The sequence below is a fragment of the Falco cherrug genome, chromosome 8 (assembly GCF_023634085.1).
Source record: "Falco cherrug isolate bFalChe1 chromosome 8, bFalChe1.pri, whole genome shotgun sequence".
Taxonomy (NCBI): domain Eukaryota; kingdom Metazoa; phylum Chordata; class Aves; order Falconiformes; family Falconidae; genus Falco; species Falco cherrug.
This window is the reverse complement of record NC_073704.1, coordinates 42,892,513-42,963,609: the sequence shown is the minus strand read 5'-3', so window position 1 is coordinate 42,963,609 and position 71,097 is coordinate 42,892,513. Positions and strand designations below refer to the sequence as shown.

The 71,097-nt window shown below is 46.2% G+C and overlaps 2 protein-coding genes and 2 non-coding genes across 6 annotated transcripts in view; 2 read left to right on the top strand and 2 right to left on the bottom strand.

The window, feature by feature from the left end:
• GPD2 (glycerol-3-phosphate dehydrogenase 2) overlaps window positions 1–10,774 on the bottom strand; it is a 64,136-nt gene extending 53,362 nt beyond the window's left edge. The window contains exon 1 of one of the 2 annotated variants that reach the window (XM_055718762.1): window positions 10,344–10,774. The gene's annotated coding sequence lies outside the window, so the exon portion shown is untranslated. Of the gene's footprint in view, window positions 1–4,125; window positions 4,277–10,343 lie in introns of those variants that run through there. The other variant, XM_027807389.2, reaches the window with a different exon arrangement.
• An 8,340-nt stretch (window positions 10,775–19,114) lies between these two features.
• TRNAG-GCC (transfer RNA glycine (anticodon GCC)) lies at window positions 19,115–19,185 on the top strand. The gene has a single exon. It is a non-coding gene; the product is annotated as a tRNA-Gly (tRNA).
• A 219-nt stretch (window positions 19,186–19,404) lies between these two features.
• On the bottom strand, window positions 19,405–19,476 carry TRNAA-CGC (transfer RNA alanine (anticodon CGC)). The gene has a single exon. It is a non-coding gene; the product is annotated as a tRNA-Ala (tRNA).
• A 19,372-nt stretch (window positions 19,477–38,848) lies between these two features.
• On the top strand, window positions 38,849–44,896 carry NR4A2 (nuclear receptor subfamily 4 group A member 2). Of its 2 annotated transcripts, none has more exons than XM_055719443.1 (8): window positions 38,849–38,979; window positions 39,664–39,786; window positions 39,962–40,827; window positions 41,596–41,725; window positions 41,813–41,901; window positions 42,403–42,605; window positions 43,047–43,225; window positions 43,329–44,896. In XM_055719443.1, the coding sequence occupies exons 3-8, from the start codon at window positions 39,964–39,966 to the stop codon at window positions 43,583–43,585; spliced, it is 1,722 nt and encodes a 573-aa protein (XP_055575418.1). In that variant the 5' UTR covers window positions 38,849–38,979; window positions 39,664–39,786; window positions 39,962–39,963; the 3' UTR covers window positions 43,586–44,896. The 2 variants fall into 2 exon arrangements, with proteins under 2 accessions (XP_055575418.1, XP_055575417.1); XM_055719442.1 differs by having other exon boundaries at window positions 41,813–41,976.
• The last annotated feature ends 26,201 nt before the right edge of the window (window positions 44,897–71,097 follow it).

The window sequence follows — 71,097 nt, the reverse complement described above, 5'->3', positions numbered from 1 at the left end:
CTCCACCCCAGGCCAAACCCAGCCTGCAGAAGGGCAGGCTGCAGGACCAGGGTACCCGACAGCACAGCCAGCACTCATCCCTGCTCCCTGTCGCCTGGCCTCCTTAAACCTTTTCAGAGACTTCATTTGGCAGACCAGGTGCACACCTACCAGAGTTAAACCACTACACTTTCACTGAGGACTGAACTAGAGCAGCACAAGGTATACAAGCCACCGACTAAAAGGCTCAGTGATCACCACCCATACCAGTTCGCTCTAAAAATGCCATTTTCCACACAGCTTTGGAAGTCATTTATTTTTCTTTTTAAAACAAAGAAATCATGATCTTAGGACAGCATGTTCTATGGACCTTTTTAACAAGAATTTTATCAATACTTCTGAACAAACAAAAAACCCACAAAACCGAAACCCACCCAACTTTTTTAAACTGAAGAAATAATGTACCTCTTTGACCTTTACATCTTTAGTTACAGGTTCAAAAACCCTTACTGCATCAACCTAAATCTAAAGTTTCTCTCATTGTGAATCACACTGGAAATATTAATATGAAGAAAAAAGAACATTAATTCCCCCAAAGTTGTGTAGTAGATTTCCAAGTTGTTTGTACAACAATGCTGCACAAGCTTATGAAAGTAAGCAGAACAAACAAACTCAACACTCACCACAATTCTGAGTTACATTGATAGCCTTATACCATTTTTCAGTAGTTTGAAGTATCTATTCTTCTGGTAACTTTGTTAAAAAATTTCAAAGAGAATAGGCTCAGTACTGAATAAAAGCTGTACTGGGACAGTGCTGGGAAATAAGATAATGACTATTATTACATCTGCTCTTCATGTTCAGTGAGCTACATCTACTCTGTTTCCAGCTCCCAACAGGCCCCAGCAAACAGCAGGCACAGACCCAAGGTCTCTGCTTTCAGCCACTTCAGTTAAAGGAGCTCCCGGTGCCATCTCCTCTATACTTCCCATCGGTGTCAGCAACCCCCCATGCTAACATACCTTCCCTAACCCCTTCCCTGCTGTTGTACTCACATATGCTGACAGGCAATGTTTTGTTATGGATGCCATAGGTTCTCATTTATTAACTAGGATAAACACTAGTTCTTCCAGATAGAAGAATTAATTTATAAACAAACAAACAGCAAAACCAAAAGCCCCCACAATGCTTCCTTTGATCCAGAAAGCTCTGAAGCACCTGTCACCAGCTCTAACACAACACTATAGAGGCAAGCAAACAATTTTTAAGCTTCGTATACAAAATCTCTGCTAGGAACCTAACAAACTCCACTACCAATTGCATGCAGTTGCACTCCTTCCTACATATAAATAAAGGACAGTCAGTCTTCAGAGGGTAAATGAATATTGAAATAAAATGAAAGTCCAAGTCAAAATCGGTTTCTTGAAAATTTTTGAAAATCTTGAAAATTAGGTTGAGATACAAAATCTTTAGAATGGTGTCTATTATATCACAGTCTTTTGGCACACTAACCTTTTGCACTTTCAAATTTCTAACAGTGAAACTTTTTACCTTATAGAACCTAGTGTAAGCAACGCAGCACAGGGAAGTCTGCAGAGCTCCACCAGCACCTGGAAGCGCTGACACTCAAGCACCAGCAGTTGGAGCCAGGGAGCTGAAACAGCCGCTGCCCGCCGGCCCGCCTGCACCGCCTCCCAGAGCTGGCTGACTCACATGAACCCAGACACAAACGCGTACTGATAATAAGGGGGCAAGTGGCAGGGGGGGCAGGGGGTGGGGGAGAAAAAAAAGAGAGACCTGAACGTACCTATATACCAGGCTGGGAACCCCAGCGGTACAGAAGCTGCTTCAAAAGCAGCAAAGGGAATAGCCTGGAAGGAGGATGGGACAGGACAGCCGAGTGGCACTCGCCTCACTCACCTCTGTTGTCCCAGTTTAATACCTTAGAATACAAAACATGGTTGCTCACACACTGTTACAACTTGATCCGACTGCCCCGCAGCTTCCTCCCACAAACGAGCACAGTTTTTTCACTGCACACGTAACAACACACAGAGAGCTGTGACAAGCCTTTTTACTGACACGACCTACTTATAGCAACTCAGCTGACACCAAGGACGAGCTCGAGGCACTACCACAGTGGGCACGAAGGCACGGGCGCGTAGGGAAGGGGCTCCAGGATCGCTCCTGCAGCGGGACCTTACACCAGTCTCACTGTGGATACAGTTCTCCTAACCACACTGAAGTGAAATTAGATACGCAGCAGAGAACAGTTTTGCCACTTTCGTTACGCAAGATTATATATATAACACAAACAAACCGGCAGGCTCCATGCCCTCTATACAGGAGGGATTTCTAGCCTCAGCCCTCAGCGGTCGGCAAGGGGCTACCCTCCGCACGCCCGACAGCCGGGTATGTGTGTCATTAGCTCTACTCGGAGCCGATAGCCAGATTATATGCAGTTCTCCGGAGAAAGGAATGCTCCCAGGAGACCAGCTGCTCAAATTGCCACATAAATCTTGCTCACCATCAGTAAGAGAAGCTTATTCAGGGACAGAAAGGAAAATACGGCTTAACATAAGCCACTCCAACACAAAGCTAGACAGGCATTCAAACATACAGACAGTGCTTTTACACCTAGAACATCTCAATTTCTTCCTAGGAACCCGCAAGCCATATTTGCAAGGTATGAGCAGATGTATTTGGATTAGGCTGAACTGAGCTCGGGGCATCAGCAGGTACTGCAGACAGGCACAGCCCCAGACAAAGCCAGTGGAGACACAGTCTATACGTGCCTGGCTGCCATGCCGAGCCTCTGCCCTGGACTCTTCAGTGGAGCTCTGCTGGGGCATACCACACCTTCTCCCTGCCCAAATGCCCCAGCTTCATTCTGAAAGGAACTGTATTGCATGTGGGAAATGGCACTCAGCAAGGTCTCCTCCAGGCAGGACAATGGCTTAAACACTGCCTCAGTGTCCACAAAACCAGAGAAACCAGAGGCTCTCTGAACATACACTTGGTTTTTTTTTTCCTCAAGTTCTGTCCCAAAACTGCTGGTAAAGGCTGCTGTCAGCACCAAGCAGGATAAACCAGAGCATCGAAGATGAAAGGGGAAAGACTGCAGTCCACAGAATTACAGAGTGTGATCTACACACAGAAGAGCCTACACTTAAAGAACCCTCATCTTTTTTCAAGTAGGTAATAAAACCTGACTGTCTTCCAAGCCAAGATCAATAGCTTGTGATGGAAACCTAAATTTTAATGAAAATCATAATAGCAAACAGCATAAGTGATACAGTCAGAAGTCAGTCATCTTAACACAAACACTTTGAGTCACCTTTAAAAATGGCTCAAACAGTGTACAGTGCTTTAATGCTGCCAGTGCCATCTGACACTGTAAATAGGCATGTTAAGCCTTATCCTTAGTTTCAATACAGGCCATAAATGATACCCTTTGGACCCACGCCCTCGATCTAAGGGTGGCCTGAAGTCCTAAACAGGCTCTAGAACAAGCTCTGGCAGGAGCAAGGAGCTCTTGACTGGCATGGAAGGAGTCAGTAGCATGCTGCACGGGGTGGGTATTGTGCAGAGTTAAATAACCCACAGGGAACATTTTTCAGCGAATAGGTAAAAATTCACAGGGACATTAGCTCATACTTCCAGCTATTAAAGGACTCCTGATAAGAAGAAATAGGCTTTAAACTTGAAAAGAAACAGGAAGAGGGTGGGGGGTGGGGGTGGTGCAAGGAACTAGTCTACACAAATGGAAACTACAGAAAAGACATAGCAGGACAAGCTCATGCTTTCCGTTTCCAAAAGTTTAAAAAGTTAATACAAACTGTCATCACAGCAGGCACTGCTCCCTCTTGCAGTACATTCTTAACCAGCAATTCAGTCACATCAACTTTGCTGTACATAAGCATGCAACAGTCACTTCCATAGGAAGCTACCGGGCTGGTGACTGGTGACCCTGCCTCAGCGAGGTCCCCGGGTGACTCTCACAAGCTAACAGACCCTGGACCTCCCGCATCATGGGCAAGGGCTCTGCTTCATCAATTAATATACTTCTTAAACACAGGATTCTTCTGCTTCACTTTCAGCCTCACATTTAAAAAAAAAACAAAAAGCATACAAAGCACAACTTACATCACGTTTTTTAAAGACGTTATTTCAACACCATCTTCAGCAGATACTTCCAAGTAGCATGCCCCACACGACAAACATCTGCCACCCTGCAGCTCTCAATTAGGCTGATACAAATCCTAGGAGTGACTTGCCTTCCTTATTTCCCATAATGCCCAGCCCAGGTAGCTGCAAGACTGTTGGCTGGATCTTATTTTGAGTTGCGTAACCCACTCCCACCCGAGGAGGCCTGGTGACTGAAAAGGAAGTGCTGCAATTGCTAGCATTTCTGTACTCAAGTACTTTCTAATTATTAAGATATTGGGCTGGACCTAAGCAGTGCACCGCCAAAGTTGGGGGAAAGAATGAGAGGGATGAGGGAAGAGGGAGGGAAGGGGAATGGTGGAAAATTCAGATGCAGAATCGCGAGTTAGAGATCAAAGAAAGATGACTACTTTAGCAAAAGTGAAGAGACAGATGGATACAAACTGTAGAGCTTAGCAATAAGAGTGCATGACGCCCTGTATGCTGCCATCAGACATGGTGTATGAGACGCAAAACCTGTTAAATTAAGAGAAAAAATCCAATCTGTTATGTTGTATATCTGTGTGCTTTATGAGGCCATTACCATGGAATCTGGGTGCTTCACATTCCATTTTAAACGAACACATCTAATAAAGTGAGTCACTCAATGGAAGACTTAAAAATAGAAAACTTATAATCATCACCACTACTGTTTGCATAATTTGCCATTGGCACAGTAGCATGGTTTAATTCAATCTTTCTCATTCCTTCCAAAAGGTTCTCAGGTAAGTTTTGGGTCATGAGAGACCCAGACCATATGTCCCTCCAGGCCAAGTCAAGAGTCTTGCAGCACCTCTGCTTCTCCAAACAGCTAAATTGTTATCCTCAGCTCCCTCTAGTTCAGCTTTTGATCACAGGACTACTTAAAAGGTGGCCACTGTGACGGTGCACAAAACAGCAGTAAGACAGGCCACAGTTACCACTGTGGGTAACAAACATTTAAAACTGTACTATTCTGAGAGCTTTACTGGCAGTTTGTTGGGTGTGTCAATGCAGGAAGTGGCCAGGTAACAACAAAAACTGAATGTAATCAGAAAATAATCCTATTAGCATCTCCCCCTAAGATCATCTACCAGCTCTCTCTCGTTTGCTTTTCAAAAGACTGAAGTGGTTAACACCAGCTTACATAGGATGTCAGACCATGCTAACTGAAGTAAGCATCTTAAAAGCAAGTGGTTAAAGTTTAAACCAAGCAAAACTGAAGATGTTTCCCCTGCAGCACTCCCGACTCAAGCATCTCTCTCCTCAGCTGATACGAGTCTCATCTCCTAGGGTGCCCTGCACACTTGTTACTCAAAGAACAACGGCAGCAAACAAGAACAAAGCGGCATGCTTTGAAGGGCAACCAAAGCTCCTTATCACCTTGTCAGCAGAAGTCTGTGCCACTGATTCATGTCCTCGTGACTTCCACGAGTAGTTGCTGTAAGCCGTATGTGTAAAGAAGCCACACACCAAGAAAGAGTTCCAGTGGGTACGAAACATGGCTGACACATCATGTCAGAGTCCATCCTCCAGATCCCCTCCTAAAGCCTAATGAGGCTGGCAGTGCTCAAGGCCAGGCTGGACGCTGCTTAGAGCAACCTGGTCTAGTGGAAAGGTGTCCCTGTTCATGGCAGGGGGTTGGAACAAGATGATCTTTAAAGTCTCTTCCAATCCAAACCATTCTATGAAAGCCTTCAATGGTTACTTTGGATTTTTAAATACAAGTTACAGCACTTTAATTAAAGCAATTATCCAAGAACTACCTCACCAACCAAGCACAGAAACATAACCCTCAATATCTAGAGAGCTCACAGGGTTACAAGTGCCTTTCAGCCACAGACCATGCCACAAATGTCTAAGTTCCTGTACACAGAACTTCAAACGCAACAACCCAACAGGCCACCCTGCACTAATAGGTGGAAGAAAAGCAGCAGTTTACCATATGGGGAAAATCCTTCCCACGCTCCAGTACAGGCAACTAGCTCAGCTATCATGCCCAAAGTAGCGGCAGCACTTGTCATGCACAAAAATAAAGAAAAAACAAAGCAAAAAATAGGCATACTATTCTCACTCCTTCTCTTGATCCCAACTGCTTCAGACTACTTAATTTGCCTCCTGTACTTAGGTACCAAGATCTTCCTACCCAGCATTAGATGATATCCCAGCTGCGTTAACCTGTATCCTACAAGTAACGAAGTTTTTTGGCTTCTCTTTCCACTATTTTTATTTTTAATCTGACCAGTTCTTTCTCTTCAATTTCACTACCCTCCTACACTAAAAAAGAATAATAAAAAGTCTTACAGATCGTGAGGGGAAAAGTCTGATTTGTAAATCTTTCTTGGGATTTTAGATAGTAATAATCTTGCCAGGGAAAGCAGTATGTTTCTGAGAAGAGGCAATACTTATAGACAGTGATGGCTGTAATCCCAAGCACTGTACCTAAGAACAGGAATGCAAAGAAACACTGAGGTCACAAGTATTTTGAGCTTTCTCACCATACCAACTTCATAATAAATTTATCAAGTTTTATGATAAAAGTATTTAAATTCCCTCCTGTCCTACGCAAAGACTACTTCGAAATCTGCCATCCAAGGAGTGGGAAAACTAGTCTCCAGCCTGAATAAATGTACACATGATGATTCCCATACTTTTTTGTTCTTGTGCCAACGTTGTCTTTAGCTTAAATAGTTCAAATAGTCATTCTTGCTTTCTAGAGTGGGGATTAATATCAGCCATAAAACCCACCATACACACAATACAATACACACAACACTATAAACCAATTACTGTAATTAGAAAGATGTGTTCCTGTTAGATAGTTAATTTATAGCTGTTCAGCCTTTCTGATATTCTTCATTTCCCCTCATAGTTAATGCAGCTATTTGATGAAACAGTCTACCAGTTCAGCTTAATCCTAATACTGAACTATATCCATGGGGTTTTTTCTGCTCCTCTAGTCAAACACTAAAGAGAAAGGATTAGAAAATACGGTGTTTCACTTACTACAAGACTGGACACAGATCTGCATATACAAACAGGTATCTGCTCAAAGAATAACTACAAATTAGGTGATTACTTAGGTGTGTCAAGGAAGTAGCCTAGTTTTATGTACTGGAATAAAGATTGAGACCTGATAGTATGTGCAAATCTAATCCCAGAGGACGGGCATGCATTCAATAGCATTTTGAAATCAGAATCAACACTATGTTTGAGAAACCCCTAGCTAAGAAGAGGGAAAAAAAAAAAAGGCACAGTCCAAGACTTCATGCCCAGCCAGCAGAGAAACAACAACCTGGGCTCCACTGGCATTACTGGGCTGTAGCTCTGGGCAAGTTCATCTGGCATTTGGAAACCCCTTTGAGACAGAACTGCTCAAAGTTATTTAGGGATACGGAATGTTTCTAAAAGCAATACGGTGATACTGTAGGAGAGTTCTGATTACAAACTGTTTCTTCATTACATAAAAAGAACTGTTTTTGAAAGTAATGCTTTCTGGAAGACATAGGCTACATCTACATTTTTATTTCATCATAGTCTCCCTTTTTACCCAGCACTCAGCTTTCCAGTGGTCTCCTGCTCTCCCGAGGGCACCCAACAAGGCAGGGGACAGGCCTGTGCCCAGGCCAGTGGCAGGCACAGCTATCCGCACCCTTCTGGAGGAGGACCCTGTAGTCCTGCTCACATCCAAGAGCTCACATCAGCCCGGGCACACCCACGATGATAAAGCTAATCCCCGGAAAAATGCAGGCTCAAACTACAACCCGAAGGCCAAGCAATATACAGTAGGTTAACTAATTTATACAACTGGACTATCACACTTCTGGTTTGAACAGAGTGCAGCATAGGCCCGTGTATTTTAGAAAAGGTAAAATAATTATTTAAGTCCTGTTTGCCAGCATGTAAACAAGCACTAGGATAAAAGTAAACCATTGCTTAACAGAGCTACTTGCAAATGCAAACCCTCTTTTGAAACCATCGACATATTTACATGTGAAAGTAGAAAGTAACAATTGCAAACTGACTGTGGAAAAAGCACATTTCTTTTAAATATTTGCTAAAGCTTGCAGAGACTTCTGTGAAGACAAATCAAGTAGCAGAAAGGAACTTGTATGAGCTTTCCTTTGGAAAACTGGTTTGCATTAACGGCCTTTCAATTTGCCACATCCATCCAGCTTTCTAAATTTGTATTAGTGACAGATTACCAGGTAGAAATGGATCTCTAGAGAAAATATTACATTATGTAATAAAGGCCTAGCTCACAAAGTTATTATTTCTATGCTCCTGTGCATGTGCACATATGCACACACGTAATTAAGCAAAACAAATTGTATATCCATATGTATACAGCCAAAGTAGCACTAAAGGTAAAAGGTGTGTATAATTTTTCATGCACATGCATGCCTACTCAAAACTTTCATCCAAAGTTAGACTAAATAAAATTGGCAAATGTCTAACATTAAAATTTATAATATTCTGCTTATTGCTACTATAGAAGAGCCAACATTGGATTTTGCCTTAGCTATCAACCCTTAAATATCTTGAAATATCAGATAGAGTCTTTACTAGCTAATTGTCAGTCACTGCCGATAACTAAACATTCCTGAGGAACTGTACCTACAAATAAGTGGGGAAAAAAAAGGTCTGAAAACCTGCTAAAAAGTCAATTAAAAATACACCACACTCCTGACAGCTGCGCCTCCAAGCTTGCTTATCTGTGGTCAGAAGATGATTTTACAAAATGACTCCAGAACCTTCGGGACAACATCAGTGTAATTACACTCAAGCAAACCTCTCACACAGGGAAACTTTCTGGGTGAAAACCCCACTGCAGAACAGCGATCATGGTTCAAAGCGACTCGGCAAAGCAGCAGACTGCAAACACTGAGAGTGAAGGTAAGACACAGAGAAGGCTAGCCATGACCCGAGAACCACTAGAAGACAAACGCAAAGGTTTGTAGGGGTAGCAGAGCAACGTAGCTACAGGGCTCCCAGCCTTCAAGAGAAAGCAGTCCTTGCCCCCGCAGCTGTCCTGCACAGAGCTGGGAACCAACTGTGCCCAGCAAAGCTGGAGAGGCTCCTGGGCAAGGCTGGAGAGGCTCCTGGACGGCGTTGCCCTCTGATGGCAATAAAGAGACATTGGGAAGGCTAATAAAGAGCTGGGAAGAAAACTGCAAAGGCTTCAGCGCGGAGAAGAGAGGCCCTGCTTCCTAGCAGCCGGTAGAAAGCAACTCACCTTCAGTGCGCCTTTACTACTGCAACTGCAAACAGTAGGGTAAGTTCAGCAGGTAATAAATCTGGCTCTTTTAAACTTCAGGTCTCCACACACACACACATATCTTTTTCTGTAGTAATGGGCTTTAAAATGTTTACTGGAGGGATTGGTTAGAAGAGATAAGAACTCTAGAAAGTTTAGGACTTGTTACACCAATATGATCTCAACCAGAAACGGTCCCATGAGTATGTTCAATGCAAGTGAGAAGCAACTTTTAATTTTCCCAAGTCTAGTGTGGCTATGCTACTCTTTGCCTATAATTCACCCTTTTTTAGTAACAGGAGATGCTGTATTCTACCAGCTCCGTCTGAGAATGAAAATCTAGTTAAGAGAGTTCTGCAAACCCTATTTGTTAAAGATATAGATAACTGCACTTGATATATTTAACAAAAATACAGATACCTGCAGGCCTGCAAACACGAGCCAGGGCCATACTCCGGGTTGCAGGGGCACTCTCGGGGGGCTCAGCCCCCAGCAGGGTGGCAACGCGCGGACAAGGGGGCCAGCTGCCAAGGACTTTATACTACTTCCATAGAACTGCCACACACTCGATTTTGTTGGTCATTTTTTCCATCCAAAAGCTTAAAGAGAACGGGGGTAGGGGGCTGGTAGCCGCTGGCAGCGCAGGCTCCTGCTGTACTTCGCAGAAAGTGAAGGTCCGGAGGAGCGCAGAGGCGGCCGCAGGTCGGTACCCGGGGCAAGCCAGACTCAGCCGCGGCGCGAACACGCGTGTCCGGGCAGCCCACCCCCGGCGCGCCTCCCCTCAGCGCGGCCGGGCGCGCTGCCGCCTCCCCAAGCCCCCCACCCCCGAGCCGGAGACGGCGCCCGCCCCGCCGCCGGGCCCAGGTGCGAAGCCCTCGAAGCCGCCCGCTCCCCGCCGCCGCCAGAACCGAAAGCCACTTACTGCTGGAGGCCGGGCGAGCCCGCGTCCCCCTCCGGGCTGCTCACCGGGCGGCGGGAGGAGGAGTGGGGGGGCGGCCGGCTCCCTGCGCGCCTCCCCCGGCCGCGGCACGCCTCGCTTCGCCTGCGGCGGCCAGCCGGGCCCCCCTCGCTCCGCCCTAACCCCCGCGGCGCCTCCCCGCCCTGCCCGCCGCCTCACCCAGCCGGGCAGGCCGCGGCTGGGCCTAGCGGCGAACCGGCTCGCCTCAGGCAGGGAAGCGCGCTAGGCCCCGCGCCGGGGCCTGTTCCCGCCTTCCCGCTCCGGCGCTGAGGGGAGCGGCGCGCCCGCCTCACCCCGCTCTGTGGCGAGGGGCGTCGCGGCCCACCCCGGCCCCTCCTCCGGCCCGGGCTCCGCCGGCCGGCCGGCGGGGGCGCCGGGTGCTTCAGGCACTGCCGGCTGCTTCAAGCGCTGCCGCTGGGGTTTCTTGGGGTCGTTTGCTCTTGCCTTAGAAGCCGGCGCTGGCATTTGGTTGAATCTATCGTCTTCGCTCCTGAGGGGTTCTGGTGGTGGTTCGCTTTGTGGTCACGGAGAGGATTCTGCCTTACAAATAAATGGGGGACAGATCCACGATGTTAACATGAGTTGTTGTAAATATATTCTGTATTATTATGTGTACATATATTAATGTGCATTATATTGCTGACCATTCATCTACTGCAGATTCCTTCCCTGCTTGCCTAGTGGGTTAAAGTGCAGTGCAGTGGAGAGAAGACCTTTCTGACATGTCTCTCCAATTGTAATAACACCGTAATATTCATAGCCTGGATGATTCACAGAGGAAATACCAGACCAGAAAAACGCTAAATCTCTGAGGATCACCTTTATTTAAAAAAAAAAAAAAAAGACAAGCCCCAAGCAAACAAACAAAAAAAACCCCAACAAAACCAAAACCATGGTGCACAATGGTTGTACAGAAATTCATGCCTCCTCTTTTTCAGTTGTCCTGCAGTGCTTACAGCATGGCATGGAGCAAGTTGAGAAACACCTCAGTGGCTTGATGCATCTGCCAGCTCCCTTACTACAACTGAAACATCTCATGAAACCCCACTGGAGCCATGGATTTCTAGCAGACTTGGTAGAAGCACAGTTTAGCCGGTTAATGCAGGTCTTCGTAGAAGCCAGACTTTCCACCTGCAGTCAGGCTGCACAGCTGCCCCTCTGGGGCACAGCTAATGGAGCCCACCACGGGGTGACACTCACACAGTCACAGAGAGGAAAGTCTGTGCTGGGACAGGGTGAATCTCACTTCAGGTTTGCAGCACAAGGTATGCAGGCTTGCTTTTCTTTTTGAGGGCTTCCTGAATTGAAAGCTTTCCAATTCTTTACCTCCCAAAGACAGCAGATTTCCAATCTTGAACTTCCCTAGGCACTTGCTGTGGAAGGCTTGTAAGTGAGTTTTTGACTGGGTGACACCTCAAGACACTTTGTGTATCCTCATTCTTCTTACTTTCTGTTCTATGATACCAAGTGACAAGACTCAGAAGGGCCGCTGCCAAGAGTTACAGTTTTTAATGGTCCTCTTTGTTTCTCATCCTGGTTCCCACACTCCTGGCTCCTAAGGGACACAGCTGACAAACATAGCTATGTGTTTTGGGGGAATCATCTGGAGATTCCTGCTGGTTGCTTCTTTTGCAGTGAGAAAGCCAGACACACATGAGTCATAAGCCAGGATCTTCATCCCCCTCCAGAACTCATTGCTGAACTTTTGGCTGTACTTTTCCCTGCAAGTTTATGTCTTCAGGGCACTGCAGCTGTGGTTCCACAGGTGTTTGGGATCTACTTATCCATGCTGGACCAAAACATGAGCTGATCTTGTGCCTGTTGACACCTGTAAGCCCATCACAAATCTGTCTTTGGCCACACACTGCCTGTACCAGTTGCCTGACACGACTGGTGTCACACACACAGGACTCCTGCACACCCCATGCACTGTACTGTCCGTTGTTCCCTGCTTTCCAGGCATACAGGAATCAGCTGTGTCTCTAACTGTGCTCCTTGGCTGTCTCCCAGAAACTGCTTTTATTGCTGTTCTTCCGTGCTCACTGCTTAGTCAACATGCTTTACAGGCAGCATGAGACGTGTTTTCTATCAGGCACAGAAAAACAACCTGCTGCTGCCGTGAAGGATGGGGCACATCTACCTCCCACCATGTCCTTCAGGCATGCTGCAGTCCCCCCGTCAGCCAGCTAAATGTCAGCAACAGGTCCCATCTGAGGAGACCGTAGGAACCTAATCCCTCTCTCTTGGGTCAGATATAACCAGATGAGCTAAATTGGAAGCTGCAATAATAATGTATGGCTATCAGCTCTCTAGGTGGCATTTGAAGTTGGTAAACAACTGCAAGGGTTGGATTTCAGAAGTTTTGCAAAGTAAGTGATATTCAGGCGACTTATGCTGGAAGCAGTTTTTATCCCAGACACATTAGGAGACATGGTAGTGCTCTTAAAAGGAAGATGGTGGCAGCTGGAATTAGTATACTCCATAGAAATTCAGCCTCAGAATCCACGGGAATACTTCAACTGAACAGAGAGAACAGAAAATGGAAGGAAAAAGGCCCAGAAGTGGCTCATGGTTCTTTGGGGGTATGTTTTTTGGGTTGGGGTTTTTTTGAGAGAGAGTGTTAGAAAGGAAGAATAATAATCAGGCTAGGGAGAAAAAAAAAGGATTTAAAAGCAATTTGTGGTGAATAATTTCAGCATGATCCAACACATGCAAGTCCTACATGTGAATACCTACCCTGTATATGTATACTAACATAGCACTACATGTTATTGCTTTGCCTGTCTCTAACAAATATTCAAAACATCATCATAAATTTGCAAGAACTGGGAAAATATCCTATCCTCCCACCACTCAAGGTGTTGTCTACCCAGATGCAGCTACATTGTCTGTATCAGTTTATTATGTTTGATTGATTCAAAACAAGGCAACGTATGAGTGTAAATGTGTCTATGTCCAGTTTCCAAGTGAACAGGCTCAGCCTCCCAGCACTTCTGTGTTTCATGAACTCTTCCAAACCAGTAGAATCTTAAAGGGTTAGAAAATGAAAGTGCCTTTTCATAAAAGGGAAGTCCAAGAATGAGTGAAAACTTTTATAAGGATGACATTTACCTAACCATCTCCCTTTCAGGAGTGGTTTCTTACCTGTTGACGGAGAAGCTACCAACAAAAGAGGGATGGGCTGTTCTTTCCTTCCTTGATTAGGCTTCTTTTCAACTACAGCTGCCTCTTTATTAGTTACTTTTCAACTTTGTTTTTATCTTCGTTACTGGTTGGTAAAGATTGCTTTTCATAAGTTTTAATAGTGAAAGATTTTTACAAGGTTAAGCAAAAACATGAGGTGCCCTAAAGTATCACAAAATTCATTCCTCTTGAGTCTGTTTTTTATTTAATGTCTAGATGAAAATATTACCTCCTAAGTCTCCGTGCGTGTGGCTTGGTCCCTGGGACACCTGCCAAGACAAGAATTTTAGATGCCCAAAATCATGTGCTCAGCAGGTGTAAATTGTGTTCAGGGAGAGTTCACCTTTTGTCCTTAACCCCAGAGGCAGTTTCTCTTCATTAGCAAGGGAAGATGGAGAAAAAGATTATCATCATTTCCTGACTGCATGCCAGAGTTATGTATCATAAGAAGAAAATCTGTTCATATGTTCACAAATATGTTTTCTTCTAATCTGTCTTCAGGAAAAAGGCTTTGTGGGGAGCAAGGGGTATTCATAATCACAGAAGAGTTGAAACGAAGTGACAGAAACAGAAGCAAAATTTCTTTACCGAGATTTTATCAAGCAGGATCCATGGTAGGTCCTCACACTGGAAAATAGAAGTACTTAGTCATAACTATGATTAAACATTTAAAGCATCCCCATCTCTGGCTGCTGGTATCAAGTATCATTCAGAAATACAACTGTATTGCTTCATATCAGATACTCGGTTTACCAGCTGAACCAGGCTGTATTGCTAGTGTTTAAACATTTTCCCCCTACACTGCAACCGATAAAAACATCCACTCTGTGTGTGTATCTCTGTGTGTGTATCTGAAAAGAGAAAGTGGCTCATTTTTCTATTAAAACTAATGTGTTATCATCATAATTATGTCTTATTGTTTGCTGTTATATAAAGAGAACACATCAGGGCTGAGTCACAGAAACAAATGCAAAAATTGCAGTTTTAAAATAAGGTCATGGGTCACATTATTTGTTGCAGAACAAACACAATAATTAATCGGCCTCTCCCTGCAATGATAGCACCAGCAGCTGAACTATGGGAGAGCCAGGCAATGGAAAGAAGCGATGTGCAGTATCCATGTTTTTCTGGGGCAAACAGTCAACTTAGGTCTAATAGAGAACATGAATTTCATTGGCAGAGAGAGAGAAAAGAAAGACAGTGTCTTTTAGAAAGCAAGACTGCTTGGACTACCCAAGAGTATTTATTTTCTGTTGTTTAAATATCTTTGTTGTGGCAGGAAATATGGAAAAAAAAAATTAAAAATTATTTTCTCTTTATGTGTGCCAGAGTGAGAGATTATATTCAGAAAGTGGAGTGCAAAAGGCTTTTTGGAATTTGTGCTGTATTATTTTTTTCTCTCAGACAATGACAGACCAAAACCAACCCCAGTGAATATACACATCTGCTTTTTATCCAGGTATTTTCTCCATTGAATTGATTAGGGAAGATCTTAGAAAACTTGTTCAAAGCCATATGCAATCACTTTGAAAGCCCTAGCCTGCTATTCCAGTACATCATGAATAAATACAGGACTTGAGTCTCTTGTTCACTTCCAATGCCCATTTCACTAGCATTGCTTGCCTCATGGCTTTTGTTTGTGACCATTTGAATAGTATCCGGGACAGATGTTTTCAGGGTGTCCACAGGTTTACAAGGAACTTGTGCAGATTGCTAGTAACATAATCAATAGTTGTGTTGGGAAAAGTTATTTTAAATAACCACATATATCATTGTCAATTTGGGTTCAGTGACCTTTTGTAATCCAGAACTGTTCAGTTGAAAACAAAGGGATATAGGAAAATCTGTAAGTTTCCACTTTGCTGATATCTGAAACAAATCAACATTACAGGATGTAAATGACTTCTCTCAGTGTCCAAAGCCTGTGGATCAGATATCATACCTCAGCTTTCTCTTAGTGCTATTTTTGACCACACCAACCATTCTGTAGCTTGCCCAGAATTTAAGATGATACGTTTTCATCTACAGAAATATTTTTTCCCTGCAGATTTAAATAATTAATTGGGACGTGCCTAGTGGGTCTTGAGATAAACTTAAAAGAGGCAGCAGATACGTGTGACCAAGTGACCTTTTGCTGTCCTGCTCGTCCCTGCGCTCTCACTGTGCTCAAAGGGACGCTGTCAAAATTGCTAGGCCTTAAAACTTTAACCTGCACTGACAAGTTGTTCTACATTATAAGTCTTAACCTAAAAGATTACCACGATTGTTTTGTTTGTTTTGTTTTGACAATCTTTGCTGAAGGCTCCACAATGTGTATTCATTTGTCCTTTTGGGTAGGTGGATATTTTTAAATGCCCAGCTTATTCCGTGACCTGTTAAAATCAAGTTGATGTGAGTGTACTCCACTCAGCAGAGAACTCGCCAGGAATGGTACAATTTTTCTGCACTCTGGAAACAGAGAGGAGAGCATGCTTTGGAAGCCTTTAGTGAAGAGGCTTTTAGAAGCCATTTTGAAAGGCCTTCAGTTATCCTTCATTATTTTGAGGGCCAGTAAGAAGTCTTAACTGGACTTCCCTGGTTATATCAAGTGTTAGTTAAACATGAGGAACTGGTGATCAGGCAGTTGGTTCTTACGAAAAGGTATGTTATAGTTCAGGTTGGTCTGAATTACTCCTTTGGCATTATTTCTAACAAGATCTCCATTTAATGCAGCTCCACACAAAGAAGTGAATCAGAGCAAGCAGTACTGGTGCACTGAAGCATCACACTTTCTTTTTTTTATATACCAATACAAGGATCGATGCAACACCAGTTTTAAAGCGGGTGGCTGCACAGCTGCAGTCATATCGCGTGACATGGGAACACATGTCTGTACCAGCTAGGGAGGAGGGAATGAATGATAACCACTTGCCCCACCTCAGGTAATCCACACCTGCAGTTTTAAGCTTAATTTGAGCTGTTTTCCTGCTACTTAACTATCAGTCCCTTCCTATTGCAGCTGCTCCAGCTGAGCGTAGGATGTTTGAGGCTACAGGTGCCCCTGTGTGACAGCACCCTCCTCATAGATACACAGGGGCAGCCTCATAAGAAGATGCTGTGTCAAGCCTTAGCCAGAAGCATCAATACCAGAGTCCCTTTAAAGGTGACCTGGAATGGAAAAAAATTTTCCTTCTGTGAGATAAAAGGGCCTAAGAAAATCCTTTTCTTTCCTCCTGTCACAAGTTTTGTCTTCCTTGTTTCTGGTGAAGATCTATGGCATCTCCTTAGTTGCCTGAAAGACTTTTGAACTGAACCAAAGGGAATGATGTCCTGAGTCCTGACAAGATAATCCCTCTCAGCCATTCATCAGATATTAGATAGAAACATACGAAAGCACATTTTAAGCAATCTCACTAAAAGAGGTTCCCTAGGTGCTATAACCTTATTATTGAAAGCTGGAGTCTTTATGCCATTCAAGCCATCTATTGAACTTCTAAAATTGCATATGTTTCATGGGTGGCAGCTATAGCATTTGTACTTATATTTTGTTTAGCACAGTAATTTACTTGAATGATCCTGTACTTTTCTGCTAGCCTTACACAGAATGTATCCTGCACTGAGGTTCTGCAGAGACCGTTCTCCCGTTTTGATGATTGAGACAATGAACTCCTAAGGGCTCTTCATCTCACTGGAATAGGATGCAGATTCTTAATCAGCTGAACCAGTCCTATGAAATTTTAACCAGGTCTGAGACTCTGGACCACCAGTTTCTGATATTACAGGTCTTGATTCTCTCCTTCATTCAGCGCTGTCCTACATACAGGCATTTTTAAAGGGAAGCCAAGTATGAGCCTGTGTCATGCAGCTCGGAAAAGGGTTTCTGGAGCATTTTCTAGAGCAACATTTGAGCTCCAGTGAGGCATATGAGTTGCCCAACTCCTCCTGATTTACAGAGTTCTCTGTAGTGCATCAGCCAACACCCACAGATACTCCGAGCACATGCAAAACGTGGTCTAATGTACATGGGAAACTGATTTCTAAATTATTAAGTATGAGTGCAAGAACGGGTTTCATTTCTACTCTGGGAAGAAGAGGGGCTTGCTAACGGTGCAAAGGTTGTTAGTGTGCACAGACATTGCCAGATCCATTCCCCGCCAGCCGCCCTCTGCTTTGCAGTGCCTCAGCTCACCAAAAATGAAAGGATGTGCGAGATTAAAAGTAGGGAGGGGGAAACTGGTTGGTCAACAATTGCTATTTACTGCAACATGGCTAACTTTCAGATATATTAAAATAGTGAATTAGAGTCTTCTCGAGATGAATATTTTTTGCCTGACTGCTTTGGGATTTCTGGTCCTGTGCTTGTCTGGGTAAACAGTTTTTCAAGGCTGATTGATGCAACTGTAGGCAATAGCCTAAATAACAGTTATTACTTGAAGTATTTACTGTTCCTTTCTGCCAATGGAAATAAAGAAGTTGCAAGTAAACTTAGGGGAAAGGGAATTGTGATGGCCTTGTTACTGGCTAGCATTGTTCCTGTGGGCCAGGGGTGACTGGGAAATAATTGTCACCTGGTATACAACTGGCTGGTGAGCAAACTGTGGTCTTAACTGTCTTTCCAGATTCACTGAGAACAAAAGTTTTGTTCAGCTTTTGCTTTTACACATGCAGAACCCCCCTGCCTTCCACTGAGCTGAACGTGCAATGGGGAGCAGTTAGGCAATAGCTGCAGGACTGGTAAGCAGAGGATGCTCTATAGGGAAGTTTACGTTTTGGTGTTAATAAATGTTCACACAGGAAATTGGAACATCTGTAGTGCCAAATTACTTGTCTTTGAAGAAGAAAACACCTGCTTGCTACCTTTAATGAGGTGGTTGGTGGTGGGTGTTTGTACTGTCTGGAGTGTGTTCTTAAGCACAGCTGTTCTACTCATACATAACAGCTTAATGTTCCCTTGATGCAAAACGCTTGATGTTTCTTTCCCTTGAACTCTTTGGCTCATGGGTGGCCATTCTTGGGAGTGTGTCCAACACAAACTAAGTGTTGAGACTGTACTTAATTTACATTGGGACATAGCATCATTACCTCTCAGTGCAAGCAATGGCGTTATGTCGGTATGTCGTCACTACACGGTAACATGGTACTGAAGTGTCAGGATCTGTAGCACTGCATCAACTGACAAAACAAAGAGACCTAAGTCTGGATATTGTACCATGGTGATCCCTTTATCTTGTGAGTCCCTAAGCCTTAACTGGTGGCGTTCTCTGGCAAACTCCTTCCAGGATGGAAAAGGAACAAAAATACACCTTTTGTAACTTGGTCTGAAAGCTTTTAAGTGTATATTTATGGGTATATTATACAATTTTCTAGGGTTTTGTTATCCTTTAGAGGAATAAATGTATAAAGACATTGCTAACTTTCTAAAAAACTACCCCCCCCCCCCCCCCCGGAAATAGCAGCTCAGAACTAGTGGCGGTGAACACGGAGTTAAAACAGGAAGAAAACCATGAAAAAACCCCGACCTACACGCGGGGAGCTCGCGGAGGAAGAGGCTGGCAGCAGCACCTCAGGAGCGTGCATTGGTGGTTCAGTGGTAGAATTCTCGCCTGCCACGCGGGAGGCCCGGGTTCGATTCCCGGCCAATGCAGCAATACTTCATTTTTTCCTCGGCGGAACAACTGCTGCGTTTCAAGCGCGGAGCAATTGCACCACCTTTTGCTTTTCCCTGCGGGGTTCCCAACCGGGAGCAAGCGGTGTTGTGGGTGCTAAGCCAGGTCTTGCCGGGCAGCCGGCGGCGGCCTGTACCCCTATCAACGGCGGCCAAGCAGCGAGAAGGAAAAAAAAAAAAAAAAAGACAAAAAGCCGCTGGAGATGCCGGGGATTGAACCCGGGACCTCACACATGCGAAGCGCGCGCTCTACCACTGAGCTACATCCCCGGCTGCCAGGCTTCTGCGCCGGATGCTATCCGAGGATGGGCCAGCCCACTCCCCGCCGCGTCCCCTCGTCCCGAGTCACTCCTTGGCGGGGCAGCGGGGCTCCCGCTGCACACAGCGCCCAGGCACCGCGCTTGGCCCCTGAGCGCGGAGTAACGACCCCCGCCCGCTTGCACCCGGGCTTCGCTCCGCTCGGGAGCGGCACAAGCGCCGGGCTCCGCGGGGCGGGGAGTACCAACGGGGAAAAGCCGCCCCCCCCCCTCCCCTCCGCTCCGCCGGCTTTTCAGACTGCCGCCCCTTCCCCCTCTGCACCGCGGGGCCCGGAGCGGCTCCGAGCTGCAGGGTCCCCGAGCCCCGTTCGGGATCCCCGGCCGGCGCCGGCGAAGCGCACATGGGGAGCGGGGGGAGCCGAGTGACGCCCCCCGGAGCGCCGGCTGCGGCGCCGCCTCGTCTTTAATCTCAGGTTTTCCTACCACATCTGAGCTTCCACGTTGTCAGGTAAGCGGTTACTTACCGTGACAATGAAATGCACCTTCTCTAGGATAATCTTCCTATCAAAATATGGACTCGCCAGGTTTAGAGCCCTGATACTGAAAGAAAAAGATCCCGGCCAGGTTCTTTCGGTGGAATTTTCCCAGCAAAACCAGCCACTTCCATTAGCTTTAGTGGGAACTATCTGGCCCCACTCTCCGTTCCGGTTTATTTTCAGAACCTAAGCACTGCCTCCGTGATATGTGCTGTTCTCCCTTCAATATGCACCTGTACTACAGCACATAGTACCATTGTGCATTTAATTTGTACCCCTACAAGAAGCTGCTGCCAGCAGCCGTGCCTGTTGGACAGAGCGTGTGCCAGGACCCCTCCCCGGGGAGCACAGTCCCTCCAGTGCACCCCAGTTGGACATTCCTACCCTCAGCAACTCATGTTTTTCTATCCTGTCCAAAAGCAGCATTTAACAGCTTGCCTTTCTTCAAAACAGATTTTAAGATGCAGCTTCCTAGGAGTTACTGAATTTGATTTTCATAATTAATGCAATGTATGAACTATTTGATTTGTGCATTAACGCGAAGCACAGTATAGCAGTGGCTCCTAACAAAGCTGAGCCAAGGGTGCAGAGCAGGTTAATACCAGCCACTGCAATAAAAACACAAAGCAATTTAAACCTCCTCTCCGTTTTTTTCTCCTTCTGTTTACCTTTCTGTATACTTCAGAATAGTAGAAAATGAATAATACAGATATTACTATGCCTTTATGGATTTCTCAGCTGTGACGGACAGTCAGTCCAATTGTAAAACTTCCCGTCTGGGAGGTGGATCAAGGCAGAGCACATTCAAGCTGCTGAGAAGAGCAGTTACAGATCCAAAGTGTATCAGCAAGTATTTCATTACTACCCCTGTGGAACCAATACCAGAGGTTATGTGCTGCCTATATTAAAGTGGAACAATGCTTCTATTGCAGCTAGATCTAAATATCCTCTAGACCATCACCTACCAAATACAGAATAAATTGAATGGTTCAGGCAAGACTCAACATACATATGCTACGGGAGAAAATAAGATGCCTTACACTGAGCCGTAGAGTAAAACAAAATGACCCATAGATGGCTACTCGGTGTAACTCCAGGCCTACCAGAACTGCACGTTCTTACAACTTCAGGATGCAGAGGTGGAACCCTGTTGCTGCCGTAGCATCAATACAGCTCCCAGCACAGCCACATGCACATCTCATGGTCCTTCCCGACTATCGCCCACAGTGCTGGTCTTGTCCAGATGTCTGGAGGCAGCCCCTGGTTCCAGGAAACACTTTGTCATCTTGTGCGAAAAGCTTTTAATGCTGCTGGATGCCAGGGCACAAGCTCGACATTCAGCTTTCTCAACAGCTCTCTCAGAGGACTACATTCACCTCTTTGTGTTTGGGTTTCTGTGCTGACATCAGGGAAAAACAATGTCACTCTGTTATCTGGCAGCTCCTCCGCATTCCTTGGTGGGATTAACTCATTCCTGGTACCTCGCGAACCTTACACTTGTCAGGGAGGCCTTCCTTCTCCCTGGGGACTGGCTTTTCACTGGATCTGCTCAAGTTGTTGCATATTCCGTCAGTTCTCATTAGATACATGCTTAATTTCACTCTATTTTTTCACAGCAATTTTTCTCCAAGCTGATGGATTTCTGTAGTCCAGCCTGAAAAGAGTTCAGTTTCAAAGTTGCCCCATGTTGGGACTGCGTAAGAATGATCACAATCAAACTGAAGAGACAGGCATTTCTGTGTTTCTTTCTGATATAGTTTCCTATCATTGCACTTGTTCCTAGCATTAAATGTTTGCACTCAAAATTTCTTTTTAAAACAAACAGTCTCATTCAATAAAATATAGAAGCAAAGCTTAGCAGTATAAAGCAAACATGAAGAGTATTCATTTCATTGATCCAGCTCAGCCATACACATTCATCACCTTGCAAAATCACAAACCTGCCTGGCCTGTGTGAGTGAGGTCTTCTGCTCCCTGCATATCACAGGTTTGGGCTGGAAGGGACCTTAAAGCCCACCCAGTTCCCAGCCCTGCCCCGGGCAGGGACCCCCCCAGCCCAGGCTGCTCCCAGCCCCATCCAGCCTGGCCTGGAGCACTGCCAGGGATGGGGCACCCACAGCTGCTCTGGGCAGCCTGGCCCACCGCCTCGCCACCCTCACGGGGAGAGGTTCTTCCTTATTATGAAATCTAAATTTACCCTCTTTCAGTTTAAAGCCATTCCCTCTTGTCCTGTCACTACATGCCCTTGTAAAATGTCCCTCTCCAGCTGTCTTGTAGGCCTCTTTAGGTACTGAAACAGATCCCAGAACACTATCCTCTGGCTCCACCACTTAAAACAACAAGCAGAAAAACCCCACCAAATGTGCTATCTTCATTCTGGTTTTGACACTGCAGCCCTCTGTGTGCTGCTGTGACAAGCCTTGACCAAGCGCTAGAGCCCGTGGCAATAGCACCAGCCATTCACGAATAGCTGAAGTTATTTTTCTTCTATCATATGATCATATTGTGCATTTGTTTGAAGTATCCAAATGAGTCACTGCAGATTATTCACAGATCTCTTACATTCATTTAGCACTCTTGTCCTCCTTCAAAAAATGTTCCTGCTGGGGATTGAGAAAGCCATAAAATGACAAATTTCAGAGATTATGAACCAACCACACACTAACCACTTGTTTATGCCACTTATCAATCCATTTCAAATAATAAATGTATTAGGAAAAAGATGAGGACAGAGTTGTGATTTGCAAAGTTAAACTTAACTACAAAAATTGCCGACGTTACATTTACCAAAGAGTTTTTACCTACTGCCACAAATCAGGGAATACAGTGCTCAGAATAACCATTACAAAGTTCTGCACATATGTTAGACTGAATTTGAATGAAGTTGCCACCCTAAGTCCTCCAAATACAAATCGCTTTTTCTCATGTATTTTTACATCTTTGATTTTTATTGAATCAACTCCCTTGTTTGTTGTGGTGAAATGGAGGAATAAAGCAAAGAAGTCTTTCATTAATTCGTAGTCATGCAAGTCATACTACACAGTCTAAGTGTGTAGCTCTTTTTTGTTGTTCCCAGTGAGAGCATCATAAGAACATCCCAAAAATACAGGTTACAAATCAGCCCATAGTAAAGAACTATGGAAGTTAGAGTTTCAAAAGGAGATAAAAAGGCAGAAAAAAGGATTAAAGTACTGAACAGGGTTGCAGACAGATAAGTAAATTATAGCTCTGCAGAAATTATTTGACTGGCAAATTAATTACACAATATTACAATGGTTTTCTCAGCCAAATTTAGCCCTCAGGAAGCAGGTAGGAGTCTGCATGACTTAATAAAAGGAGCCTCAACTGGTCTTCAGCTTAATCAGAGATGAAAATTAACATTTCAGGATTCGAGGCAAATAGGAGATTTTTTGTAAAGCTCAGAAAGACAGTGACTAGCACAATTATACAGGTTTACACAGATTATAAAGCCACCCAGACAGTGGAATGCTCCTGCTTTCTCTACAGGCCTTTAATTTACAGACCTACCCATGAAGCCAAGGTAGAAGCTGATTTGGAACCAACATGGCAGTCTCATTAGGACAGATCATTCAACAGGGCACTACATGTTTGTTTAAAGAATGCATGATTAAAATACTCTGTGAAATATTTTACTCCAACCCTGTAAACTTACATTATTATTATTATTATTATTGCTAGTACTACTATCGTTATCGTTATTTCCTAAAGTGTTGACTTATTCTCTGAACCTTATTCCATGTCTGCAGTTCTCACTCTGTCCCCAGCATGCAGAAACATAATAGATAAGAAATAATTTTTTTTTCCAGCTTGTTTGCTAAGTATCATGTCTTTTTAGGAAGAGATATTATGAGCTCTCTTTTGGAACAAATGTTCTTTGTTACTCCTGGAACAGCTTTGGAAATACATATGTCCCGATTGAAATACATCACCTTCTAGTGAGAAGTATCATACAGCATGCTCATTAACCTAGTTTGAACCACAGTATCATTACAAATATTAAGTAAGAACTTTTCTGATTGCCTGAAATTATGCAAGAAGAAGGCAAGGCTCATACTCATCGTCTTAAATCAAGTCTAACTCTTACTTCAAATTACTACAGAGCATTTCAGCTTCCAGCACTCCATTATCTCCAGGGGAATCTCTTGATTCTCTGTTCTTCATGTTCTTCAGGTTCCATCTAGAATTCAAGACATAAATATTTTTTTTCAGACAAAAGGAAGATGTAAATCTTCTGGAAATCAATAACTTCTGAGATATTACAGGATGAGGTGTGTAGCTCTTTAAGATTAGGATAAAAATGTATACAACCAAATGGACCTGGAGATCCTGGAGATGTGGCCTTAAATTAACAAACGCTTTTTTGAACTTATTAATTATTTTTCATCCTTGCAGATCCAACAGCCAACAATTTCTTCTATGTATAATGCTGTCTTCTAGTATCACTGAGAGTTTGATTTCTGCATGGACAAAACCATTTAAACTGAGTAAGGGGACCATGGGTCAACCATCTTGTCCAAGAACATGGCATTTTCACTGGTTTTACCAAAACAGGCTGCATTTATCGAGGTTTTGGGAACCATTATTCCCTTTGCCTCCTCTGCAGACCAGGGCCCTGCTATGCTTAGCATGCTCTCCCCTCAGAAATCATGAATATTCTCATGCAAAACCATCTTTTCCCACTTTCTTCATCCATATGGGAAAATGGGCTCCTTTACCCAGGCTCATAGAGAAAGAAAACCAAAATGAGGGCTACTACTAATAGCTCTTGCAAAAAATGCAGCTGGATTTAATTTTTGTTACTAGGCTACTTTTGAGCTGATAGGAAACTTTTTGTTTTCATTAGTATTATAATTACTTATTTGTAATAATAATTCAGTAATTACTGTATATATTTTCATCATATAAAAATACCAGTACAACTGCTTTATTTCTCTGCACTCGTGCAAGTAGATTAACACAAATACTTTCTTAGTATCTAGAACACATTTATCACATCCTGTTGCGGTTCTAATGCTGGACAGCCATATTATAGCAATGAACCTAAAAATAACCGTGAAAAAGCATCATACACCAAAGGACAACAAGAATTTACCGTTAACAAAAAACTGAGCAAAGTGAAAGTCTCACTGGACATCAAGAACACAAATAACTGAGAAACCCTCAGGACAGGAATTTACTGCTATTACTCAAGTGAACAGATTCCTGTAAAGGGATATTCTGCGTGGACTCTCAAGTTTGTCTCATGGAAGATAAATGAGTATATGTCATGGTAACTCCTTCAGTGGACCTTGAATCCTTCAATGTTGTTATAATGCTAAGACTGAGAAAGAAAAGATTACTCAGAACCAGAAAGTAGCAACAGAAGAAAACAAACAAACAAAAAACCCACAGGAAAAAAAAAAAAAAGAAAAAAGAAAAAATTAAAAAGGAAGAAAAAGACTTTGACTTCAAGAAATAAAGAGTATTTTTCATTTTTGAGCTTGAATTAGATAAAGTAGCAACAAACCATAGTGTTTGAAAAAGCAAGATTCTGACCCATAGTGTCTCACCCTGCACCCCTGAAATTCAAACTCTAGTTAAATCATAGAATCATAAAATCACAGAATCACAGGACGGTTTGGGTTGGGAGGGACCTTAAAGCCCCCCCAGTTCCCAGCCCTGCCCCGGGCAGGGACCCCCCCCAGCCCAGGCTGCTCCCAGCCCCATCCAGCCTGGCCTGGAGCACTGCCAGGGATGGGGCACCCACAGCTGCTCTGGGCAGCCTGGCCCACCGCCTCGCCGCCCTCACGGGGAGAGGTTCTTCCTGATCTCTGACCTGCATCTGCCCTCTCTGCGCTCAAAGCCACCCCCGTGCCCTGTCACACGTGCCCCTGTAAAATGTCCCTTTCCAGCTGTCCTGTATGCTCCACTAGGTACTGGAAGGCTGGTGCACCAAGGGCTTTTTCTGCCCATTCCACCTCTCAAATATATTGACAAGGTTTAAAAAAAAAAAAAAAAAAAAGTTCTCTCACATCCACATAATCATTCCTCCTGCCTTTCCCTGTCTGCTGTTCTACCAACCCTGAGAATCGGCTCTTCTCTGCTGGCTGCATTTATCGCAGTGGCATTAACCATGCCAGTAAGCACCTTGTAAGGCAGGACCAAGAGTTTTGTTGTGTTTGCATTTTTCAATATACCAGCACGTTCAGATAATTCCTGATCTAATTCCCACTGAATAAATTTCCCAAACTCATTGTGCTCAAGGCCAGGCTGGATGGGGCTGGGAGCAGCCTGGGCTGGGGGGGGTCCCTGCCCGGGGCAGGGGTGGGAACTGGGTGGGCTTTAAGGTCCCTCCCAACCCAAACCGTCCTGTGATTCTATGATTGCCCACACGTTAACCTGCTGCAAGGTATGGTATATTTGACAGTGGAACAAAAATGCAGCTCTACAACTTAAGTAGCTACTTTCCTGGTCATTCACTGGCCTAGATTTTCTTAAATGTTTGTCTAGTTGTTGTAAGCTTGCAATGTCAAAGTAGCTTGATGTAAGGCTGAAAAATAATTAGACACACGAGGCCATTACAGTGTGTGTTAAATACAATCTGCATACAGCAGAAAGAATAAATTCTTACAAAGCCATTAAATGACCATTTTTTTAGGTAAATGAGGAAGATTAAAATTTTAAATTTCTGTAAAAAATCAACTTTTTATTTCTTTAAAAACCTTAATAAAACAATGTCGAAGTCCCACAGAACTGGGAATTCAGCCAAACTGATTCTTGTCCCATCACACAGAAGTTACCATGGACTGCAAAGAAACGTGTCCAAGCTTCACAGCCCAAAGACTTGAGATCAGAAAGTTGTCCCTTTCCTTGCTGTTATTAATCCAGACTCATTCCATTTGCAACAGTGGAGATTTTTTTATTCAGCGACACGGTACAGATTCTGTGCTCTCCCAATGCACTCTGTCCGGTAGGGACCGCGGCTACATGGGTGCCATCAGCACGACACAGTCCACGTCTGCGTGGGTGAAGAATGTGGCTTTATCCCGACCCTCCCGACGTGAGCACAACTGTTCCCCAAGCACTAGACCCCCCCTTGTTTAAACCAGGCTTCAGTGCAGCAGGGACAGGCTCAGGTCACCCTTAGAGCACGGAGCCCGCGCAACCATGTCCTTACCGCCCTGGCTGGAGCATGGGTGGAAAGGTCAGACTGGTGTTCAGCTCAACAGCTGCAGAGAGAAAGGTTCAACCATTGCCTCTGCTCACTGTTCCTGGCCACAGAGCCGGTACTGGCTGTGGTGGCTACCAAGAGCCTGGCAACATTTGCCTACCTGGCCTGACTGCAGCAGAGCTTGCGCGAGGTCGCTGCTAGCGAGCGGCAGTGGGTTGCTAAATCGCTGTGAACCAGAAAGCAATATACTTACATCTTATTATCGATATGTCAATAGGGGCCAGGTCTGTAGATTTGCTTGCTGAAAAGTATGGGCTAATTTAATAGGGATTTGACCGATAGAAAAATTGACTTGGTTTTCCAATGATATCTTGTACTGGAATGTTGTGATCTGGAAACTAATATATGTCTTCTTGCTTATCACATCAATATAGCCTAATTTTGTTGGCTTTTGTATTGAACAATCTGGTGAATATACAATCCAGGTTTGATTTCTCTCTTTATGATACCTCTTATTATTAAAACGCTCTCACCCAAAAAATAATATATTTTTATTTACTGGTAATATTAATGGTATTCAATTTTTGCCTCAGATTTAATCTATTTTTTTCATCTTGAAGAATCAGATCCTACTTAGTTAAAAATGAAAAAAGAAACAACCCAGTTTTCCCTCCATTCTGCATGCAGGTTGAACTACACTTTGGGTATTTTTATTTAATACTACTCTTTCTCAAATTAGTGTTTATTACTTGCCATGTTTCAATGTTGCAAAGGAGACTGCACTATTTATTGTGTGTTGCTACTTGCCGGTTTCTCTGTAATTATTTCATGGACTGGATATGGTAAGCATTATAGATATATGTATATATATATATAAAAATACATATTTTATAATATATATATAACAAATACACTTTGTGTTCCACTGGATGTATGTAAGCACTACGTTTGCACGCAATTCCAACAAAAATTTGCTGGGGAGGGCAGGAGGGGTTGAAGCTCTGACGCCCTTCTCAATAAGTTGTTGAGAGATGGAAAACATGGGTCCTCCCAGGGTGATTTTTGAGGTTTTGCTTTCCATCCCGGCAGGGCAGATGCCCACACCTCTGGGCGTGCATGGGTGGGCGCTGTGCGAGCAGACCACTCGCGGGCTCTTGCTGGGGTTACAGCTGGCAAATGCCTCCAGGCACAAGCAGCGTGCACCACACAGAGCCCGTTCCTTGTTCACCCCCATGCACGAGAACCCTGCCGTAAGCACTCATGTTAACAACGTGATGTCCATGTGCAATGCGCTGCAGACGCCAGCGCTGCAGATGATGCTGCGCAGCCTGCTTTGCCAAAGGAGCTGGTTACTCTGCAACATGTGCCCAGCTCTAACCAGCGTTTACTCCCCACAAAAATGCTCCTCTGTTTTCTCCTGATTCTTGCAAGATGCCTGCAGCTGCTCTGTGAGCAGCGAGCGGCTGTGGTGCTGGGTCCTTCACCAGTGCACGCTGTCAGAGGTGGCAGGAGGCTGCAAAGCACCCAAAGCCCAGAGGAGCGGGTGGGTGCCCCCTTCTCAGCCATCCTGGCCCAGCGCTGGTCCCCATCAACCTGGGGCTCCAAAAAGCGGTGCAGGAAGAAGACCCCTGGCTGCAGAGCTGCACCAGCACCTCGGGGCCCTGGCCAGAGCCCAAGCGCAGCATTGTGCCTGAGAAACCACACTGGGACTGGGAGACCATGAAGAAAAGCCACCAGTGGCAATGCTGCTGTGGGTGGGACAGCCAAGAGGCCACAGCAGCAAGTCAAAATGCTACCGGGGAGCCCCTGTAACGGCCAAGGCTGCAGCTGCGATCCACCACCACCAGCATTCCCAGAGCTCCAGAGAAAGCCCTGAAAAGGAGCGGGAGCTACCCAGGAGTAAAGCACATTTCTTAGTGAAAGTAAAAATAAGGTTTGGCTGATATTCTATGACGGTGTCTTAAACCTGATAATTAAAATACTGTCTTAAGAATTTTTGGTAAATCATTTTCAGCTTAGACTTTCCTTTTTGAAGCACTGGAAATAATTAACTTTTTTAAAAAGATGACTCCTTCATACTTGGTATTAAAGCCAGGCATTTCAAAAAGCAAAATGATAGTTTAATAACTATTCTCATAATTACAAACTCCATTCTTTCTACACGAGTCCTGTTTTCAATTAACATCTTTCATTAATGGGTTCATTCTCCCTGCTATTTACCTCTAATGACAGCAACCGTCACATACATGAAGAGTTTTGCAAAATCGTAACTATCGTGAGGGTTTTTTTCCTTAATTTTACTGTTTTCTGAAGGCTGCAGTATGGTATGAGCCATTTACCCAGGAGATAACCAGAATTCTCGTGAGATTCCATTTCTCAGCCTGTATTCTGGACTTTGCTAACTGCTCGACACCTGTCATGGAGCCAGCTATAGGGGAAGGTCACTGTCACAGGAGCAGCTGGACAAACACACGATGCTGATAACTCTGCTCCTGGTGACTGTCCTGCAGCCTGGGCCCCCTGTCCCATTAGCATCAGTACCTTCATCAGTCAAAAAAAAGCTTTAGCAGCCCTCTTGCCGAAAAGGGCCTGTATTTTATAACTCAGGCTTAGTTCAGTGCAATGAATGCAAAATACAGCTTGCTCACCTCTAGAAATTGAATGTGCGTGTGGCAAAAGATGCCTTCCCCGGGACTGCCTGAGGAAACAGGGAGATGAAAACTGGCCATCCCTGGGGAGAGCCCCTCGCCCAGGGGACACGTCTCAGCTGTGAGGGACCCAGCTCCGATGGGCACCTTGCGACACGGGGTGCCCTGGGCAGAGCTGCTGGCCAGCCCGGAGACAGCTGGGTGACTGGGGGGGCAATTGTGCCGCAATCACAGCCCAGATTACGCCGGGATGGAGGAGGAGGCTGGCACCCGACAGGGTTGGCATGCTCCACTGCAGCTCTGCGAGATCTGCGTGCACGAATCGCCTACTCAGTAGTCATGAGCATAACAGTTTTCAAAGATATTGTGTAAAATACTCAAAATATCTCTATTTTGGGAGGCCTCGAGGCTTACAGCCTCAATGGAAAATTATTTTCTGAAGACTGGAGTGGAGGGGAAGGATTGGGCCCCAAAGCAGCACACGTCCATCCTCCAGCACTGTGGCAGCACGGGCAAGGCCCCCCGCACCGTGGCAGTGCCAGTGAGGCCGTCGGCACCGCTGCCCACCTCCCCTGCACACGCAGACTGTGCACCCACTGCTTTAAAGCCATGAGGGCTTTACACAGACTCAGCAAGCGAGGGGTCACAGCGTCCTCTGGGGCGATGAATGCACCGCACCAAACACTTCCTGCCTTTGGCAGCGGGTCCATCCCGCAGCAAATTGTTTGAGAGGACTTCAGCTAATTGTTTCTAGTTGTGGATTATAGGAATAGACTCATGGTAACTCGCTTGAATGAGACATTCCTCTGGCATTATGTTTCACATCTGTGGGGCTTTATGCAAGCGACCGCAACGCAGGATGGAAGATAACAATGCCGTGATGTCCCAAGAAACTCCCTCTCTCGCACAGGCAGTTTTGGCACCCGTGGGCAGGGCTCCCAAGCCCAAGACCTGCGCAGCCTCATGCTGTTGTTATGAGGCTCCATTAATGAAAAACATATTGGAGGAAAAATACTTTTGTGTGTGTGTCAAGCGCCTTTCCTGGCTCTAACTCCAAGCAGCACCGGCCCTGGGCAGACCCATAGGTGCACACAGAGCTCATCATCGACCCCCCCACGCACAAGGACCTCTGGACGGTGTTGTCCATCTGGAGATGGGGCCAGCAACACCTCCCAGCATGGCTGGCTGCGGGTGAGGGCTGCGCTGCAAGCCTGTCCCTTTTGCCAACTCCTGTGGATTTTTGTTTTCCCGCAGTTAAATACAGCAGCGTCTTCCAGGGAATGTATTTCTGAGGACTGCATGAGGGGGAAGGATCACAGATATGTCAAGAAAATCCCTCCACACACAAGCAAGGATTTAACTTAAAACAACAAAAAGGATTTCTCTTGAAGAAAGTAGCTAATTAAACCAGATTCCTGTGTGTTTTATCAGTTAATTTCTCAAATATGGGGAAAACAATGTGTAATTTGTGTAAGTATGGTATTTTAGAGTGCTTGTGGCATAAATACTTCACTCAAGTGTCAATTTTTGGGGGTTTCCAGAGCTGGCAGAACAACATGGCTCCAATCACTGAGACAATTCCCAAACAAGCCAGGCTATGGCTAGCGGGGACCCTGGCCACCCCCACTGCCACCACAGCCAGGCACCAGCCTCCGGGACACTCCGCATCACCTTCACCATCCTGATTTCTCATGTGGCGCTAATGGGGGCTTCTTGACGAAGGAGACACACGTGGGCAGAGGGAAAAGGTCCCCTTCGGGTGCGCAGCGCTTCGCTGCCAGCCAGCCGTGGCAACTGGAGGCAGATGTCTGCTGCTCCTGCAGCATCCACCAGCCAGAGCTTCTGGCGACAGCCTTGGCAGCAACACGCGAAACAAGGCAGCAAGCAGCGAGAGGACTCGAAAATCATGGCTCGGGGCTCTTGTGCTTTTAAATACGGATGGCTTGCTTGGACTCCAGGCGATCTGATAGTGCTCCCTGTGAAGAGCCGGCCCGTCTTGCCGTGATGACTGGTTTGTGCATGGTCTGGGTGTTGGTGGCCAAACATGCCTGTCCAGGTAGGTACCTGCAGCCTGTGGCGAGCTGCTTCCTTGGGAGCATCTGATCCACGTGCAGCTCCATGGTCTGCATACATAAATTTGGGGTTAAAAAGATGTAGATACATTCATATATCCTACTGGAAGTAAAATGACTGGAAGAGCTGGGATGGTTCATCTCTGCTTGTCTGCTGTCCCATCCCTGACCTGCTGATGAGGCGGCAGTGGGCGGCTGCTGCCCCTTCCCCGTTGCCTCCCCAGTGCCAGACAAGAGGCTGGTGCCATTCCTGGGGCGATCTCGGGGTTGTTTTGCTGTTATTCCAACCAGGCTGGCAGCCCTGTCAGATAACAGAAATTCAGAAATGAGAAGCAAATCAGAAGCTATAATAGTCTTTGCAGCGTAGTTACTACTTTTGGCATTTTCAAACCATTTAGGAAAACACTGCCAAGTTAAAAATCCAATCTGCATATGCGTTATAGTATGTATGCGTGTGTGGGGGGGTGTTTAAGTATAGGGGTGTGTGTTTTATGTAAGAAAACTTTACAAGGTACTTAAAATAGTCTGTTTTCTGGAATCGCTTCCATCCAGAGGATACTCAACCATGACGATGTCTCCTTGTCACCGAGGCGAGGAGCTGGGCCCCGGGCAGGGCAGGACCCGTTTGGGCCTCAGGTGTGAGCAGACACGCTGATGTGGGTGCATTGAGGTGTGTGGGGCTGGAGAGAGTCCAGCAACGTTTCCAGGGCCATCCAGCCCCAACGAACCCAAATGGAATTGAAGTGGGATGTCAGGGAGGAGGTAGGGGAAAAAAAAAAATAAAAAAAAGGAACCACTACCACCCCCAAACAACAAGCAAAACAAAACAAAATAAGCCCAAGACAAACTGAATTGGAGTTGGAAGTCAAGGGGTGTGTGTAGAAAAAAACAAACTAAATTAAAAAACAAAGGATATTCCCCCTCCCCCTCGAAAATCCCCCCAAAGCTGAAGAAGACCAACTGAATTGCAGTGGGATGTCAAAGGGAGTGGGGGGTGGGAAAGACACAAACTAAAAAACAAAGAACACCCTCCTCCCAGGAAAACAAAAGCCCAAGAAGACAAATTGGATTGCAGTGGAATGTTGGGGTGGGGGGTGAAAAAAACAAAAATAAACTAAAAAACAAAGAAGACACCCCCCCCAAAATAAAAATATCCCCCAAGAAGCTGAACAAGACAAACTTGATTACAGTGGGATGTTGGGGTGAGGGTGGAAAAAACCAAAATAAACTGCAAAAAACCCAAAGAACACACGTCCCGTCCCTCCAAAAAAAAGAGAAGCCCAAGAAGGCAAAATGACTAAAAAAACAAAGGAAAAAAAATCCTCCCCCCTCGTAAAAATCCCCAGAAAAGCTGAAGAAGACGAAGTGAATTGCAGCGGGACGTCGAGGGGGTGGGGTGCGGAGAAAAACCAAAATAAACTAAAGACAAAGAAAAAAAAACCACAGAAAACAAAAAATCAAAGAATAAAAACCTCAAAAAACCAAAAAACAACCCACATCCCCACCCCAACCAACTCCCCCTGGGACAGACTGAACTGCAGCGGGATGTCAGGGCGGGGGGGTAGGGGTGGGGGGTGGAAAAAAAAGAAAAAGAAAAAACAAGGGAAAAAAGCCCCCGCAGCCAGCGGAGCGCTGCCCGCAGGGAGCGGCCCCCCCCGCGCCAGGCCCCCCGGATCGCCCCCCCCCCCCCGGATCGGGCCCCCCGGCCCGGCCCCCGGGTCCGCCCGCTCCGCTCCGCGCTGCCGTCACGGGGCCGCGGCGCTGACGGGCGCTGACGCGCGGCGGCGGCGGCGGCGGTGGGGCGGCCCCGGGGCCCCGGCTGCGGGCGGGCTGCCTGCCGCTCCGCCCCGCTCCGCTCCGCCCCGCTCCGCTCCGCTCCGCACCGCTCCGCACCGCACCGCTCCGCACCGCGCCGCTCCGCACCACGCCACTCCGCTCAGCAGCGCTCCGCACCGCGCCGCTCCGCACCGGCGGCGGAGGCAGGCAGCGGCGGGCGCAGCGGCAGCGGGAGCGGGAGCGGGCCGGGGCAGCGGCGGGGGGGTGCGGCCCCGCAGCCCAGGGGGTAGCGGGAGTTGCAGCGGTGCGCGGTTCCGGCAGCGGTTCCCGCGCAGCTGGATCGCTGGGGAGGGCAGATGTTGCTAATGGCAGCTTGAGCACGGATGGGCAGAGCGCAGATGGAATGCAACACGTGCCATATGGTCCGTTTAGCCTTTCACCTCGAAGGACATCAATCACATAGATCCTGGGAAAACCGCCATGGCTCGGCGCGGCGGGATGAACGGCTCGGTGCAGCTCCGGTGCCTTGACCTGTGTAAGGACGAGACGGTGCGCGGATCGCCCTGCTGCTGTGCCAAGGAAGTGGCCAAACCCAGCCAGGCTTCAAACACCACAAACACCCCTCTGCACTGAGGGCCCTGACAGCCGTCAAAGCAGGAAGCGCTGGCGTGCCACCCGTGACGCGCTTGCTGGTGACAATAAAGGGAAAGTACGGCTGTATGGTCGTCCGTAGAATAATCACATGTGAACAAGAATATAAGCGGAAATAAACATTACTGTGGTAAATAACCCGATATCATCTGATACTGCCAGTGTAACGGAGTTGCAGGAGTGGACTAAGAGCAGGAAAGAAGGGAGAGTGATGCTCCTTCGGAAGTTTTAGGAAAACATAAGGGGGGTAAGGGAGTGCTCGTGAGCCGCTCTGGTCACATCCCAGTCTGGCAGCGATCCCCCCGCCCACGCTCTGACGGCTTTTGCTTCACACCAGGGCTCCACTCCACATCAGCATCCAACATCCCAGCTTCTGTCGCAGCTGCTCGCTTGCTGAGGGGAAACCTGGCAGTTCTTGGGGAGCACGTGTACCCCCACATGCTGCTCCGTGTACCCCCATGCGCTGCTCCGGGGCTGGAGCTGTCAGCTGCACCGGGAGGGGATGGCAGTGCTGGCGCTGCAGCCACTGCGTGAAGACACTGATCTTCAGCCGATCTCTGGTGGTGTCGGGGCCAGGCACAGCCACAGCGGTCATGTGCAGCCTGCCTCTTGCTCCGTTTGGGTGTGCAGCTGGGGACATAGCACCTGGTGTGCTCAAGTGAAATTGGACAAAAAAGGTGCTTTACTCATCTGTCCCTCTGGAAGGTGCTCACTGAAGTGATGCTACTCATTTTGGATCTCTCAGGGAAGATGCCAGTATGTGTTGCTGTAAACATCCGTCAGCAGCATGTGGGTTCACAAAGCATGGAACGGATCACAGGAGCTCTGGGGGGCCAGCACCCCCCTGTCCCCAGGCTGGGGAACATGGCCTTGGCCTGTAGTAGAGCGTCCTGAGATGTGGCAGCTTGTACATAATTGTATCTTCTGGTGTCCAGCACCTTTTTATAAGTCTTTTGCTCTGCTGAAGAGGAAACAAAGCTTCCCTCTCCCAAAACATCGCCCTGAAATGCTTGCCCAAGTTAGACAGGGCGCACGTGCATGGCTCGTGGCGCGGGTACTGGAGGCGTGTTCACACGGGGAAGGGTCGGCAGCAGCTGATGCATTGCCGGTGTGGCAGCCTCTGCGTCCATCCGGCAGGGACGTGGCCCTGTTGTACAGGGGCACCCACCGAGGCTGACTGGCCTGGAGAATAGAAGGAGCAAACCCGGGATGCTGCTGCAGGACACCCGTCTGACCGAGAAGCCAAAGCTGGGTTTGCCCATGTGCAAACAAACGGTTGCTTTTTGCACAGTGAGTTCCTGCCGTGCTGTGCTGCCCAAGAGTGCCAGACACAGAACACAGTTCAGACTTTATGCACTAACAGAATGGCGCAAGTAGGTGTTTCACGGAGCTCATGATGCGTTGCAGTCGCTGTGGGTGCTAACTGCAGCGCTAGCTGCATCCAACCGCGCTGGCCGCATCTCCTGCACTGGCTATCGCATACCTGGGCGCAGCTGCAGTGCCTGGCCAGTGCGGCTGCTGCCCTCGTGTCTGAGACACCAAGTGTTTCATCGTGGTCGTTGTGATCCAGTGACGGTCTTTCTCCTAACGGGCATACAACTGCACATCAGTTCCTGCGCTTCTTAATCTTAAACAAGCACTGACTTTCCTTGGGACCCTGCTGTGTGGGCAGATGGGAGTGACATGGATTTTTGCACTTTTCTTTGAAGTGACAGTCCCCAAAGCAAGCCTGTGTGCAGGTGGTTTCCAAAATACGGCCTACGGGCTCAGTTGTGGTGTGTCCTCCTGTGGCAGCTGTTCTAATGAGCTGCAGACTGCAAAACCTCATTAGACGTGGGCAGAGCCTTCCAGGAAGATGGATTTTTGCTTTTTGGAGCATGTTTGGGGATGGTCCTCCTATACGGGCCGTCCAAGGTCAAAACCACTTGTGACTCACCATTGCATCTGTTGACCGCTGACAGGAGGGCGTGGGCTCAGTGACGACACACCTCGGTGTGCGCACATGTGTGCACCTGCGCTTTTTCCTCGGGGAAGGAGGTGAAGCGGGCCCCGCGACGGGAGGGAGCAGCACCACCGAGCACGGTGGGTGTGAGCCCCACGACGGCTGGCTGTTCCTCGCCGGCGCTGCTTGTACGCAAGGCGAGCACGTCTCACCTGGGCGCGAGGGGTGTTGCAGTGACCACCAAAAGGTTTTCGCGGGGGACCTTGCTGTGCAGGTTCATGTCGCAGCAGTGCCACCCTCTTCCCTTGTCTCTGGTGTTGGGGATGGGGGTGGGGTGAGGCCCTCTTCAATTTAGCAGCTGCTTCGTTTTGAAGCATTGCTTTGCTAAGGGAGCTCAGCCTGCCGCGTGCAGAGCGCCCATCCGTGCCATTCTGGGGTTACCCTTCAGGGAGGCTAATGCAGCAACAAGGGACAAGGGGCACTTCATCGTTAGTACTTCGGGGGAAGAGCAACGGTTCTTTTTTAATTAAATGTGTTCTTTGTGCTCATGTATTTAGATACCAAAATACAGCATTTCACCACATGTATAAAATTGTGTTTGCATTTATTTAATTTACAGTTCTTTTTTAAAAGCATGTAGTCTCGAATGTTTGTTCTCATTTTTTTTTCACATCATTACTCTGATACTGCTTGATTAGCTCCCTCCCCAGTCATGATTGGTAATTAAAATAGGCATTAAAATTAGTCACTTAGCAATTTTGCTGTTCAATTGGCAATTAAATTACTTAATTGCAATTAAAGTCCTAATTTTAATTGGCAAAATGATAGATGTAGATTTAAGATAATATGTATAAATACTTTAATAAGTGTCTATATAAGGATTACTTAATTACTCAACTTCAAGTTTATGCTGTTAACTTTAGAACTTTTAAGTGAGTAATGAAATTTATATTACATCTATTCTAAGGATATGGTAATTAGATGTATTACTTATCTCTATAAGGGCCTTTGCGGTAAGTTTCTTCGGTGATGTTCAAACTAGAGCCTGGCCGAGCTCCCGGGGTCAGACCGACGTGGACAGTTCCGTGGCAGCCCTGCAGCGGGAGGCCTGGCAGCTGAAGGCATGCGCAGGGCGGCCGGCCAAGCTCCTCCGGCACCCTTGGGGTGAGCACAGCAGGGACAAAGCCAAGGCAGCGCATCCAGACTCGAAACCGTCATTTCATATAGTCCTGGCGGATCAGAGGCACCTTACAGCGTTGCATGATTTCTGTACTAATTTGTCTCATCTCCTCTCCTGTTGGATAAACCTCAGCAGTAATTCTGTAGGAGCAGGAGAATATAACCACCGAGTGGCAACGACCGTTCTGGATGTGAAGGAGCCAGACGGCAGCAAGCCGTTTGTCTCGGGTGTTTGAGTTTTTACAGCGTAAGCTGAAAGGTAAAAGCGTTTGCTGAGTGAGAACGATGACTGAGTTACAGCGGGGGAAACGTGTTGGGAAGGAAGGATCATGGTTTCCCACAAACCATTCCTATGTAAGCGCTTTGGAGGGTTTTGCTGCAAGGCAAGGGTTCGGGCTTGCAAAAGTTGGCATTTGAGGTGGAGGTTGCACCGCGCTGGGTGCCGCTGTCTGTCGTCCTGCTGTTCTGCACAGAATGGTATGACCGGGCCCCATGTGCAGCACCTTTCCCCGGCCTTCACTACGCCTCACACGCTCTGCTCTCTTGCACTTTTCAGAAAAAGCACCCGCGAGCCAACGCACCGTGCCTCGTGTGCGACAGCGTGGCTGCCCCGCAGCCATGAGACGTGATCTTTTGCCTTTTTCTTTTCCTTTTTTTCCGCGGGCTGGGTTGCAGCTGAGGGGCCCACGACCAGTGTCAGACCCACCTTCCGGAGCCTGTCCGGGAGGAGGCCGCGCGTTCCCTCCAACCTCGGAGCAGCGACCCCTCGGAAGCCCCGCGCGCCATCGCAGCTCGGCAAAATTAAAATTTCTGATAATTTTTATTAAGTGCAGCGCCCTTCATTACATTGAACCGCTTCTGCTTTGCATCCTCCCCCTGCAACTACCTCCTCCGGCCCGCGCCGGCCCGAAGTTGCGCGATCACCGGTGCAAAGCGGCTGGGTCCCCCCAGAAACAACCGCGGGGGGAGCGACCCAGCGCCCCGGGAGCTCCCGTCGGGGCGCGCGCTATTTTTGGCGCGCCGGGTGGTTGCGTCAATGGTGACGCCGGCGGGTGGCGGGGTGGGCGGGAGGCGCGCGGCGCCACGCCCCACTCTCACTTTTTCCCTTTCGCCGGGCGGGTGACGCCACCGCCCTCTATGCAAATGAAGCCCCGCCCCGCCGCGCTTTAAGGTGCCGTCGGGGAGGGGAAAAGGGGGGGCGGTGCCCACCTGAGGGCGTGTCCCTCGGTGTGATGTCACCGTCGGAAATTTACCAAAGGGAGCGCGCGGCCAAAGGGGCGGGGGAAGGCCGGCCCCTCCGGCGTCCTGATTGGTCGGAGGGGGTGGTGACGCGCGGTGACGCGCGGGGGCTCGAGGTGCACGTTGGCTGTGGCACAGGGAGCCCACATAAACAAAGGCACATTGCGGGGAAGGGACAGTCCGGCCGCTGCGCTGCCGCCGCGCTCCCCGCCGCAGCCCCGACGTGTTCCCGCCGCGCCGCGCCCTGCCCGCCGCCCGCCGCCGCCCGGCACTTGGATGCATGCACAGGTCTCCGCTCCCCGGTGAGTGCCCCCTCCCCACGCGGGGCTCCCACGCGCGGGGGGGTGCGTGGATGGAGGCGTGTGTGTGTGTGTCACCCGCCGAGCACGCGTGGGGAGCGGGGTGCGGCGCCGCGCGGCTCCGCGGCTCCGGTTCGGGGAAGGCTCCGTGGGTAGGGGGGGCTTGTCACGCTGCCCGGGGTGGGTGGCCCGTGGATGTGGTGTCACCCGTGGTGCTGTCAGGCGGAATCGGCGGGCTGCACGGCTGCGGCTGCTTGCCCGGGAGGGCTGTCACCGGGCGGCGGCTCACGGTCCCGCGGGGCGCCGAGACCCCCGGGAGGCGGGAAGCCCCGCGCCTCGCCCGGCTCCCCCGCGGACGCGTCTCTCGCCTTAGAGGAGACGGAGGAACGCACGGGCTAAACAGCAGAGCGGGGGGCGAGCCCGCCGGCTGTCCGAGATGCGAACGATCGCAGCCCGCCCGCTGAAAGTTTTCCTCCCGCTTAAAAAAACCCGCAACAATAATAAATAAAGCGAACAAGCCCGGCCGGCCCGGCGGGGGCTGCGGGGGTGCCCAGCTCCCCCGGGAGCGGGGCCGCAGGGGGGGCCCGGGCCGCGCGTCGGGCAGGGTCTGCCGGGGGTGCCCCTCGCCCCCCGCTGCCGCCGGCCCCGAGACAGCTTGAAGAGCCGCTGCGTGTGTGTGTGTTGCAGCCAGCGCGCTGGGCAGGCTGGAGCCCTCCTCCGTGCTCTGAAACCGCGGAAACTTCGCTCTCCGCTGACCTCCGACGCTGTCCGCCTTCAGCTCCTCCGAAAACGCCTCTAACCCGGCTGAAGGTTTGTGCGCTCCGCTCCGCAGCCCCCCGCGGCCCCGGGGCGGGGAGGGACCCCCCGCCTGCCTCCCTCCTGCCGGCGCCGGCCGGGGCAGCGCGGTGCCCGGCGGAGCGGGGCGGGGCGGGGGGGGCAGCGCGGTTGTGCGGGCCGAGTCTATATGACCGTGTTTCGTTTCCAGCCATGCCCTGTGTTCAGGCTCAGTATGGGTCCTCGCCTCAAGGAGCCAGCCCGGCCTCCCAGAGCTACAGTTACCACTCTTCGGGAGAATACAGCTCCGATTTCTTAACTCCAGAGTTTGTCAAGTTTAGCATGGACCTCACCAACACTGAAATCACTGCCACCACTTCTCTCCCCAGCTTCAGTACCTTTATGGACAACTACAACACAAGCTACGACGTGAAGCCACCTTGCTTGTACCAAATGCCCCTGTCCGGACAGCAGTCCTCCATTAAGGTGGAAGACATTCAGATGCACGGCTACCAGCAGCACAGCCACCTCCCCCCCCAGTCCGAGGAGATGATGTCCCACTCAGGCTCCGTGTACTACAAGCCCTCATCACCCCCGACCCCCTCCACGCCCGGCTTCCAGGTGCAGCACGGCCCCATGTGGGATGACCCCAGCTCCCTGCACAACTTCCACCCCAACTATGTGGCCACCACGCACATGATCGAGCAGCGCAAAACGCCCGTCTCCCGCCTCTCCCTCTTCTCCTTCAAGCAGTCGCCCCCTGGCACCCCCGTCTCCAGCTGCCAGATGCGCTTCGATGGGCCCCTCCACGTCCCCATGAACCCCGAGCCGGCCGGGGCCCACCACGCTGTGGACGGGCAGGCCTTTGCCGTCCCCAACCCCATCCGCAAGCAGCCCTCCATGGCCTTCCCCGGCCTGCAGCTGGGCCACGCTCCCCAGCTGCTGGACAGCCAGGTGCCCTCGCCGCCCTCGCGGGGGTCCCCCTCCAACGAGGGGCTCTGCGCCGTCTGTGGGGACAACGCTGCCTGCCAGCACTACGGCGTCCGCACCTGCGAGGGCTGCAAGGGCTTCTTCAAGGTGAGCGGGCGGCGGGCAGGGCGACGGGCAGCGGGGGGGGGGACCCGCCGGGGCAAAGAGCCGCTTTCCCCTTCAGATGGAAATTGGTTAGGACAGAGAACTGTGTCTGAGCTAACCATGTGGAACAGAATTCCCTGTGGTAAAATTAAGTGATCTCTTTATTTCACCATCCTGATTGAATAATCTTATCATTTTAAATAGAGAAGGTCTCCAAGGAATGTAAATAATATGAATGCCCACGGATTTGTATTTACTGAGCATCCCTTTCCCTCCTCTTGGCATATAAAACACAGCTAGGAGCTGCGAGGTTAGCTCAAATGTTAACGCTATCAATTTTCTCCTGTTAAATGCCCTGGGAAAAAAAAAAAAGAAAAAAGGAAAAGAAAAAAGGGAAAAGAAAAAAAAGACGGGAAAATAAAAACAGTAAGGGGAAAATAAGGGGAAAAAGAAAAAAGGGGAACAAAAAAATGGGAAAATGGAAAAAAGGGGAAAAAGCAATTGTGAAGGGGGAAAGAAAAAAGAAGGGGATAATGATAAAAGGAAGGGGAAAGAGAAAAAGGGGAGACAAGAAAGGGAGAAAGGGGGGTGAGAAAGGGGAAGAGGGGGAAAAGAAAGGGAGAAAGGGGGAAATGGAACATGGAAAGAAAAAGGAAGGCGGGGGGAAGGGGGGAAAGGAAATAAAGAGGCGGCCGGGGAGAGGGCGGTGGGGAGCGGGGCCCGCAGCAGCGGCCGCTGACGCCGCTCGCCCCGTCCCGTCCCGTCCGGCAGCGCACGGTGCAGAAGAACGCCAAGTACGTCTGCCTGGCCAACAAGAACTGCCCGGTGGACAAGCGCCGCCGCAACCGCTGCCAGTACTGCCGCTTCCAGAAGTGCCTGGCCGTCGGCATGGTCAAGGAGGGTGAGTCCGCGGGGCCGCCGCCCCCCGTCGGGCCGTGCCGGGCCGTGCCGTGCCGGCCGGGGCGGCTGAGCACCGTCTCTCTTGCAGTGGTGCGCACAGACAGCCTAAAAGGCCGGAGGGGTCGTTTGCCATCCAAACCGAAGAGCCCCCAGGAGCCCTCTCCCCCCTCTCCCCCGGTGAGTCTGATCAGTGCGCTGGTGAGAGCCCATGTCGACTCCAACCCGGCTATGACCAGCCTGGACTATTCCCGGGTAAGCGGGACCGAGCTCGCGGGGGGACCTAGCTGCGCCCACCCGCCCGGGGAGGGGGGGCAGCCGGCCCCGCTCCGGCGGCTCCGGCGGCCGGCGGGGAGAGGCGAGCCGGGGGCCCCGCCGCCCGGCCCGACCCGGTGCTGCCCGGCGCTGCCCGGCCGCCCCCCCGGGGGTCCTGCTCCGCCGCCGCGCCGCCCGCCCCGGGATCGGGCCCGCGGAAACCGCCCTCTGCGCACGGAGAGCGGCGACCTCGTAGCGCCGTTCCTAATTGAATTAATTGCCCCGGAACATCTCATTTCCTCACTGGTCAGGGAGAGGTTTAATTGTTATAAAAACTCGGCTCCCCGACTAGAAGCGGGGTTAGCAATTTCACGGGTTATATACTTTAGAGAACCTCATTAAGTGCTTTATAAAATGAATTTCCAGTTCCAGGCTAACCCCGACTACCAGATGAGTGGAGATGACACCCAGCACATCCAGCAGTTCTATGATCTCTTGACCGGCTCCATGGAGATCATCCGAGGATGGGCAGAGAAAATTCCCGGCTTCACTGATCTCCCTAAAACAGACCAGGACCTGCTCTTCGAATCCGCCTTCCTGGAGCTGTTCGTGCTGCGCCTGGCATACAGGTACGTGGCCGGCCGAGGGGGGAACTTCTGGGCAGTTATGAAATCAGATCCTTTCAAGGTCCACTGATCTGCGTTTTATTAACTCCTCGGTAATTAGGTGCCTCTTAAATCCTTCATTTATTGCTCTTCAAGTAATTAGTTGTTTAGCTCCCCCCACCCCCCATCTTCTCTCTCTTTTTTTTTTTAAAAAAACTTTTTCCCTTTCTCTTTTTCTTTTTTTTCTCTCTCTTTTTGCTTGTCTTTCTTCCTCTCTGTATCTTTATTTCTTCCCGTGTTTGTTTCTTCCTCTCTTTCTCCTTATCTTTTAAATCTTTTTTTTACTTTTCATCTTTTGCTCTTCTTCACCTTTGCTTTTCTTTCTTTTCCTCTGTCTATCTAATCTACCTTCATCCTTATTCATTCATTCATCTGTATGTGTTGGGGTTGTCACATTCCTTCCAGGTCAAATCCAGTGGAGGGCAAGCTTATCTTCTGCAACGGGGTGGTCCTGCACCGGTTGCAGTGCGTCCGTGGCTTTGGGGAGTGGATCGATTCCATTGTTGAATTTTCCTCCAACTTGCAAAACATGAACATCGATATCTCTGCCTTCTCTTGCATCGCTGCCCTAGCTATGGTCACAGGTCGGTGTCCCCCCTCCTTCCCGCTCGAGCCCCAGCCAGGCAGCTCCTTTTCCCTTCCTCTCCCTGTCAGACATGTAACCTCCTGTGTCCTTCTGTTTTGCAGAGAGACATGGGCTTAAGGAACCCAAGAGGGTGGAAGAACTTCAAAACAAGATTGTAAATTGTCTCAAAGACCATGTGACTTTTAATAACGGGGGCCTGAATCGCCCCAACTATTTGTCCAAACTCTTGGGGAAGCTCCCTGAACTTCGCACGCTTTGCACGCAGGGGCTGCAACGCATTTTCTACCTGAAACTGGAAGATTTGGTGCCACCGCCAGCAATAATCGACAAACTTTTTCTGGACACTTTACCTTTTTAAGACTCTTCCCGAGCACTTCCACTGAACTGAAGAGAATCTTCACCTTTCTGAAGGGGAATTCATCTGGGCCCAATGCAGCACCTCTGGGTGCCAGCTCCCCATCCAAACCAGTGTTGCTAACCTCCTGCAGGCAGAACGCGAATGGGCATTTTGGCTCTGGGGCATCATGGATGCAGATCATGGACAACACAAATACCATGGTATAAACTTTTTATTATCAGCTTATAAATGAATTTATTATTAAGGACTTCTGATTAAAGAGATGAACATATCTGGCAACGCCGGGTGCGCAGCTAAGACTCATACGGTGACAAAGCGTTAAGGTGACCCACAAGTCTCACCCTCCTAAAGACTAAAGTTTTCTGCTGTAAAAGAAAGCTGTAATATATACGAAACCTAAATGTTGCGTGGGTGGCATGTCATTAAAGGTGGCAAAGGCTTGTAAATTTATCAGATGCAGTTTGGCTTTTTAAAAATTATTCTGTGCCTATTTATGAAGAAATATGGAAAACAATTAAAAAAATAACTACAAATTAAAGCTAAACGTGTTTGCAAAAAAAAGAGAAAAAAAAAAGAAAGAAAAATAAAGAAGGGAGAATAAAGAGAAAGAAAAATAAATCTCTCCATACCAGGAAAGCATGACGATTCTAGGGTGACAATGTTATAGGCACTTGCTATTTCAGTAATGTCTATATTCTATAAATAGTATTTCAGACACTATGTAGTCTGTTAGCTTTTATAAAGACTGGTAGTTATCTAAGCTTCAAACATTTTCTCAATTGTAAAATAGGTGGGCACAAGTATTACAAAACCCGAAATCCTCCCCAAAGGGACACATAGTGTTTGTAAACACCGTCCGACATTCCTTGTTTGTAAGTGTTGTATGTACTGTTGATGTTGATTAAAAAAGAAGTTTATATCTTGATTATTTTGTTGTCTAAAGCTAAACAAATCTTGCATGCAGCAGCTTTTGACTGTTTCCAGAGTGCTTATAATATACATAACTCCCTGGAAATTACTGAGCACTTTGAATTTTTGTTTTGTTTTGTTCTGTTTTTTTATGTCTGAAATTGTCGGTTAATATATTATTTTATGTTCGAGTAATATTTTTAATATTGCCATATCCTGTAGTATTTTTCTTTGTGTATTTCCAGTATGGCACATGACACGAGTCACTGCCTTTTTGGTTGGGGTTTTGTTTTGGGTTTTTTTTTCTATGGTGTATGACAGTTAGAAACGCTGTTGGTTTTTTGGTTGGTATTTTTTTTTCCCCCTCCTGATAACTCTTTCTTTGAGAAAGACAATTTTAATGTTTACAACAATAAAACATGTAAACGAATAGAATCTCGTCTTCTTTCTGTCCAAGCGAGAAGCGCCCACCGCCAGCATCCATTGCACATAAGGACAATAGCCTCTACAAGGTAGGACTAACCCACCGAGGAGAATGGATGGGGCGCTTTGCGTTCACAAGGCGGGCGGCCCGACGCGCCGGCTCGGCGGGGGGACGAGGAGGAAACCCTGAGGCTCCCAGGTCGGTCCTTTCCCAGATTTTTCCCCGTCTCTGCAGCATCCCCAGCCCGCTCCCGCGCCGGCCTTTGCTTCGGCAAATACCTCGAATTGGGGGAACGGAGCGGGGGTGTCTCGTCGCTGCCCCGCAGCTGGGATGGGCCAGGGGGGTGGCAGCCCTGGTGGGCACGGCGGGGGTGCTGGGGGGCCGAAGGCTGGGGCGCTCCCCGGCGGGGCGGGCGCGTCGCTCGGAACGCGGCTGTGCCGGGACCCGCCGCCCGCAGCACCGACCGCGGGAGGTCCCGGCGGTACGGGGTCCCGGCGGTGCGGGGGGCAGCCCCACAGCCTCCCCCCACCGCCCCCCTCCAGCCCCGGCGAGGGGCTCGGCGCGGACGAGGAGGGGGTGTCTCGGCCCCGCAGCCCGCGCGTCCGGCGTGGGAGGGGGGAGGAAGGCAGCGCGGTGGGACGGCTGGGACGGGGAACTTCGGCCGGGCACAAAAGAGAAATGCCGGGGGGGGGGGCACCCCTGAAATCAGCCTTCAGCCCGCTCTGCCCCGCGTCCCGCCGCGCCGACACAGGACGGCTCACGGCGGGGGGGAGGGGGGCGGCGGGGGCGATGCTGGGGCGAGGGACCGCGCAGCCCCCCGTGGCCGCCCCTCACCCGCGGCCGGGGAGCCGGGTGGCCCCGCGCCCAGCCGCCCCCTCGGCGGGGTGACGCGCCCCCGGCCCGGGCTGCCGGCCCGGCGTGGGGCAGGGGCTGCGGGCCCGCCCCGGCTGTGCGGTGCTGCGGCCGGGGGGGAACGGACCCCTCGGCTGGTCGCGGGTAGGGATTTTGTGGCTCGGGATTCCTATAAAAAAATTTAAAAAGAAAAGTTTTAAGAAGAAATAAAAAGCGGCGTACTTACTGCGGGGGTGCGGGGGCAGCGCGTTAGGCACAGCGGAGGGGCTCGCGGCCCGGAGCCGGGTGCCGCCGCGGGCGGGGGCTGAGGGCACCGCGGCTGTAACCCTGGGCAGAGCCTCCCCCCGCTCCCGGCCGCTCCCCTCCGCGCCGTTCGGGGTCACCCTCCCGAGGTGCCCACCCCTCACCCCGGGGAGCAGCAGCTGCCCCTCCGACGCAGCCGTCTTACACCTGCCTGGGCTTTCCCGCCGGCCGCCACGCGGTCCCGTCTTCCCGCAGGTTCCCAGGCCCTTCCCCCCGCTCCGCATCCCCCCGGGTGGGCTCCGGCCACGGCTGCGGCCCGGGCGGCGGGGCCTCGGCGGAGCGCTGCCTGCCCGGCCGCCCGGGCGGCTCGGTCGGGGCTCCCCGCAGGTAACGCTCGCCGGGCGCCCCGGGGCTCCGCGGCCCTCGGCGGGCGGCCGGACAGGCGGCAGGGGAAGGGCTGCTTGTGCCAGAGGCCTCGGTGCCCCCCGGGCGCTGCCGCGCTCCCCGCCTCGCAGACCCCCAGGAAGGACGGGCGGACGGAAAGCCGGACCGAGGGGCTGCACGGAGGCGTTCGGAAAAACGTTGGGAGGGGAAGCTCGACACGGAGTGCGGAGCTGAAGGGATAATTTTGAAACGGTATTTATCAATGGGAGGATTTATTAAAAGATTTTACTTCTGTAGGCTCACAGTATTTCAGATCGGTAACTGGCTTAATTATTTTAGCTCCATGCTAAATTGTGAAATTTGTTACTGCTCTTTCTGCTTGGCTTGTGGGAGAAGGCAGGCAAAAACCATTCTGTTTTGTTCCCTCAGGTTTCCTTTTTTTTTTTTGTAGTTCATTGTCAGGCCGCTGGGCTGATATAACCAAACTTTTTTGCTCATACCATTGCACTGTCTTCTACACAGTTACTCCTTCTATGCACCGATGCATAAGGACGGAATCCATTTGCTTTATTTATCTAAAAGTCACATTTCTGTTTCCAGTCGCAGTTACATTGTGGATGGTCTCATTGCTCCTCTGCGGAGCCGGACACCTTTTCCCTCCTGGTGTGGAAGGGTGAGAAGATTGCACTAAGGCACATTTTTCCAAAATACGCTAGGGTTTACAAACTCGACAAACAAACTGGGGGTGAATTCAGGTTGGGTGTTTGCTTATACAGTACATCGTATTCAACTTGTGACATTTAATTTAAGCTTCATTTATCTGAGGGCTGGGATCATGTAATGTATGCCTTGCATATGTTACGCTTCGAGTTCCATAAAGCTGTGCTTGCCTGCAGTAATTCTGATATAATTCACAATCGGTGACTTAGGGACAAGAAAGTGTCGCGATGTATTCTGAAACCGCCTTTCCTGAATGTAGCACCGGGAAGATGAATTACTGCAGGCACGAGACCCGTGTAGGAGCTTTATTAGTTTTGGAATGCAATCAGCAACACTTGCTTTCTTAGTCCTTTACCTAATTATCCTCATTGCATATGTCACATACACAGAGAGCAGCCAGGAGGAATCTATGTCTAGGGTAGTCAAAGCTAGAAAATTTGTGTTTTATGTGATTTTACCCTTCTGACTTCTTTAGCAGTAGAAATCCCTGTACCGGCTGCATACGTAAAAGCACTTCGGATGCACCTGTAGCTGATTTTTTTTATGTATAAGTAAACCCACTGCTGCATAATCTGCACTTGCTGAAACGTTAGCCCTAAGTAACCTTTACAGCTGGTTGTGGTGCAGAGGGAGATGTTGGTATTCATGAATGTTTTGACATATTTGACATTTTCTATATGGTGCACTCTTTCTCTGGTTTTCTGATTTCCTCCTGTCTTTGCTCCCCTATTTTAGTAGTAAATAGTAGCCTTCATCAGGGTGTTGTGGTCTGGATTGGTTTGGAGGCAGAAGGGTGGATCTGCAAAAAAACTTAAGCTTTCTGGTTTGTGGTTTGTTTTAGTTTGGTTTGTTTTGTTTTTTGCTTTTTTTTTTTAAGTTATTTTATTTCAAAGTATGCATTTAGGTAAATAAAGGGATTACTGCATTTTAACGTGGTGCGACTATGATCAGAAGAGCTCATTTTGACAAAATAGGTGATTTGTGTTCTCTTTCAAAAGAAGCACGTCTGGCATACAGATTTGTAAAAATCTGAAGGCAAGGGAATTCTGCGTAACTAGAACTTAATGTAGATGCAGTATAAATGTATTAGGTTTATTACAGTACTAGCGAGGCAGCCCTACTTAATTCAGCAAGGTGATTTGTGATCGCTTGAGTTTCCAATGCAATGCTTTCCGCAAGGTGGAGAACGTGCCAGGCTATGGAATGACTGATGAGAAAACTAATTTTGGATAAATGTAAACAATACATCGAGTTGAACAGGCCTTACGTCTGTTCGATAATTTCTAGTTTTTTATCCACATCTATATACAGTGTTCTGTACGCAACCAAATCTCATTAGTAAATTTGGGACCTTCACTAAGACAAGAGAACTTCTGTGATGCTGCTAGGGTGTTTTGGTCACTTAAACGTCTTTCTCCTCAGCTCCCTCTGTGATGGTTGAGTGGCTTTGGGAATGTAGGAAGAGTTTAATACAGACTAATGCTTCTGTTTAGGAGAAATGATACTCAAACAACTTTTCTATGTAGACAGCTTTTTCATGTAACCTCCCTATGTTGGACCAGAGCCTGGTTCCTCCAGCTCGCTGCAGTGGTGGTGATTACAGCTGTTTTTTGGCAGGCAGTGGGGGTTGCTGGGGTAGTGCTCTAAACTGCAGCACTTTGGGTTTGGTGATTGAAGTAATGGCTTTAATAGGACAAATCTGCTGTACAGCACTGGTGAAAGTAGCTTTTAATTCTTGTTGTATACCCTGTTAAAGGCAGAGGGGCTTGCACATGTTAAGAAACACTGAATAACATTACTTAAATAATTTTTCTTGACTAACTTGGTTCTCTACAGACACATCAATCCAAAATTTTAATCATTCTACCATTTTAATGTTCCATGTAAATTACATGGTATACTACAAGAACCCACTCAGAACTGCAGACAATAAAACATAGCTGTAATCCAGTTGTAAAATAAACGGCAAAAAGTCTTTTCTGCCTGTTCCCGTTCTCCGACAAAACTTGTAAAGATGTTTGGGATTTGTAATCCTTAAATGCTGTGAAAGTGCCTGCGTTTAGTTACTGGAACAGCTGCTCAACTGGCGCTTTGGTAATTGCGTGTGTTTGATCCCAGGGTGAGATGTCACTGATGCACACTGCGGTGTATAGCAAGGAAAACGCCAGGCCTGCGCTGGTGGCAGATCTCTCTTAAACAGTTAAGGTATGTACCTTCAGACAAGAAACCCTCCAGCTTATTCATAAAGAAATAAAGTGAAGCGACAAGCTCTGGAGCAAAACTGGAAAGGCCAACAACGAGGGGCTCTGCTGCGGGAGGAGGGAGTGGGTGCTTCAGCCCCTCTGGAAATGTTCTGATTCCGGGGAGAGAATGTCACCATGAGCAAGGGATGGGCTCAGCTCACGGCGTGGGGAGTGGAACCGCTGTCTTTCAGATTGAAAGCAGTGTCTTAATTTCCACTCGATTGTACTCAGTCCGGGCTTGGAACAGCCATGCCATTTGATGGGCAAAATGTGGCTGAGGCGGCAGGTAGGGATGCTGTGTCCCGGTGGATGCCCTCGCATGGGTGAGGAGGGAGCAGCAGCCGGAGCCCACCCAGGGTTGGCAAAATGGACCACAGCCACAGCGAGGTATCACAGTGGGTGCTCCGCAGTGGTTGTTCCTGAGCCTGTTGGGCTACTTAAATGCACTCCTGGGGAACTGTAAGCACGGGCATTTTGAAAGAAAAGGTGCAAACTGCGAATCCTCTTGGTGTGCAGAGGCAGGGGCCAGGCTTCTCTGGAGGGCGCAGCAGCTGCCCTTCTGCAGAGCTCTGTCGGAAGGTTCCACGGGTGATTTGGTACCTCTAGCACACAGAGTTTGGTTTTTTTAGCACTGACATAGCTAATTCTGTTGGATTGCTTCTAAATACTATGCTCTTTAAGACTGTCCCCGGGTTTGTATGGGCTGACATTTTTTTTGTCCCAGATATTTCTCCTGTTTTTATCTCCACTTGCTCCTTGCCAGCTGCTAGCACAGCTCCTTGCCTCCAGGCAGGAGGGCAGGTGAGCAGCTCTCCCTGGCAGCAATGCCAGGGTTGCTTTGCTTTCCGAGGCTGCTGGGGTGGGTGCTCCCTGCTCCATGCCCTCTCCCTGGAGTGGGATGCAGCCTGACTCTGAGATGCTCACCTTGGGGGAAAGTGTGGGATGGAGCTGGGCTGAGGGGTCCATCAGCATTTTGCAATGACATGCGCTGCCTCCGTGCTCCCAGCCTGTGGAAGGCAAGCCCCTGGCATCAGGATCGCTTTGTAAAGCACAGCTTAGCAAGTATCCCCACAAACTCTGTTTTTTTTTTTTTTTTTAAATCTCTCTCTTTCTCTCCAGTTCTAAAAGTCCTTTAGTTGTTGGGTATTTTTGTTTCAGAGCCATTTAAGTAATCCTTATTTTTGACAACTTTACTCTCCTTTTATAAGAAATGGAAAACATAGAAGTGTAAAAGCAGGAATCTGCTGAGCCCATGGAAACAGAACTCGCTGCTCCTGCAAACCGTGCTGTAGCTGAAGTTACCTAGTGAAGGTTCAGGACTATCGTATTTTCAAAACACAACATTTCCCTACAGCTGCAATTAAGTTGTTTGAGAAGCTAAGTGACTAGGTGCTATAGGGTGCTTTTTTCTGTTTCCTGTAAAATTGGGTATTGCCCTGGACAATGTGTTCAAATAATGTGGATAAGACTCTTGAGTAGTGACACAACCTCCAGTATGTGGCTATGAGTTTTGCTTTACAACGGGAGTCTCGTTTTACAAACCTTAGGCATGTGAGTATACTGGCATTAATAAGCGGCTGAAACAAGGACTTGTTAGCATAGCATCGTACCATTTTTAAATTATATCTGTATATACAAAAAATTAATGTAAATGGTAGAGGGTCCCAAAGAATAGAAACCCCAAATGATGTCTTTATGATATTTATAGCAAGAATAATCTGCTGTGTAACTGAGGGCATAAGCAAGGACAATAAAACACAGTTGCGCCTATTACAAGTTAATTTCAAGTCATATACTGATGTCTTTTCTCCTGAAAAGCCTCTATAAAAATGAATCTTTGTGCTAATTCCTGAAGATGGAGCTTATAGAACTCAAAGAACTGTAAAATTTTTACTTCATTGCATTTCCTAACAAAAACAAATAAATTTCATGTTTTCACATTACTTCCTTAATCATTTGTATGTGAGCAATATCACTAGGACTGAGAAATACACATTTCCTACAATACTTTTGTTTTAGAGTCGTATTTTTAGCAGATTTGCAAAACAAATATGAAATAATAGCGTAAAGTTATTTGGAAAAAGACATTGATATTAGCAAAAACAGAGCGGGACTGTTAGCTAAAATTAACCACAAACATCTGCTATCTATGCCTGTCTTAAAATCTTAGGAAAGAAAGTTGCAGGTTCAGTAAACGAGGGGTAGGTAGAAACCATGATTTTTGTAATCCTAGAAATACCTGTGCCATGGAAACTCTGAGCAGGTTTATTTTCCGTAGTGATCAGAGGATGTACAAGCCCTGAGAACATTTGCAGATGTTTCTGCACCAGAGTGCAATGTGAGAAAGAAATCCTGTGTTGTTTTCATTTGTACGTCCGCGATTCCTTTACAAGTTAAGCAAATATTTAATTGGGATTAATACTGTGGTGTTCTTTATTCAGATAAACATGAAACTACAACAGGAGTGGTTAGTCCTCTTAATGCAGGAGAAGCCGTGCCATCATATCCACTGTTTTAGATGGAATTACAAATCAGTGCGTGGGAATGCAGAAGATAGCAATGTATTTGAACTTTTAATGCAGTACCGCACAGAATCTTGCTCGAAAGATTAATTAACAAGGGCCAGGCTGCGAGCGCTGTGGCGTGGCTGGAAGCCAGCTGGTGGACCTGGAGCCCAGCACCAAGGCAGTGCTGGGTCTGGGCAAGGCTTCCAGGGAAGCTGTTACAGCCCTTGGTGTTAAGCTCAGGGTCTTCAGCACCAGTACTGATGATTTGGAAGACAAACAGCAGGTGTGTCATATTTTTAGTGAAATTAATGTGGTGGTTTGTTTTCTTTTTTCCAAACAATTCGGTTAGTTAGAGATTACCAATGTATGTAGGGCCCTTCAGAAACTGATAAGTGAATGCAAACTGCTCTGACTCCCTGAGACAAGCTGGGTCTAGGAATTAGGGTCAGGCTCAGGATGACTTTATTTTCCAGATTAACTGTTACTTTGCTATCTAGTGCAGAAATGATGCAGACCAACATATTAGTGAGAAGGAAGTCACTTTAAAGAAAAGATGTTAAGTTGGAGCTGGAAGGAAATGTAGCAGGATTTAATGAGCTTGTTGTGGGACATGCGGCCAAAATTAAAATTGGAAGTGTGCTTTGAGGTGAAAAGGGGAGATGTAGCAGCCCCCTCTTTCCGAATGCAGGAGTCCAGCAGAATGAAATGCTGAGTACCCTGTTTAAACATGGTGGCTGTATTCGTGATAGAGTCGGTATTAACATTTCTATTCGACTCATACTGTTGCTCCTGCTAGTGCAGGATTGTTTCTGTACTGCTCGTGGCTGTTTGCCAAAGCCAGTGGCTATAAAGTACAGCAGGTGACGAAAGCGAGCATGCCATAACTGTAAACTAGTAAAACTTCCCTGTGTAACCTGAGTGGGTTTTGCCCGTCTGCTTTTTCACAGATTCTGTTCAGTCAACAGGCTTTTTGCATGGATATTTCTCAGGATCTGATTTTAATGAGAAAAATAATTCAGGTGTGGCCGCTATTAGCTCATGGACAATATTTACTGCCAACTCATAAACCCCTTGGAAAACTGATTTTTAAATGAAAGTGTTAATATAGCTCTAAGCATGTTGTTGCAGAAATGTATAATTTTACTCCCTGCCATTTGAAAATACCCACTTTCCAATCCTGCTTGAGTCACAAACAGAAGTGATCTTGAGAGTCCTCCTAATCCCTACTGGATATCCCTCTGTTTCATAAATAATAATAAAACCTCTCTGCCACACGGTTTGGCACAGCGAGGCACAATTGGCAGCTCCTCCGCAGCGGAGGGCTGGGACTGGGTGAGCAGATGTGTTGTAAGTCTGCTCCATGGTGCAGTGGCACAGCTGTGCGAGGAGGCTTGTACAACAAATGGATGCATGGGCTTGGCTCCAGTTTGCAGTTCCTACAGCTAGGCATCTTGGAAGCAGTAGAATCTATAAAGGTAAGATATTAGCCATTGCTTTTTCTTCGCAGTATTTGCAAATAGCAGCGTAAACAGATGCTGCTGCACAACTGTCTTTAATGAATGTGTTTCGCATAAACAGTTGTATTAGAAGGTAATGGGGAAAAAAGGGAACAGTTGTTCATGTAAAAAGTGCTTATTAATTAAGCTTGAGAAATTTTACGGAAAACTGAAAGCTGTGATTTTTGTCAGAAGTGCATTAATTATGGTTCACTTCCAGTGTCAGTGGTGCTTTGCCAATAGCAAATGCTGATGTGCTCCTCTAAAACCTTTCTCTGAGCGGAGGGGCGACACCCCTGCAGTGGTGGACTGCGGAAGCATGGGACCAGACAGGCATGACTTCATGGTGTGTTCATTCCCTTACCTGCGATACTAAATCTCAACACACCTGGGGATCTGCGCACCCGCCAGAAGCGCAGTGCCTGTGCACCCAGAGCATCGAGGCCTTGGCACAGGAGCTCAGACACATGGTTACCGCTGTGCTCAGGGACGGATCTGTAGTTCACTCAGCTGTTCACACCTCCAGTGTGCATCCTGGGTCTTCTTCGGTCACTTTGAACGGGACATGATGGTGGTGCGATCCCTGTGGGGGGGGGAGCTGTGCTGGCGGGGGCTGATGCGCAGCGCCTGGGACCGTCCGTGCTGTCAAGGGAGGGCAGATGCTTGGGAGAAATAACGCGTCCGTGCCGGCAGCCCTTCTGTCTCGCATTGGTTTTGGCAGCTCCTGCAACATCAAGGGAGAGCAGTACCTGGCCACTGCTAATACAGCCAGCAGGATAAATTCAGCAATCTAAATGAGCCCTTGCAGAAGGGAGCTGAAATCTGAATTTTTTGCTGATGATCTTTGCAGGTGGCCCCACTGCTGGGCTCTTGTGAAGTTTACATTCCCTGTAAATGTATTAAAATGTGTGACTCCATTTGTTAACTCATCTTTTTCTCTAAGGTGTTGGCAAAGCTGATGACCTTCTTTGCAGGAATGTGTGACAGACCGAGCTGTGAGAGGATGGCTGCATTTTACAACTCTCTCACCGACGGCGAGCCTTGGCTGTATGCTTTGTGCCTTTTTTGGTTTTTTTGGTGTGCGCTTTTTTTTCTTTTCTTTTTTCTTTTTTCTTCTTCTTCCCCAGGTAAAGCTCATTGAAAGCCAAGACACGTGACTTTCCTCAGCAGAACCCAGGCAGTCTGCCAGCGTTGGTCCGGACTGTAGGGCAAGTTTGGTTGGGCAGACCCAGCAGTTTAGGAAAATATCCCACATAACCTGCAGTCCTGGTCCCTCCTTCAGTGACAAAACAGCATTTGCCGTGCTGTCAAAACAAGGTGGTTTTACCTAACAAGATGGGGAGAAAAAGTGCCTTCTGTGTGACTTACTGAGGTTTTTTCATGATTTTAATCAAGTGAGTTAACACTTGGATAAAGGGAAAGCTTTACTTTCAATTGTCTGTCCATGTTTTAATTTTAGGTTTTTTTCCTGTACCATGGCAGTAGTTAGTCTCATGTGTCAAAGGCTGTTTCCACAATTATGGTCTGCCTAATGGTCCTTTTGTTATAATTCATAGGCTAATAGAAGTCAGAGATGGAAAAGACCTATTAGATTATTGAGTCAATGCCCTGCAAATGCAGGATATAATCTCCTAGATAGAGGATGTATCTGATATTATTAAACAGATTTTACACTTGATCTTAGCTAAATTATGGTTAGTAGTCATTTGATTCCTTGAACAGTGTAATAACAATAGCTTAATATCAGGTTTTGGGAGAGTATATCTGGATTTAAGTTTACCATTCGGCATTTCTCTGCATTACTTGTAGATGTGCATACTTTCTGAAGGAAAGATTACATTTTCCTACCAGACAGCAGTGTGTGGGGAAAAAAACAATCCATCAAATATCTCTAAAAAAGCCTTTACATTTTCCTGGGTTAAAGCATTGTGAAGTATCAACTTTGTAGAGAAAAGAAAGCTAGAAAAGGGAAAAAAAATCCTCATCAACATAAGCATCAGCAGTAAGTCTTTATGAAATCCAGCTAGTTTTTCTTTGGTTTTGAGCTGAACTCTGAATGCCTCTGGACTGGGGCACAAGTGAACTCAAAATATTAAGGGAGACTCAAAAAAAATAAATTCCACAGAGGACAAACCTACACAAACCTACCTTAATGATTTCTTCTAGAGATGTTAAGTTCGTTGCAAGAGCAACCACCTTGCCCCAGTCCAGGGAGCAGGCTGGGGACACGCCAGGCTGCGGCGTGTTGGAGATCTTGCAGGCAGGCAGGCAGAGAGGGGGGGCAGCCATTCCGCCCGGGGAGGGGTGCCCACTGAACTGGTGCTCCCTTCTCCACTGCACCAGCTAGATCCCTCTGCAGCCCAGGTGGCTGTTCATGGCAAGGCTTCCCTCCATGAAGCTGTGGGTGACAGCAAAGCAGATACACATCAACACTGGCCGAGAGCCCTGATGTTCTGATGACTTTGGAAAGCAGACACATGGCAGTGTTTGAGCCCCGGGTTCCAGTGAATTAAGTGTATTGCAGTTTAACCTCTTTAAGATCACATGCCTCATGCTAACGAACTAAGAGGAGAACTGTCCATTTAGTTACCGTGTGTTCAAAGTGTTTGGAACCTAGGAAACTGGGGTGTTTTAGCACGGAGTGCCTTTGTAAGGCATTGCTGAAGTCGGACATCTCGGGAAGATCACCTGCGGTTTGCCCTGTTTCTGCTAAGCCAGAGGTCATCAGTGTAAGAACCACTAAGGCCTGAGCAGAGACCTTACGTGCTGAGCGGTAACCCTGCGTTTGTTATCTTCTCGGGTAGTGCTATGTAATTATGTACTCCCTATTTCTGTTTCCCATTTTTAATTTTTTGATTTGCATGTGACTGTTCAGAAGAACCAACACAACTAACATGCAGGATGCAACTGGTCTGCCTTCAGCCCCTTTGCCTAACCACCTCTTTTCTCTGTTTCTTTCGGCCTGCAGCGAGATGTTTGAGTAACGCCACGTGTCTGCTCACTGCATGAGGAACGTTCGACTGCAACGCGTCTCAGCCTGTCAGCAAGGTCTGGGCTACTCCTCGTTGTTTTAGAAGGTCTGAAGAAGTGGTCCTTGTCTGAGTGGGGTAAATTAAATGTCTTTCCTTCTGTTGCTTATATGAACTGATGTAATAGACAGCGTAGGAGGCTGATCTGCTTCCAACAGAAGAACTCGGGAACAGGACTAATGCTGGTTTAAGCAATGTCTCCCTGTCTGGGGATAAAGGAGCTGTAACGAGGAAGTCATCCCACAGTTCGGGAATCATTTGGGAAGATAAGAGCTGGAGTGGGAAGAGTGTGTTTACTTAAACCATCTGTAATTAAAAGATGGATAGGCTTTGTTGTCTTGGAAAGCTGCAATTAGAAGATGGGTAGGTTTCCTCCGAGGCAAAGACAAGATGCGATTTTTCAGGTTTGAAAAACTGTCTATTCTACTTGAAGTTCTTCATTGGTGGGCTCTTGATCAAACCCCATTACCTAGTTAAAGTTAACCACCCACATTGCTCCTCTTTGTCGGTGTATTAGGTTATGCCCAGTTTTAGCTGCTTTTTCTGGGCAGTCTTCTGAAGGTGTCTGGTACTGAATCTGTGGGATTTACAGTAAATCTGCTGTCAGTTGTTCTCAGATCTTCCTTGCAACAGATTTCCCTGATGATAATGCTGCAGGGTGTGCAAGGAGACCTTGGTAGCTATAACACCGTGTGAGAACGTGGCTGTGTCCTTGCAGAGGGTCAGAGGTGTGGTGTCGGTGGGGGGGGCTCAGCTGAGAGCTGAAGCACATGTGCCCAGCCCACGGACACGAAAGGAATAGCTGTGGCTGTCTTCCTCCTGTTAGATATTTCTTTGGGGGCATACTTCAACTCAACTGAGTTTCGTTATGTAAAAGTAATATATGACACAAATTTAACCACCGAGTTATCTTCAGTACTGTTTTCATCCACTTTTTGAATAATAAATGTATTGTGTAATATCTCAGTAAGAAAGCCCGGCTGTTTTGTTAAAAAACAGTTGTCACTAAATCTATCGGAAAAATTGGAACATAAACATGAGCATTGCAAAGATTGAGCAGAAAATTTTGATATTTTTAGATGGGATTGTAGAAATTATTACAGCACTAGGTTTATGTACTTTATAATCTCACATATCTAAAAAGAGAAGTCCATAATATACTATGCTTCAGCATTTTTCTTCCTGCGACTATTATGTCAGAAAGCCTTGTACTGTTTTTTGGGAGTTAAGTACAAAAAACATTACCTACATCAAAATGCAACTTTTAAAAGAAGTTGACAGAGACAATTTTTTTCAGAAGTGAGTAGAGAGACTCTGGGTACCTGCATCTAGACATGTTAGAGATATAACTGGTTTTCAGTATAAGGAGTCCTCTACCATTAAGATATTCTGAGGTTACATGCATAAAAATGCTCACCAGTCCTGCAAATGTAAGCTTTTCATCTTGGCTGGGTTGATGAACAAACAGAAGGACTTTTAAAAATGTCCACGTTTCGAGGCTTTCTCATAGCTGCTATGAAGTGTATTGATTTTTATACAAAAGGATTTGTTTTTACGTGCATTATTTCAAATATGAAGAGGATATCTGTGACACTGGCTTTTGCCTCTTCCTTCGTTTGCAGTTTCTGCAGCTGATCTGTGCAGTGGCAAGGTGACAGTGAGGAAGAAAGCACAAAAAGAGTAAAGTAGTGCTTGTACTTCACATAAGTAAAATCATAATTTTTCCTTATCAGTAGTAAGGAGTGTTTGGAAACATGTGTGCAGGGGACATCTTTCTGCATGGCATAGAAAGGGTTTTCTACATCGTGAGCACATTCCCCCTGTAGCAGGTACGCTTACGGAGTCTTCACAATGCCCTTTACCTGTCAAACTGTATTTGATCTAAGTTTTCCTCCTCAGGGTCTATAATAAGCTTTAAAAACAATATACGAAATATACCTTGAGGACTGCAAAACATTGGAAGCCAGGGTTCCTAGAGCATTAATAGGGGGAAAAGTGATGCATCTCCATTGGTGTTTACCCACTGTTGCAGTGTGCCTGAGAAGCGTATAGTACAGTATGCCCATGAGTAATGGAAGTCTGTTTTGTTTTGGGGTCAGAGAAAATGGATTTTTCTCTTCTTTTGCCCTACCTGGACAGTAACTAGACAGACATTTGCAACTCAGATGATGTAATGCAATTAAGACTCTCTCACACCAATCTGATTTGCCTGTCTCATTATAGAGAGTGACACCATTCGAAGCCATGTGTTGAAGCTTTCAAAATGATTATGGTATGTGAGGATACAAAGGACATGGATGATACAATTTGTTAGATCTTACATGCCTGCCGTAGAAGTGTTGTGCACAGATTCTCATGAACAGCTTAGTCCTGTAGCTGCCTTTGGAGAAAAATAACAGATTATGAAGGACTAAGTCAGGGCTACAATTAACATTCTTGAAGTTTAATTGCATTTATTAATAGGAATAAGGGCTTTTTTTTTTTCTTTGTCAACTTGAGGCCAAAAATCTGAGAAAAAACTTTTTAAAAAGTTTGCTTCTGTTGTCCTCGTACGTGTATGTGTATCAGGAGTAAAAGGCAGGATGAGTGCACAGCATAGGATATTTCAATTTTGTGTATTCCTTGCACTTGGCGAGCAGTCAGGGCTGAGCAGCTCTTAGTGTAAGATCAGACAGTTGTGGTGTTGTTCTAATAGATCTCCTGGTCCCAATACCCATGGGCAAGGCAAGAAGAGTATGACTTTAGGGCAAGACTCCCCCATCACTAACAGACGGAGGCCTGCAGCGGTCAGGACAACCTGGGACGGGTAGTGGTGGCACTGGGAGCACTGGGGGATGGCTCTGACATCTGTGGCAGCAGCAGCTGCAGACAAGCCAAGGTTTCTTGCAGCTGGTGAGCGCTGGCAGTTACTGGAGGCAAGCATGGCTAGCGTTCCTATTGCCTGTTTCCTGATTTGGTTTTGCACTGGTTTTGAGAGCCTTCACCCCGAGGCACCTGCATTGAAGGTTCCCTGGGACGTGTATCAGGCAGGTGAAAACCCCATTTCATGCCTCTGCGTCCCCATGGAAGCTCTCCTGTAAACCAAAATTCCACCCTTGCTGCCAGCACCACCCTACACTTTTCTCCAGCCCAGTATCTATTTGTAGTACTCCTTGCAACAATCTTTCTGTTTTGATGCAGTGTGAAATCCATGTCTTTTTTCATTACTTGTAAATAATATTACAGTAACAATTGCAGTTCCCTGCAGAAGGAGAAAAATCTAACTAATGAGAGTTTTCTAATTCCAGGTTTCTAGAGGGCAGTTGCTATTAACATCTATGAGTCAAAAATAATCAAACAGAAATTACAAAATATACTTCTGAGTGCTTTGATTTTTGGGATGAGAAGCCAGGTAACACTCTCTGCACAGACATGGCTATGGTATAGGATTTCATAGGCAAGAATCTTGTACAGTATTTTCAGTGTTAGAACTATTGAAGCAGTAAGTTGAAGTACTCTTGCACTACTAGGACTGGTAAATTTATGGCCAGGCCACCTCCTTTATCTCAGTAGAAAAACATATAAATTACAAAATGAGGCTATTTGTTATTTTTGTGGGTTTTAATCTAAGGTCCATGCCCGATCTGTTTAAAACACTGCAGTGGAAGTTAAGGTATAGAAATTATATGCTGGCCGTAATATTTCTCACTGTATTGGGTTTGACCTTGTTTTGTTAGACCTGATTTTAATACAGTGGTAGCACTTGCCTTGTGATAAAAATGATACTTTATCCTGACAACTGGGGCTAGTTCTTCTGGGAAAGCAGCGAGTGATTCTGCTGACTTAATCGGCGACTCTGCTGAATGTGTCTTTCGGATGCTAAAGGGCATGTGCGGCTCCTTAGACCCGCAGGTACGTGTGTACACGGGCTCCTCGGGGTGTGGGCAGTTCAATCCTCATCGAGGAGAACAGAAACTATCAATCTTAAGGGGGAACAGTTTCAGTTTGTGTTAATAAAGCTAAAGGCCAAGAGCAGACACAGCTAAATGAGAGTCTGTGAGAGTCGGAGGCGCATGCAGGGCAGGCGAGGACAGCCCTCTGCCCAGAGCCTTGCTGCCAGCAGGAGCAGTGGAATCCCTTGGCACGTACAGAATAGCCAGGAATCGACTGCGAGCTTCTCAGGTGCAATCACTTACCTGCCTGCCTTACGATCTGCATTTGTGCTGCCTCACAGCGAGCACATAAGCTTGTTTTCTGTTCTGTGTGTTGTCATGGATAACGTGAGCCCATATACACGTGCTGTCTGTATCGCAGCTGTGGGCTCAGAAATCGCACACATGGCCCTATCATCTTTGAAAAATATTTAATGGAAATGTTCATTCCAGCAAGGGAAATGTGAAAAGCTTTCAGTTGCTTAATGAATGACTAGGGCGAGTTTGTCTCTAGCTTACTTGCAAATTTTTTTCTTAGGCAAGGTAAACTTGTTTTTTCTCTGAAATGCATTATGTTCAAAGCTATGGGCCAACCCTCATCCTGAAATGAGTAATAAAACATTTCCCAGAATCAATGAGAGCAAAGCTGGGATGCAACTAGTAATGTGAAAGTTATGGTTTATTTTTTCTATGAGATTATTTCACTGTTTTGGTTACATTTGAAGATATATGGTTATGTTTGGAACTATATGCTTAATCCTCAAGTGAGCAGCCTTTAGCTTCAGTAGGATCTTGTGCCAGTAGTGAATAAATTAAAATGGAAGTTTTGGAGTCTGATTTTTCTCTATTTGAAGGGATTAATAGTTTATTAGATAATTTTAATTAATTTACTAATCCTCAAGATTAATAAATACAGTTTAAGCGTACACATAAATACAGTTTAGGCATACAGACACTAAGATTAAGCTGTTCTTATGCCAGTTCTCTATTGCAGGGCTTGAAATTTGAGAATGTCACAGAGGAGTCTCGTAGTAGTTCCAAATTGTTACAAGCACTTTCTCATTGCTCAGCTCTTCTCTAAGGACATACTGAAATACTTTTTCCTAGCCCCATATTCTGACCCCCTTAGCAGGTGATATGCTGTACCCTTTGGACAAGCCCTGGTCACAAGGCGAGGAGGTGGTCCTCACTGTGGCCTGGATTCTCCTTTTCTCCTCCATCAAGAGCGGATGGATTTATTTTTAGCTACTCATTCCTATGGTAATCGCTCTCCTGCTTAATCCTGTTTGGAAATAGAAATGTGCTCTCTGAAATTTCACATATTTAGAAATACCATCCCCCAAGAAAGTTGTATGTAATCTGGATGAGTAGCTTTTAAAATATGTAGCCATATATTCAGAAAGTGAAACGACTGACTTACCCATAGTCTTTCATTGGTTTGTCAAGACTCTATCATGTCTTGATTCAAGCTCTTAAGAGGTAGCTGTAGGGTTGTAGTTTCATAAGCTGCCTTAATTCCCTGGCTTCAAGCACAAATTAAGTGCATGTTGTTTGCCTATGATTTATGAACCTCCCTAGAGTGCTGTTTGGGGGACAGTCACCATGCTGTGCTCCCCATCGGAGGAGGCTCGGGCTGGGGCGAACCCGCAGCCTCACAGATCCATGCAGAGCTCTGCCAGCCTGCGGCTGACTCTTGCAGTTTGACTAATTGTATGAAATTCCTTCTTGGAAATCCAACCAGCTCCAGCCTACAAATGTTTAGCAAACATTCGGGGAATAAATACACAAACATTACTTAACTACACTAAAGTTGTGACTTGGCTTGTGGGTATCACCTGCTGTGTTTGAAGACTGGGTGAACGGGCAGATAGTTTTATTCCCGATAGGTAGCTGGTGATTGTTTAGAAGAATTTGTTTATTTATTTCCACTGACTAATTGGACTAGGAATGTGAGTTCTCTCACTCTTTGGCCTTTCAGAATAGATTATCTGCCATGACTAGGGGAACTAAATATTAATCCATGCATAGCTATATAATGCAAATGTGATTTTTAGTTTTACATGGTGCTCTGACACTGTTTAAAAAAAACAAAACAAACCCCCCCCCCAAACCCTACAACCCAAACCACAGTAGATCTACTCACCCTCTTGATATTTAAGTAATTCATCATGTTGATAATACAGACCCTTTCTTGGTTTTTACTAATTATTTTTGAGAGGGAGTCTAATGTAAACTAACACTGCTATAATGCAGATCAAGTCTGTTACTCTTTCGACAACACTGTCCTAGTGAACAGGCAGGTAATTCTCAAGTTTGCTGGTGAATATTGAGGTAAGTGTTCCTAGAAGATTTGGTGTTTTAGTCTCCAGTAATACTCCTTTGAAGCACAACCAGGAACACTTCAAAATGTGCAGACAGGGCTTGCTTTGTGGCAGAGCACCTCAATAAACCACTGCCTCCTGGTTGCCAGAACACATTTAATACTTCTGCTCCATAAAAGATCACTTCTTTCTAGGGAGAATTAAAGCAAACGGAATGAGAACGGTCCATATGTATAAACCATGCAGGGTTATTCTTACAATTACAAGTAAGATAGTGATAATTACCATGGCAATTTGTTTCTTTATGGATGAGATTTCTTCAAATAGATGCAGAAATATCTCTTCTCTGTATCCTTATGTTTAGCTTTTCTCTGAGATAAAGGTTTCACAGCAAACATTTTAAGGAAATTGATGGTGCTTACAGGAAAACCTCATTTTTAAAAATGTTATAATGTTTTCCACTAGTCACGTAACTATCTAAATAAAAGAATGTCCTTAAGAGTTCCCATATTGTATTTAATAGCCAAGGGGGATCTTGGTAGCTAACCAGACTAGGGAAAAATATACAAGTGCGTCATCATCCATATTGCTGGTTTGAATGAACATGGGTTACCAGCAGCTGAAAGCTAACAGGGTTATCCTGTGGCCCTGTTGATTTGCTGAGCTTGGCTTAAATCCTTTCCTGCAGAGGAGGGTGCTGCCTTGGTTACCTATGGATTCATTGACACCAGATGCTCTTTATTGCTTTCCCTCAGTTTACCTGCTAACCCACCCTGCCTTCTTGTCTACTGGCTCTGAAAAACACGATTAGTGCCAAAAGAAAAATCAGTTTTGCCCACACAGAAGTCAATGGGATGTAGAAGTGGTTATTTACCAGAAGAATTGATTCATCAAGTAAATTATTCAGTAAAGACGGCAAAATTAATTGAATAACATGTTTAACAAATGGAATCTGACTGGCTTTATTGTGCATGTTCATGAGACTAGCAGTGGCTCTGCCTTTTGATTTAGGTTCCACTGCTCAGTTGCTTGGCAATATAAATTTCAATTTCTGCATCTACTTCTGGAAGTTTACTCTTTGCTCTTAACTTTGTAGATATTAGCATTACGTTCTTTAGTAAACAGCAATTCTAAAACTGAGATTAGTTAGCAACAGGTAAACTTGACTTAGGTTATGATGAAAACATTTTTGGGAAAAGAATCATGTACATGTTTTTATATTGAGGGATTTAATGAAATCTATTTATTATTATACAAATTTAGAACCATATCTTTTTGCATAGACCTGGAGATATGCCCTTGAAATACATTTATAATGCAAGCTTGAAGTCTATTCCTTTTGGTCCTCTAATGAGGAAGGAGTACTTTTCCCAAGCCTAATAAATACTTTTTTTTTTTTTTTTTAATTGGATGTACTTATTCAGCATCCCCTGTAATGTTTAGGTTAAGTGCTGTGGTTTTCCAAGTGCAGCATCGGAAGCATTGCTGTTGTCTGCCTTTGTTGTCTGTCTGCCCCATCACAAGTACTTATTTGAAGCACATGAGCAACATAGACAGTGAAAAGAATCTGGTTTCTCCCTGCAGTTCCTCAGATGCTCTGAGTTCAGAGCCACCCTTTTCCTATGGGCTGTTCAGAAAACCTGAAGGTAGATACTAAAGGGTAAGTCATGTGTGTTACACAAGTGCTGTACTGGGGTATTTAGTTAATTCTTGGGCCTCGGTCTCAGGTCTGGGAGCCGCAGCTCTGAGCGCATCACCTCTTGCAGGCAATGGCGTATTCTCTCCCTGCCAGCCTCAATCTTGGCTCTGCTGGCTCTAAACCACATCCAAGTCCTGTAGAGCACATGTTCCTCAGAAGTCATGAAGAGAAGAGCTACTAGTTTCCTGATGGTGCTTTTCATTGTGGTACGTATAATTGATAGGAACTGCTTTCTTTAGGCCTGCTGTATATTTAAAAGGTTATTTTTCTCTTTGCCATTAGAATCAACTTCTGATTTCCTTACGGTAAAGTTTTTCAGTAGATTGTATAGCCAGAAAGACAAATCTGTTAGGTCAACTTTGATTACATTGAAGAGACATATTCCATTGTATAATTCACTGGGGTCTGTACTGTTCTTAAAGCAAAACATAAAGCTACCTCTAATGTCGGAGTGTGATAGATTCAAAATGTGTCCCTTCCAAACTCTATGAGGCCTTCTAATCTTTAAAGCTCTTCTTGCTCCTCCTACCCGTGCCTTCCAGAGTTTTATTCCATATCAGAGGAACTTCTCCCAGTAACACTTTGGACAATTTAATCTTGCTTCCATGATCGGGCTGGGATGAAGCTCATGTTCCGCATAAGGGAGGGAAACTTATCACAAATATGTAAGTGGCTTCTCTCTTTCATTTAAACACAATCAAATGTTTTGAGGGTCTAATACAAAGCACAAAAATGCAAAGTTGTGCATGCAAAGTAATACAAAACAAGTGCAAACGTGACTGGTAAGGTAGGTGCTGAATGAAATGGTGTCTGCATAAAGATGTATTCTAGTATGAGATGCTTGGTAAATAGATAAAATGGCATTGTAGGGACACAGGGAATGATTACAAAATTGTAAAATATTTCTATAAGGACATTAGTGGTCTGGATAATAAACCAAATGGAAAACACGCACAAAAAGGGCATTTTAAGTTGAGAGGTAGGAAATTCTGCAAAATAATTTCATTTGTGCTTTTAACAAAATTTGACTGGATCCTATATCATAAAAAGAAACCCCAAAAACTATATGCTATTTGTAAGCAGAAATGAGAGCTCATAGTGGGACTTTCATGTTGAAGATGTTTATGCCTAGCATGTGTTTTTCTGTGCTATCATTGGCATAACTCTTTTGCAGATTTCAGGTTGATGTTGTAAGCATAATTAGGTGGTATGGCCGACTGTATGGGTTAGGATGTGAAGCTTCCCAAAACCTGAGCGAGTCAGTTTTCTTCTAAATAATTAGAAGAAAATGTTAAGCAGTATCAAAAGGCATATTGAGATGAAGTTGTGAGGAAGTTTTTTCAAAATGGAGAAAAAAATTAGCTTTGAGCTGGTTCTGATTTAATATAAGACAAATAACAGATAAACTTTGATTGCAATGTTGTTTTTTCTCTGTTTATTCCGTATAGAATCTAAATTTCCCTTTTTTGCAGTTTTGTTAGATACAGTGGAAAAGTTTTGTGTAGTTCGTCATGGCTATGTTTTGGTTTTGCTAGCCTGAGTAATACACGCTATTGGAAAACATACCCATAATACTGCAAGCAGAGGACTTCTGAATAACTGAAGTTCTGACTGGTTGAACTTTGTGAATAGTAGCGTTTTGTCAGCAGCTAAATCTGTTCTCTGTGCTAACTGCCTACTTTTTGTGTTGTATAATTACTGAGTTCAAAGTGGAACCCAAAAGCTGAAAGTTAAAGAACAACTTGATACCCTGTTCTTACACAGACCACTTGTATTTTAGCTCAGTCACATCCTGAGCATGTTTCTGTGACAGTTTTTTGTATGGCTACATAAGGGACTATTTCCCTATTGGTATGTGCATTTCTTGTCTGTGGGGCATTATCTAATTCTGCATGTAAAACTCAATGACGTCCACAGGGACTGGGACTGCAGAATCTTTGATGTTACCATTACTACATCTTAGCAGAGGCTAGCAAGTGACCATCTTCTGCAAAAGCATCCATGACACTGTATGGTTCAGTCATTAGTTATATCATATAACAGATCAGGGCATCATGAAAGTGTGTTACAGAATAAATGCCCCTTGCAGTGCAAGCAAAGGTCTTGGTTTTTTTGGTGTTTTTCCCTGATGGAAGTGTGTTGTACGATGGTAGTGTTCTAGGGCATTAACAGAATCTCTGCTGCTTTCTTAAGCTGGGGTCTGGATCATGGCAAGCAATTGCATAACACTTAGCATTTTAAACATTGGCAAGATTAAATGATGCAGTGCTTTACTTAGTTTCATAATCTTTTTGTTGTTTAATATAAGAATTACACTTTTGCATGTATTAACTATGTTGGTTTTGTGAAATATGAACTACCCGTGTTTCAGGATAAATCTTATTCCTTCAGATTACAGCAAAAAGACAGTTTCTCTCCTTAAGGAAAAAGGCAGAAGTCTGAGGCAGAATCTTACTCTGGGGAGTGCTGAAAGGAAGGGTTTGCTTTAGCTACCTTGGTTTGAAGCTCTGTCAAAATGCTATGAGCAGCAGAAGTCCTTGTGCTTATCTCCTTTGCCAAATGAGATACAGGCACAGCAAGGAAGAGACTGGAAAGCACAACTTCTATCAGTAACCACTTGTACAAAGGTGAGATCAACAAGACCGTGGAGTAGGAAGGAAACCAGCACTCACAGGCTGTGTCACTGTGTATAGCACCGCTTGGAGAAGCCCAAGGATTGTCTCACCTTGTACCAGATCTTAACTGCTCTTAGGAAGTTGCCTTTCAAGACTCCCTGCTATGGCAGGCAAAGTGATTTTGCAGAACCTTATTGATTAATATAGCAGAAGACTAATGTGAATAAATTCGTGACAGCCACAGAGACTATTGGAAAACCTTTTCTCTCCATGAATTTCACAGCTCCAAGACTCCTGTCTTTTTGACAAGAAACTCAAAACTTGGTCAGTGGGAGCTTCTTGCTGTGTCTGTGGAGTATCTGTTGAGATCTGTGTGAACAGTGATATTGGAAATTGCCCTTTGTCTCTGCAATTTTTATCCTTCTGATATTTTACTAGAGGCATCTTTTATGTGAACATGTAGACAGTGCATGCTTCAGAATTCTGGGGACGTTTCAGACTTTTTCAGTTTGAACTACAGGAGAATGTCTCTTTATACTTCTATGTTTCTTCATGCCTGGATATACTAACCATAAAGGGATGTGGTAACTCCTATATGTGAGATCAGTGGTGGTTCTTTGGAGTTAGTATTGGCTTCTGTTATGGAAGCGCTCAGTACTTGGCCGCTGCTTACGAGGCAGTCATTGTCAGTTCTGACAGTGCTCCTGTGGTATCTGATGATACCACCTTCATTTTCCTATGGGTTGAATATCAGCAGGACTTGATAAATACTGGGGTGTTTTTGTTAATGGTGACCGCTGCAAAGTGTTGTTAAATAATAATTATACTGTCATGTATATTGAGGGTTCAGAACTCACTTGTACTCTAGAAATGTTAATAAGGACTTTTGCAAGCTTTCTGGTAGTCATTTATGAGAGGTGTTCATTATAAACCAAGCTTTCTGTCTCAGATCTTCTCTCATTTAAAAGATACGGAAGTTAGTTTCAGTATTAGCTTCAAGATTTCCAAACCAACACTGTGCTGATAGAGAACACCCTTCTTTTTTTGGTTGTCATCTTCCTTAGAGCTATCTGCCTCTTGCTGCCTATCTTACCTCTTTCTAATGCCCTTTCCCCATCCCATATTCTCCCCCTCTCCAACCAAAAGGAAATAAAAGGAAGAAACAGTTTCATGAGGTAAGTATTGAAAAGGCTTTTTTCCCTCAGCTATGAAATTTGTCATAATATAAGGAGGTTGTGCAAAGGTGCCTGACTATGTAAACTCCATCTTGAAGCCTTCAGGTGGACCAGAGAACCTTGTTTGAGCTCTGGGCCCAAGAGTGAATTTCATCCTAGATGTTATTAAAAGTTCCTGTGCTTAACTGTGGCATGGCTCACTTAAATCTCCAAAGTAATAAAGACAGATAAATTACAGTAATGCGAAAATCTGTGCTTCTACAAAAAACCCCACCCACCTTAGTATTATTTGAATCGCGTCTGACCCACAAATACTTGGATATCAGTCTTTCAAAACTGAAGTGAAACTCAGTGTGAATTTAACTGTTCCAGGGAATTCAAGTTGTGAATCATGGTGCCTGAGTAAAACCACAAAAATATCATAAACAGTAAAACCACGTGACATTTGTTCTGTCTGAAACAGTTGTGGTTTCTGAGCTGGAAGTTGGAAATGCTTGTTATAACCCTTTTCAGGAGTTATGTACCACTAGGGTACATGACAGAGAGGCATCCACTTATAGACAGGGTATAAGAGGTTGATAAATCACAAAAAAGACATACTTTTATGTGGAAAAAAATGCATTCAGCATTTTTTCCTGAGTAAAGTATGCAGAAAACCTGCTTAAATGGGGCATATAATTTTTAATGAATCAGACCCTTTCTCCTAGGAAATGAAGCAAGTATGATAAATATGATGGAAACTGGTGAATATCTAGGGTCTAGTAATCATATCATATTTGAAATCCACCTGGGGGTTTATATGAAAGGTAGTAGCTCAAAAGGATTAGTCTCTAGATTAGCAGACTTTGAGGAATGTGGGACAAATTGAAGAAATTTGATTGTAATCAATTAACAAAAAATATGTGCTACTAAAAGTAGGGAGGTACTAGAAGAACAATTAGAAAGATATGAGGCACATTAATTTCAGTAAATCAAGAGCCCAGTTGCTTAAGAATTTATTTTTAAGGAATCCAGCCATTACTTTCTTGGGAATGCCTACCTTGCAATCTGATTTCCTTTACTTGACCAAAATTTTTTGTTTGCTGAATACAAGCAACCCAAGTTTTAAAAATCCTAGGAAGAGGAAATTCTTCCATTTCAGACCTAGAACTCACCCTCAGCAGCGAGTCAGTTCTGGAGGCGTTCATCCTTGTTTAGAGACACTGGGCAGAGCTGTGGATATCATTCCCAGTGGTGATGGAACAGGAAGGCCAGGAGGGCAAAGAAGATGACTGAAAAAATTTAAAAGATGTAACTGTGGGAAGAAAAAAAAAAAAAAAAAAAAGAGTCCATTGTTTTCACCCCAGCACTGATACAACTGCAAGGAAAAGAAACCTTTTTTTTGTCTGGACAGTAAATACCTTATGCCAAAAAGCTTTGCAGCCAGCCAGTTAGATCTTGGAGGGATATAATGACAGAGTACATCAAACCTTGTGGGTTGCATTGCATGTGTGAACAGGCAGTAGAGAGCTAGTAAGAAAAGCGGGCCAAGAAGGTTGTGACTCTGGTCTTGCTGACAATAGAAAATGCCACTGGAAGAAGCACTGCTGCTCTTTTTATGAACTTGAGTGGAAAATGAACTGGAAGAGAAGGTAGCTGTTGGAGGCATTTGGAGGCAGGTCTAAAATTAATAAGCAGTGAATTTAGAGACAGGCTCTGAGCTCCCAAACTTGGATGTTGGTTTTGAGTTTCCATATTTGTAAATGCGCTGGCCAGGAACTGTGCATGTGACCTGAAATATATAAATGTAAAAATTTATCTTATCTTGAACTGCACAAGCACATTTTCTTCGATTCCAATAATCAAACACATGAAAACTCCCAAACAATTGCTTTCCTGTTGCTGTCCATCTTTGAGAACAAAGAAGAAGCTTTTCTTCATTTTGGTCCTAGTCACACATGCGGAGTTTTCTCAGGAGCAATATATAAAACCCAAAATTGTTTCCTGAAGAGAACTTCTGACAGCTATTGGAAGTTTATAGGGACCTTAACACATAGAAACATTTTTATCTAACTAGCTTGTGTTCTTTCTTTTCTTTTTGGTATACAACAAAATTGTGAGATTGTTTTGTTAGTGTTTCCTCTTTAGAGATGGCATCTCACATATGATAGGTGTGGTAGCTTACAGTATCAGCAGATGAAGAAATTTGGATCTTCACAACTTGCAAACACTAAAACTGTTCATGTATTTCTGTATTTCTAGAGATTTACATAAAGCTGTTGATACTGTGTTCCTTGTACGGAGCTCATGTTCAATGGATATACATTTTCTGCAAGACATGCTGATTGACAAAGATTAAGTCAAAGCAGCATACAGCATTTGCATGCCTCTTATGGAGATAATGAGGCCAATAAAATAATTCATTACTTTTAATACTACACTATAAACAGCAACTACAAAGAAATACAGGATTTATGGCAGAACAAAATACTCAGTTTATAGAAACCAGAAGAGAAATTAAATAATGGCCATCGGTATTGATTAATCAGGGTTGCATTTTTGTTTGATCAGGCCGACAACTAGCCATAGATATTTATGCAATCCCTGTAACTTTTTAAGTAACTGGGGAAAAAACACCCAACAAAACACCGCCTGCCCCCCCGCCCCCCCAGGAATCAACCCCATGGCAATCCAGTCCTTTTTAGTGTACTTTTTTGTTTTAGAATACTTTAAAGTTCTAAAAGTAATTACAAAAAAATTGTATCTGGGAAGATAAGCCACAAGCCCAAAGGTTGTACATAAAATTTCTAGTGGATGTGGGTTGTACTATATCACCCTTATATTCTCTTCACTTTTTCATTCATGGGGATGGCAGTCATCAAATGGACAGGGCAAATATATCTCAAAGTAGATCAGTGTAATTGGCAATTAATATGGAATACTTGAAAAAACAAATGTCCTGTGAATACTTAGGGTAGAAAGTGAATATGATAATATATCTGCAA

Bases quoted from the DNA above. Each gene is read 5' to 3' on its own strand.
- NR4A2 (XM_055719442.1), top strand. From the start codon at position 39,964: ATGCCCTGTGTTCAGGCTCAGTATGGGTCCTCGCCTCAAGGAGCCAGC. The intron at 40,828-41,595 runs GTGAGCGGGCGG...CCCGTCCGGCAG, and splicing joins GCTGCAAGGGCTTCTTCAAG to CGCACGGTGCAGAAGAACGC. The intron at 41,977-42,402 runs GTAAGCGGGACC...ATGAATTTCCAG, and splicing joins CCAGCCTGGACTATTCCCGG to TTCCAGGCTAACCCCGACTA.